The following is a 71,402-nucleotide window of genomic DNA, read 5'->3' as shown; positions in this document are numbered from 1 at the left end:
CGCGATTTCAATGGCACTTTCGCCAATGTTTGAATCGGCTGTTTTGAATCGTGTGATAATATGAATATAAGTACTTCACGAAACGCTTACAGGATCTCTTTTATCTGCAAAGTCCAACTTGTTAACTCAGTTAGTGTGCTGGCGAAGTTCACTGGAAGTAAGACTATTAGCAATACATCTGCAGTTATAACCTAGCGACAGATAGCTATTGACATTAGTTGTCCGTCCAATCGTCACTTTTAAAAATGATATGTGAAATAATATTAAGCCAAAGTAGAGCACCACGTGTTAGCGAAGTTTGCTTGCTTTCCAAGCACCTTTTGCAACCCAGAAACATTAGCTAGAAGGAAAAACTAACGGCTGTATGAATTAACTGCTGCTACTGACGAATCTGACTTCTGAAATTCGACAACACTCGTATCTGACTACTGAAATACAATTTACATTACATTAGCTGCCTATGCTATATTTGAACATGCACAATAAATGTACATGTTAACAGGCTATTCTTGTCTTAATGTCTTTCAGGGGACTGCAGACATGGAAAAAAATGCAACTCCTGTAAGTCAATTTAACTGCTGCTAGTTTTGTGAAATAGTGTGGCATAACATTAAAGTCTGTATGCAAAAACAAGACAACCTGTAAGAATATACTCTATTTTAACAGCTGCTAGTTTTGTTGAAGATTGTATTAAAAAAGAGCGACTGCTCCTAAAAGCAACTTTAAGTTTTGATAACGGCCTATGTGTGGCATCGATATGAGTCAAACATTTATTTTTGTGTAAATATAATAATTTGTGGTCAATGGGCATTCCTACTACCCAGTGCCTTTTGGTAAAAATGTATACAGTATTTGTTTTATTTTCTTAGTATTCTATCACAAAAAGGACACGTTTGACTTTAAGAAAAACATTGGTCAAGCACATGAATCCTAATATTTATAGGCAGATTGTTCAAACATGGACCTTGAGGTATTTCCTCCCTATTAGAGACAATACTATCTGCAAATGTCTAAGACCTCAAATTTAGCTAACTCTTATCATATACAGTTATGTTTATGTTATGTTTATTTAAGTCAATATAAAACAATGATTATTGAGTGAAATATGTTATTTTCAGAACCAGTGCTTTATTTGCACCCTATTTTTCCAAACAAGAATAACAATAGAATTTTGACAACATTATTTTTAGTCGAACCCTTCTATCTCCACGTTAGCACAAAAATATGCATGACATTTGATGGTGTTAAATTATGATTTTAAAATACTGACCTAACTGCGTTGAATGAAGCATAAGAGGGTGGAAAGCAATACCACTGTGGAAATAACACTACTAATGAATACAAGATTTAAACAATTAAAGGTATTCTAACTTTGGCATAATTTTGAAATGGTTGAAAAATACCTGTAATAAGAATGAATATTGTACATTAGTTTACTTAACTTTCAATTGATTATTTTTTAAATATTTTTTACCTGTCTTTTTAAAAACATTGTCAACCTTCAGTTTGTAAAATATGAAAATAGAGTATTTATATATTGTTGCTAGCTAATATTATTACTAATTGCATTTATATATGCATTACAATTACGTACAGTGCATTCCCGGAAAGTGTTCAGACCCCTTCCTTTTCCCCCCGTTATTCTAAAATGGATTTAAAAATGAATAAAACTCAATCTACACACAATACCCCATAATGACAAAGCAAGAACAGGTTTTTTGCAAATGTATTAATAATTTTAAAAACTAACTTGTTTACATAAGTATTCAGACCCTTTGCTATGAGACTCGAAATTGAGCTCAGGTGCATCCTGTTTCCATTGATCATCCTTGATGTTTCTACATGATTTGGAAAGGCACACATCTGTATAATGTCCCACAGTTGACAGTGCATGTCAGAGTAAAAACAAGCCATGAGGTTGGAAGAATTGTCTGTGGAGCTCGAAGACAGGATTCTGTCGAGGCACAGATCTGGGGAAGGGTACCAAAACATTTCTGCAGCATTGAAGGTCCCCAAGAACACAGTGGCCTCCATCAATCTTAAATGGAAGCGGTTTGAAACCGCCGAGACTCTTCCTCGAGCTGGCTGCCCGGCCAAACTGAGCAATCGGGGGAGAATGGCCTTGGTCAGGGAGGTGACCAAGAACCTTATGGTCACTCTGACAGAGCTCCAGAGTTCCTCTGGAGATATGGGAGAACCTTCCAGAAGGACAAGCTTCTCTGTAGCACTCCACCAATCAGGCCTTTATGGTAGAGTGGCCAGGCGGAAGCCACTCGTCAGTAAAAGGCACATGACAGCCCGCTTGGAGTTTGCCAAAAGGCACCTAAAGGACTATCAGACCATAAGAAACAAGATTCTTTGGTCTGATGAAACCAAGATTGAACTCTTTGGCATGAATGCCAAGCGTCATGTCTGGAGGAAACCTGGCATCATCCCTGCGGTGAAGCATTGTGGTGGCAGCAACATGCTGTGGGGAAGCTTTTCAGCGGCAGGGACTGGGAGACTAGTCAGGATCAAGGGAAAGATGAACGGAGCAAAGTACAGAGAGATACTTGATGACAACCTGCTTCAGAGCGCTCAGGAGCTAGCTGTGCAGCGACACTCCCCATCCGACCTGACAGAGCTTGAGATGATCTGCAGAGAAGAATGGGAAAACTCTCCAAATACAGGTGCCAAGCTTGTAGCATCATACCCAAGAAGACTCAAGGCTGTAATTTCTGCCAAAGGTACTTCAACAAAGTACAATACTGTGCAGCTGTATTCATCGACCTGGCCAAGGCTTTCGACTCAGTCAATCAACACATTCTTATCGGAAGACTCAACAGCCTTGGTTTCTCAAATGACTGCCTCGCCTGGTTCACCAACAGACAGAGTTCAGTGTGTCAAATCGGAGGGCCTGTTGTCCGGACCTCTGGCAGTCTCTCTATGGGGGTACCACAGGGTTCAATTCTCGGGCCGACTCTCTTCTCTGTATACATCAATGATGTCTCTTGCCGCTGGTGATTCTCTGATCCACCTCTACGCAGACGACACCATTCTGTATACTTCTGGCCCTTCTTTGAACACTGTGTTACCTAACCTCCAGACGAGCTTCAATGCCATACAACTCTCCTTCCGTGGCCTCCAACTGCTCTTAAATGCAAGTAAAACTAAATGCATGTTCTTCAACCGATCGCTACCAGCATCTGCCCGCCCGTCCAGCATCACTACTCTGGACAGTTCTGAATTAGAATATGTGGACATCTACAAATACCTAGGTGTCTGGCTAGACTGTAAACTCTCCTTCCAGACTCACATTAAGCATCTTCAATCCAAAATTAAATCTAGAATCGGCTCCCTATTTCGCAACAAAGCATCGTTCACTCATGCTGCCAAACATACCCTCGTAAAACTGACTATCCTACCGATCCTTGACTTCAGCAATGTCATTTACAAATTAGCCTCCAACACTCTACTCAGCAAATTGGATGCAGTCTATCACAGTATCATCTGTTTTGTCACCAAAGCCCCATATACTACCCACCACTGCGACCTGTATGCTCTCGTTGGCTGGTCCTCGCTACATATTCGTTGCCAAACCCACTGGCTCCAGTTCATTTAAAAGTCTTTGCTAGGTATAGCTCCGCCTTATCTCAGCTCACTGGTCACCATAGCAGCACCCACCCATAGCACGTGCTCCAGCAGGTATATTTCACTGGTCATCCCCAAAGCCAATTCCTCCTTTGGCTGCCTTTCCTTCCAGTTCTCTGCTGCCAATGACTGTAATTAAATGCAAAAATCACTGAAGCTGGAGACTCGTATCTCCCTCACTAACTTTAATCACCAGCTGTCAGAGCAGCTCACAGATCACTGCACCTGTACATAGCCCATCTGTAAATAGCCAATCCAAGCTACCTCATCCCCATAATGTTATTCATTTATTTATTTTGCTCCTTTGCACCCCAGTATCTCTACTTGCACATTCATCTTCTGCACATCTATCACTTCAGTGTTTAATTGCTATATTGTAATTATTTCGCCACTACGGCCTATTTATTGCCTACCTCCCTTATCCTACCACATTTGCACACACTGTATATAGACTTTTTCTATTGTATTATTGACTATGTTTGTTTATTCCATGTGTAATTCTGTGTTGTTGTTTGTGTAGCACTGCTTTGCTTTATCTTGGCCAGGTCGCAGTTGTAAATGAGAACTTGTTCTCAACTAGCCTACCTGGTTGAATAAAGGTGAAATAAAATAAAAATAAAAAACTGAGTACGGGTTGGATTACTTATGTAAATGTGATATTTCAGGGTGTTTTAATTTTTTACAAAAAAATAAAACCTGTTTTTGCTTTGTCATTATGGGGTATTGTGTGTAGATGAGGATTTGTTTTATTTTATGCATTATAGAATTAGGCTGGAATGTAACCAAATGTAGAAAAAGTCACTGGGTCTGAATACTTAACAATTGCACTATACATATGAACATGCACGCACAAGAAAGTTAATGTTAATATTTTTACTGTACCGTCTTTCAGGGAACTGCAGACCAGAATGGATGGGAAAAATACAGACTGTAGCTAACAACTGTAAGTATCTGCTAGTTTTGTGCAAACTCGTTGCAAGATTGTATTAAGGATGACTATCCCGAACATGATTCCTGTAAGATTGACAACCCTGTCGGATCTGACTTCTGAAATACAATTAGCAGATTTCTGATGCCACAGTTGAACATGCACCAGGGTTTAATGTGAAACTGTTCATCTTACCGTTTGTCAGATATGCAGACCAGAAATGGAATCCTCCACCAGAACATGGCTTCCTGTAACGCCTGTAAGATCTGTTGTCTACTCTAGTTTTTTGCAAAGATTTGATTAAGGAGAACCTACCCGAACCTGATTCCTGTAAGATTGACAAACCTGTCGATCTGACTTCTGAATTACAATTAGCATAATTGATCATGATACATTTGAACATCCAGGCACAATAAAGTTAATGGTAATATTTTTTACCCTATGTCTTTCAGGTAACTTCAGACCAGACATGGATGGGAAAAATACAGACTGTAGCTAACAACTGTAAGTATCTGCTAGTTTGGCAAACTCGTTGCAAGATTGTATTAAGGATGAACCTATCCCGAACATGATTCCTGTAGAGATTGACAACCCTGTCGGATCTGACTTCTGAAATACAATTAGCATAATTGATCATGATACATTTGAACATGCATGCACAAACTTCATGTTAATATTTTGCTTACTGTCTTTCAGGGAACTGCAACCAGATGCAATGAAAAAGTACATCTTGTAGCTAACTGTAAGTATCTGCTAGTTTTGTGCAAACTCGTTGCAAGAGTATTAAGATGAACCTATCCCAAACCTGATTCCTGTAAGATTGACAACCCTGTCGGATCTGACTTCTGAATTACAATTAGCATAATGAATCAGTGATACATTTGAACATCCAGGCACAATAAAGTTAATGGTAATATTTTTTTACCCTATTGTCTTTCAGGTAACTTCAGACCAGACATGGATGGGAAAATACAGACTGTAGCTAACAACTGCTAGGTTTGTGTACGAGTGACAACCCTATCGGATCTGACTTACTTTTTTGTCATTTTTATTTATTTTTGACCCCCTTTTCTCCCCAATTTCGTGATATACAATTACGCTGCAACTCCCTCGGGAGATGCGAAGGTCGAGTCATGCGTCCTTCCCAAACCGCACTTCTTAACACCCGCCTGCTTAACCCTATGCCAGCCGCACCAATGTGTCAGAGGAAATACCATTCAACTGATGACTCTAGTCAGCCTGCAGGCGCCAGGCCTACCACAAGGAGTCGCTAGAGCGCGACAAGCCAAGTAAAGCTCCCCTGGCCAAACGCTCCCCTAACCCGGACGATGTTGGGCCCTATGTGCACAGCCCTATGGGACTCCCGGTCATGGCCGGTTGTGACACAGCCTGGGATCGAACCCCTGTCTGTAGTGACTCCTCAAGCACTGCGATGCAGTGCCTTAGACTGCTGCGCCACTCAGGAGTCCCCAATTTGCAGATTTCTGATGTCACATTTTAACATGCAAAAGGGTTTATCGTTAAATTATTTTCCTGGTTGTCTTTCAGGGCACTGCTAGTCGTGACTCCATCCTTCCAAATTGTCTCGTTGACTAGCGACGCCTGGGCTTCAGAGGTTGGGGGACAGCAGACCAGAAAAGGACACAGTGTTACACTTGTAAGAATGCATTTTGTGAAGTTGTTGCAAGATTGTATTTAGGATGACACTATCCCAAACATGATTGACAACACTGTCAGACCTGACTTCTGAAATGCAATTTGCAACCAAATGTGTTAGCAGGATTATGGGGAGAATAGCTTTATAAAGGTTGTAACAATGTGTTTTCTTTCATTTATTTAATTCCTAGTGACTGTCTTCGCAAGGGTCATTGTGATCTTTATCATACAATGGAGCTGGCCATCACTAGTGTAACGGATGTGAAATGGCTAGCTAGTTAGCGGGTACGCGCTAGTAGCGTTTCAATCAGTTACGTCACTTGCTCTGAAACCTATTAGTAGTGTTGCCCCTTGCTCTGCAAGMGCCGTGGCCTTTGTGGAGCGATGGCTAACGATGCTTCGTGGGCGACCGTTGTTGATGTGTGCAGAGGGTCCCTGGTTCGCGCCCGTGTCGGGGTGTGGGGACGGTTTAAAGTTATACTGTTACATTGATGCTGTTGACCCGGATCACTGGTTGCTGCGGAGAAGGAGGAGGTTGAAAGGGGGGTGAGTGTAACGGATGTGAAATGGCTAGCTAGTTAGCGGGTACGCGCTAGTAGCGTTTCAATCAGTTACGTCACTTGCTCTGAAACCTATTAGTAGTGTTGCCCCTTGCTCTGCAAGGGCCGCGGCTTTTGTGGAGCGATGGGTAACGACGCTTCGTGGGTGTCAGTTGTTGATGTGTGCAGAGGGTCCCTGGTTCGCGCCCGAGGTCGGGGCGAGGGGGCGGTTTAAAGTTATACTGTTACACTAGCAATGTGGAGACCGCATTATTGCCTTTTCATTTACAAAGCTCTAAATTGGAACTGAGCTACCCTAGGACAAAGTTTGTTATATTGACTGTATTGATTTGTGGAGTAACTGGATGTTTGAATTTAATAAAGATAATTTAAATGCATTCAGTCTTTCGTTTTTGTTTCACTGCATAGGCTTTTGTCCCAACTCATTTGGGTGTGAATGATGGCCTGTGGAATCTAATGCGTCATAATGTCAGATCTCATAATCACAATATCAGTGTGTCATTGTTAAATATTTATTCTGTAAATATCAATTCTCTAAAGATTAGATCTTATTTTCTAAGAAAAGCTGCATGTTAATTTTCTTAGTGGTATGAGAGCAGCAATTAAAAATAAATAAAATTCACTTGGCTAGTCAGTTAAGAACAAATTCTTGTTTACAATGACGGCCTACCCCGGCCAAACTCTACACGTACGACGCTGGGCAAATTGTGCGCCGCCCTAATGAATTTGGCCTAATTTAAGTAATTTTGTCATTGAGGGAACGGAGTAAGACCGTTCTGTCGAGGTAAGGTCTGACTCAACTTTATTTGAGTAACGTTAGGTGTAAAATACTTGGCATATGGCTTTCTCAACATGGACCTTATCAATCAAAGCATGTTAAACGGGTGAAAGATTCCCACAGTATGGCTTACTGACCACAACATGGAGATCCACAAGACAGCCTATTATTTGTGATGGGTGCATTTGTCCTATCACCTCCACCGAGGACCTTACCATTAGTGACTGGAACGAGCTGCAACAAACACTCAAATTGGACAGTTTTATCTCAATCTCTTCATTCAAAGACTCAATTATGGACATTCTTATTGACAGTTGTGGCTGCTTGGTGTGATGTATATTTGTCTCTACCTTCTTGCCCTTTGTGCTGTTGTCTGTGCTGCTACCATGCTGTGTTGTCATGTGTTGCTGCCATGCTATGTTGTCGTCTTAGGTCTCTCTTTATGTAGTGTTGTGTTGTCTCGTTGTGATGTGTGTTGGCCTATATTTTTATTTAATTCATTTTTATTTTTAATCCCAGCCCCAGTCCCCGCTGGAGGCCTTTTGCCTTTTGGTTGGCCGTCATTGTAAATAAGAATTTGTTCTTAACTGACTTGCATAGTTAAATAATTCACTTTGGAGGAGATGGTGTTGCACTTGGAGCAAGTGGTCATGAAGTGCAGGAATGACGTGATGGTGGGTTCAAAGAGTTGCCCTGGCCCATGGAGTTAGAGGAGAGATGTAACAAAGGTAATACCTTTGCCCCATTCTCAATTAATCTTTCCTCAATATGTCCAATCCTCAAAAGCCATAGGAAAAGGTCTGAGTGGAGGGACCGTTGAGATGAGACAAATAGAAATGGAGCCTCTGACTCTTTGCAATGTATGTTTTTCCTTGTACTGTAACACAACTGAAGCAATGCAAATGTTGGGCCCTCCCAAATTTCTTGTGGTCAGGCCCAATAACTGAGCAGTGGCATGCAGAAGATGTGTGACTGAAGTCACCCAGAGGGTGCAAGACCTGCATCAGGCAGAACCTACTCAGGAACAACCTGTTGATGTTGGTCTGTTTTTCACCACAGCTTCCAATTTAAAATAAATCAATCTTTGCTTTATTAGTGTCCATTTTTAAGGACTTGTTTTCTGGACATAGATTAATTCTAATCCCGGACTATAAAACACCCCAACGTGTTTCTCAAATTGTGTACCTTAGGTGCTGGTAAAATGGAATTGATGCCCTGAAGGGGTGAAAGTGGCATAGTGGTAATTTACGAGGTATTTATCTTGAAAGACTGGTGCAAATTGTAGAGCACTTTTATTTGGGTCCATACAAGCATTTCGCTACACTCGCAATAACATCTGCTAAACATATTGTAATGAAACAGCAGGGAGCAGGTCTCAAACCCTCGACTTCCTAGGTCCGGCGCGCTATCGACTGTGCCGCAAAAGCATGCTCGAACCGCAGAGTCGATTTCCGCGCTTATAAACCCAGGGTCGTTACACTACTCCCTCCTTTCAAAGAGCGCGTCCTCGCGCTAGTTTGCGACTCTACGTCTTAGGGGAACGCGCTCACCGGGCAAGCACACGCACTGTCGTGGATGCAAGGTCCGATCACTTCTGACACCAGTGTAATGAAACAGCAGGGAGCAGGTCTCGGACCCTCGACCTTCTAGCCCGAAGTCCGGCGCGCTATCGACTGTGCCGCAAAAGCATGCTCGATTTCCGCGCTTATAAACCCAGAGTCGTTACACTATGTATGTGACCGATAAAATTAGATTTGATAATGCCCTTATAACTTCTCTTGTGAGAACTTATTTATAGGACATGACAAAGGGATGAAGATGGCATATGAAGAAGATAGCTATGATGCCTGAAATATCTAACACCTTTATAAAAATGCCTCCCTGTTTGTTCTGGACAATGTCACTAGGCCACTGCTTCTGTTATGTGCCAAAAGCACTTAGTAGCCCTAGCGCTTGATCAGTTCCATTACATTACACATAAATCATTGGACAAGGCGTCTTCTGTATGGGGAGTTGTTAACCTTAAGAGCCCCAACACTTATTTAGAACACACATCACTTGCAGTAAGGTTTTGGAAGGACATATCTTTATCAGCGATAAATAATTGTCAAAAAACGATGTTAAATGTATACATTTTTTATAGGGTTAGGGTTCCCACGGTGCTTACGGAAAACGTCTCCTAAAACCTGTGTGTAAACGGAAGACGTGTTGTCACTGAAAAATACTGTTGGCTGCAACTGTTAACTGTGTACAGTACGTATATTTGTCATTTGTGAAATTATTTTCATGTGGTATGAAAGTAGAGCGATTGATGGTTCTAGAACCGTACCGCAATTGAGAATCGATTCACGTTTAGGTTGAGTATATGGCTGTATTGTCCTCCAGAGCCAATTCGCCTTTAAACAGTCAGAACATGTAAGGTCCTTGGACTACAGGAAGTAACGTCAGGCTCATTTGGTCCATTATTGGGCTATCAGTAGCCTCAGCCCCATTAATAAACTGTTGGCTATAAAATATTATGGATATACTGACAAGATAGCTCCCGGTCCTAACCGTGTGGGGAGTCGTCCACAAAACAGCACAGCGAGCTATCTAGCTCCCGCCTAACCTTTCTTTGGATTGGTGGATACATCTCATTTAACATAGCCACCTCGCGACAACTCCGATATAACGTGTTTTTTCTTAAAGTTGCCGGGATGTTACGTATCCTACTGACACTACTTGACCAAAAGTATGTGGACACCTGCTCGTCGAACATTTCATTCCAAAATCATGGGCATGAATTAGCCCTTTGCTGCTATAACAACATCCACTCGCCTGGGAAGGCTTTCCACTAGATGTTAGAACATTGCTGTGGGGACTTGCTTCCATTCAGCCACAAGAGCATTAGTGAGGTCGGGCACTGATGTTGGCCGATTAGGCCTGGCTCGTAGTCTGTGTTCCAATTCTAAGGTCTTTGTTGGGGTTGACGTCAGGGCTCTGTGCAGGCCAGTCAAGTTCTTCCACACCGACCTCAACTAACCGTTTCTGTATGGACCTCGCTTTGTGCACGGGGGCATTGTCATGCTGAAACAGGAAAGGGCCTTCCCCAAACTGTTGCCATAAAGTTGGAAGCACAGAATTGTCTAGAATGTCATTGTATGCTGTAGCGTTAACATTTCCCATCACAGGAACAAAGGGGCCTAGCCCAAACCATGAAAAACAGCCACAGACCATTGTTCCTTCTCCAAACTTTACAGTTGGCACTATGTTTGGGGCAGGTAGTGTTCTTCTGGCATCCACCAAACCCAGGTGGTGAAGCATGATTCATCACTCCAGAGAACGTGTTACCAATGCTCCACAGTACAATGGTGGCAAACTATACACCACCCAAGCCTTCGCTTGGCATTGCACATTGTAATCTTAGGCTTGTGCAGCTGTTTGGCCCTGGAAACCCCTTTCATGCATCTCCCTACAAACAGTTCTTGTGCTGACGTTGCTTCCAGAGGCACTTTGGAACTCTGTAGTGACTGTTGCAACTGAGGACAGACAATTTTTACACGTTACGCCTTCAGCACACGTTCTGTGAGCTTGTGTGGCCTACCACTTTGCAGCTGAGCCGTTGTTGCTCCTAAAGGTTTTCACTTCACAATAACAACACTTACAGTTGACCAGAGCAGAAATTTGACCAGCTGACTTCTTGAAAAGGTGGCATCCTATGACAGTACCACGTTGAAAGTCACTGAGCTCTTTAGTAAGGCCATTCTACTGCCAGTGTTTGTCTATGGAGATTGCATGGCTATGTGCTCGATTTTATACGCCTATCATCAATGGGTGTGATTGAAAAAGCAGAATCCACTAATTTGAAGGGGTGTCCTACTTTTGCATATATAGTGTATATCAGTACACTCGTAAGAACTTAAACATTACAAAACGTATATTCGATCAAGTAAACTTCACGTTACAAATAAGCCATTCATTTGCTTGTTGACCAATTTCGACACTTACTGACCATACAAAAACTCCTCGCTTTGGTTGGCGAAAGAACGACAAATCGCCATCTGCTGGAGGGAGACAGATTTTCCACCGAGTTGGCCCTCTCCCTTTTCGAGTCTACTCTACATCGTCAAAATGCACCAGCCCGTGGTTTGCAGCTGCAGAAACCCCATAGATGTAGAAGCACTCGCGGCGTCAACTAGCCGCCATTTTACATTATCGGGACAGGAGTGAAAACCCGACCTACGCCGGGAATCGTAGATTTTTTTTCTTTTTTTTTTGTAACACCCTGAAATCAGACAAAATCAGCACCGTGCACCTTAGTGAACTATCAAATGGTAAATATTTGCATGACGTGCCAACTAGTCAAGCTAGGGATAAGTGAAGATGTTTGTTCTTGCAGTGTTTTCAAACAATGTGTAACGTGGTTAACGTTAGCTAACTAGCTACTCCTACCCGGCATTTTGAAAATGGATTCCAGAGCTAATGTCGTTAGCTAGATAGCTAACTAGCTAGTTATTTGGCGGCTGGACACCAGGCCGGGGCCACGGAGTAGTATGGCAGTTTCACTAATGTTACTAGCGAACAGGGGGCAAATATTTCAGACAAATTCCTGAAGGGGTGAACATTAGCTAATGTATTAGCAAATACGTTAATTGTAGAACAATGAGGTTTAGTTATATCTGTGGTATTAGTTTACTAGCTAACGTTACTTCACAATGCATTGCTAAACAAGTCTACAGCAGTGCCGTCAGTGCGCACAAAACACGTGTAACGCTAGTTTTCTGGTTCCTAAATGAGTCCAAAAACGCATCCAAATGTCAGCTACTTACTGTAGCTAACGTTAGTTATATTTAACGGTTATCTTAATTTCCGAAGTTCAGTATAAAGTCTGGTACCTCTGGACTTAATTATTTAAGGCACTGTTTGCTTAAAACAAGACCATCGTAAAATATTTATCTTCGTTGCAGGAGTTTAATGATTCGCATGATCATAAAAGGGTTGTTGCTATACTACATTTCCCCGTCTAATTTATTTGACTCATTGCATTACACAGATGTCTGGAGACATGGTGACTGATCAAGTAAATGGAAATGGTACAGAAGAACCAATGGACACAACTACAGTGGACACAACTGCAGCAGAAGTTAAACATTCAGACCATTTCCAGACTTTATTAGACGCTGGTTTACCACAGAAAATTGCTGAAAAATTAGATGCAATTTACGTAGCAGGTGAGCGCAACTACAGTAATTGTTTGCCTTTTTATTTCTATCTATTAACAGTTTGTATTTACCACAGTAACTTTGTCAGATTTCTTTACAAAATGGGTACAAACAAAGCTATCCTCACCATACCAAAAAGCTGTAATTCTGAGTGGGAATTTTAATGAATTGTGTTTGGACAGAGTAGAGAAGCTGTTGCTTAATATGGATGGAAGCCTATTGTGGTTTAGTATACATTTTGAAACTGAGAAACTGGAGTGGATGGGGGAGGGTTGTCTTGATATGGTCTCAGGGGGAATCTGGGGCCATGGCATATGCAGGAACAATGGCACCAGCTGCCTGGACTGGGACAAGTGATGTCCCCCAGAAGCACAATGTGGACATGCTAATTATAATATAAAGAAAAGCATAACAGGGCCCTTAAGACATCTGTATTTACTTGTACAAGTACAGCTGACTGACCTGGGTTTTACAGTGTGATACCTGCTTGTGGGTGCATATTAGAGGTCGACAGATTATTGGAGGACCAAAAAAGGCAGATACCGATTAATCTGCAGATTTTTATTTATTTATTTGTAATAATGACAATTACAACAATACTGAATGAACACGTATTTTAACTTAATATAATACATCAATAAAATCATTTTAGCGTCAAATAAATAATGTTCTATTTGGTTTAAATAATGCAAAAACAAAGTGTTGGAGAAGAACGTAAAAGTGCAATATGTGCCATGTAAGAAAGCTAAAGTTTAAGTTCCTTGCTCAGAACATGAGAACATATGAACGCTGGGTTCCTTTTAACATGAGTTCAATATTCCCAGGTAATAAGTTTACGGTTGTAGTTATTATAAGACTATTTCTCTCTATACGATTTGTATTTCATATACCTTTGACTATTGGATGTTCTTATAGGCCTCGAAGCAGCGTTACCCATGCAGAGCAAGGGGAACAACTACTCCAAGTCTCAGAGCGAGTGATGTTTGAAACGCTATTAACGTGCACCCCACCCCGCTAACTAGCTAGTCATTTCACATCGGTTACACCAGCCTAATCTCGGGAGTTGATAAACAGCGCAATAGCTGCTGGCAAAATGAACAAAAGTGCTGTTTGAATGAATGCTTACGAGCCTGCTGGTGCCTACCATCGCTCATTCAGACTGCTCTATCAAATCATAGACTTAATTATAACATAACACACAGAAATACGAGCATTAGGTCATTAATATGGTCGAATCTGGAAACTATCTTCTCGAAAACAAAACGTTTATTCTTTCAGTGAAATACAGAACCGTTCTGTATTTTATCTAACGGGTGGCATCCATAAGTCTAAATATTCCTGTTACANTATTTTATCTAACGGGTGGCATCCATAAGTCTAAATATTCCTGTTACATTGCACAACCTTCAATGTTATGTCATAATTACGTAAAATTCTGGCAAATTAGTTTGCAACGAGACAGGCGGCCCAAACTGTTGCATATACCCTGACTCTGCGTGCAATGAACGCAAGAGAAGTGACACAATTTCACCTGGTTAATTAATATTGCCTGCTAACCTGGATTTCTTTTAGCTAAACATGCAGGTTTAAAAATATATACTTCTGTGTATTGATTTTAAGAAAGGCATTGATGTTTAAGGTTAGGTACAGTTCTGCAACGATTGTGCTTTTTTCGCGACTGCGCTTTTGTTAAATCATCCCCCGTTTGGCGAAGTTGGCTGTCTTTGTTAGGAAGAAATAGTCTTCACACAGTTCGCAATGAGCCAGGCGGCCCAAACTGCTGCATATACCCTGGCTCTGTTGCAAGAGAAGTGACACAATTTCCCTAGTTAAAATAAATTCATGTTAGCAGGCAATATTAACTAAATATGCAGGTTTAAAAATATATACTTGTGTATTGATTTTAAGAAAGGCATTGATGTTTATGGTTAGGTACACGTTGGAGCAACGACAGCCCTTTTTCGTGAATGCGCACCGCATCGATTATATGCAACGCAGGACACGCTAGATAAACTAGTAATATCATCAACCATGTGTAGTTAACTAGTGATTATGATTGATTGATTGTTTTTAATAAGATAAGTTTAATGCTAGCTAGCAACGTACCTTTGCTTCTTACTGCATTTGCGTAACAGGCAGGCTCCTCGTGGAGTGCAATGTAAGGCAGGTGGTTAGAGCGTTGGACTAGTAAGTAACTAGTAAGGTTGCAAAATTGAATCCCTGAGCTGACAAGGTAAAAATCTGTCGTTCTGCCCCTGAACAAGGCAGTTAACCCACCGTTCCTAGGCCGTCATTGAAAATAAGAATGTGTTCTTAACTGACTTGCCTAGTTAAATAAAGGTGTTAAAAAATACAGATTTCCGATTGTTATGAAGACTTGAAATCGGCCCTAATTAATCGGCCATTCCGATTAATCGGTCGACCTCTAGTGCAGATAGTGAGATATTCTTCACCTCTTTTGATAAGCTGCATGTTTGTTAATTTCCTTATGTTTCTGTTATCCTTGTTCATGTTTTCACTACTAACCCAACTTTTTCTAGCAATATTGACTACTTTGTGTTGATTGTTCACATGATATCTATTACTCAAATCCTGGAGCAACTCAACATTGCTGTGATGTTTTACCGCTAAGATTTGATTGCACATAATGCCATGTCTTATTGTGATGTCTTTGGTGAACAAAATTGTTATATTTGGAATGTCTCATCTACAGGACTGGTAGCACACAGTGACCTAGATGAAAGGGCTATTGAAGCGTTGAAAGAATTTAATGAAGAAGGTGCTCTGCAAGTCCTGCTTCAGTTTAAGGAAAGTGATCTGTCGCATGTGCAAGTAAGTGGGGCAGCATTACTCTTGGTTGAGGATGATTTTCTGATTTAGTGAAACGCTGGGAGGACCTAAAAGCTAAAATTTTCCCATGCAGAACAAGAGTGCATTTCTCTGTGGAGTAATGAAGACTTACAGACAGAGGGAGAAGCAAGGGACCAAAGTTTCAGATTCCACAAAGGGACCAGATGAGGCAAAAATAAAGGTATGTCAATACCAGGAAGTTTACTTTCCATGCTCTTTGTAGAAATGAAATATTTCTGTTCCAATCTCTTCCCACTGCCTTGGCATATTGTAATAGTTGGGCATTTGTTGGCAGACTTGATCTAGACTCCACTTAGCTTGTCAGAGTATTATACCAAGGTTCATAAAGTCTGTCAATTTAGGCTGTGATCATATATTTTTTTTGTATAGCTGAATATTTTGGTTATTTGTGACAATCAAGCATTGTTTTTGTGTAGTTGCAACATTTAATCTATTTATTTTGATTGTCAGGCTCTGCTTGATAGAACCAGCTATACACTTGATGTGACAACGGGTCAGCGCAAGTATGGAGGCCCCCCTCCAGAGTCTGTGTATTCAGGTGCTCAACCCACTATTGGAACAGAGGTAAGGTCTTTACCTTTCAGTGAACAAACGCACATGAATGAGACCATCAAACATCTACAAATTGCTGTTTGTCCTAATGATGACATTTGTAGTTCTGGAGAGACTGAGAGCTTACTGCTAAGATCTGACTGGGCTTAAACTTAAAACACTAAAGTGTAATAATAAAAAAAGAACCTATTAAGTTCCATAAATATTTTGTGTATTCATTTCCAGAACCGAGCACTTTCGCATCTGCTCGCAGATGTTTCTTCATGACATGTTCCCTCCCTTTCCAGATATTTGTTGGGAAAATTCCTCGAGACTTGTTTGAGGACGAGCTGGTGCCGCTCTTTGAGAAGGCGGGACCTATCTGGGATCTACGTCTAATGATGGATCCCCTTAGTGGCCTGAACAGGGGGTACGCCTTTGTCACTTTCTGCACTAAAGAGGCTGCCTCAGAGGCAGTAAACCTGGTGAGTGTGTCTTCGTGCCTTGAGAGGGTTGCAAAATTCCAGGTACTTTCAATAAATTCCCTGGTTTTCCAGAAATCCTGATTGTAGGATTCCGCATTTCATAATTATTTGCTCCTGATTCCAGGAATCCTCCAACTGGGATTTCAGGAATACCGGGGAATTTTGCAACCCTAACCTTGACGCTCCAGTTATGGCATCCTCTACAGCAGGGATCTCCAACAGGTCGATTGCGACCTACCAGTAACTCGCAGCCCACATATGAGTAGCTCGCCAAACAATTCTGAAAGTACATGCAATTTCCATATGTTCCACTGCAAACTGATAAACAAATCTCACCCGTATCCGCTACGATCTAATCAACCCAACATTGACATTATCTCAACCCCTGGTTAGCCACTATTGGCTTAAAAAGCTAAATCTAACACAATCTGCCAGTTAATTTGCAGCAATATTGCCCCTGTCTGTGTGGTGCACGTATTTCTATCGCTCCGTGTGTAGCTAGTTGATGTGATAAGTCTTGTGGGTTGACAGAAATGCTTTCCCCAAAGCCGTCTCAATTAAATGTTAACTGCAAAGTAGGCTAACCTGGCAGAAGTATATTATTTGTATCTATTATTTGTTACCTGGAAACGTTGCCACGAAATTTGAGCAGCAGCAGTACAGAACCATCGCTAGACCGGCACATCAGATGGCACATTCCTCACCTGCCAGATGCACAATTAAAGGTAGAATTACACAAAAAATCGAAATGGCTTCATTTTCTTCCAGACTTATAAAAATGGTCTTCAGGTGTGATTTAAGCATTGTCATGGACTCAGAACATCCAATTTCGTAGTTTTTTGTTGTTGAACAATTGCATTTTTGATTTCAAAACAAATCTAAAACCAGGAAAAATTTAATTGAGAACATAATTTAGGGAAATATTCAACATAATTTGGAGAGAGAAAAAATCCTTTGTTTATTAACCATTATTTTACCTGGTATATTTACCGAAAACGCAGTGCACTACTTTCTCTTGTACATAAGGACCTTGGGAAGAGTTGCGGGGGAGGGTGGAAAATGTGCCTATTTAAAAGCCACATTTCTTTTTTTTAAGTAGCTCATGCTAGAAAAGGTTGGAGAACCTTGCTCTATGGTATTCCTCAAATTTGTTTTCAGGCTTCATCGGTTTAATCAATTTGAAAATATGAACTTTCTGTGCCATGGTGGTTTCATATTTATGCTTGTCACCCTGGTTGACGAGTTGCTCTCTTTCCGTAGTGTAATAATCATGAAATACGCCCCGGCAAGCACATTGGAGTGTGTATATCTGTTGCCAATAACAGGCTGTTCGTCGGCTCCATCCCCAAGAGTAAAACGAAAGAGCAGATGGTTGAGGAGTTTGCTAAAGTCACAGGTAAGAAACATCTTTGCTGATGGGTGAGATTAGGGCTCTTCATTTTATTAAATTAATGACATGTCTTCTGGTTGTAGCTAACTACATCAAGAGCAGTTTTGCTTTAGCTATGAGAATGTGATATTTAATGCATTTCAAACCTGAACTGACTTTTTCTTTTTCCAACAGAGGGTCTTAATGATGTCATACTGTACCATCAGCCGGATGACAAAAAGAAGAACAGAGGTTTTTGCTTTTTGGAATACGAGGACCACAAAACTGCTGCTCAGGCCAGACGCAGGCTGATGAGTGGCAAGGTGAAAGTCTGGGGGAACGTGGTTACTGTGGAATGGGCAGACCCCATCGAGGAACCCGATTCGGAGGTCATGGCCAAGGTAGGTGATCTGATTATTACAAAGTGATGAAACACTGGATAAATGAGTGTGTATCCCTAATGATACCCTATTCCTTATATAGTGCACTACTTTTGACTAGGGGCCATTGGACCTGCGTAGAAGTTGTGCACTATATAGGGTGTCATATGGGATGACGCCAGGGTTTCTGAATGTTGCCTATTTAACTTTATCTCGGGTATAAAAATCCCTCTGTTGAAGGACAGGGCATGTACATTGATTGGTTTCCCACCTGAAGTCTTGCTTCATAGGCTTGCAGTTGAAAATTGATCAACCTCAAGTCTTGCATTTAACAAAATACAACAGCTAGTCTTTAACTGGGTGGAGATCACACTGACGTCTTTGTGGAAACCATGTAATTCATAACACGTTTCCTTTCATGCATTTCAATCCACAGGTCAAAGTTTTGTTTGTTCGAAACCTTGCGAACAGTGTTACGGAAGAAATACTGGAAAAATCCTTCGGACAGTTTGGTAGACTGGAGCGAGTGAAAAAGCTGAAAGATTACGCGTTCATTCACTTTGATGAGAGAGACAGTGCAGTCAAGGTACTGCCGTTGAGTGATAATATAATGAGAATACACTGCTGTAAGTACATGACGGTGCATAGGTGTGTAATTGTATGATGACTGTAGTTTGCCACCATCTCCACAGGCATTGGCTGAAATGAATGGCAAAGATCTAGAGGGAGAGCACATTGACATAGTCTTTGCAAAGCCCCCCGATCAGAAGAGGAAAGAACGCAAAGCTCAGAGACAAGCAGCCAAAACAAACATGTAAGAAGTCTTCCCAAATGTTACACCTCTTTACAAAAGGCTCCACTTTTCAAAGCCCAAATTGAAATAGTTGCATGACCAATTCTAAGTTCTAATCCCATAAGAACAGTAATGAGTCCATATGTGTATAGTGCCTTGAACATTTTTGCATTGTTCTGCTTGTCTTTCCCACATAGGTATGATGATTATTATTACAACTACGGCCCCCCTCAGTTGCCCCCTCCCACAAGAGGCGGAAGGAGTAGAGGTGGTGGTAGGGGAGGGTATGCTTACCCCCCTGACTATTATGGCTACGAGGATTACTACGATTATTATGGTTATGACTACCACAATTACCGTGACGGATACGAGGACCCCTACTACGGCTATGATGACTATCAGGCTCCCGCTAGAGGAAGAGGGGGCAGAAGTGCCTGGGGGCCATCTCCAGCCAGAGGCCGAGGCGGTGCAGGCGCTTTCAGGGGCAGAGGTGGCTTCTCACCGCGTGGTGGTCCAGGATCAAGCAGAGGAGGTGTACGAGGTGCCAGAGGAGGTGTGCAGCAGAGAGGCCGCGGCGGGGTACGTGGTGCAAGGGGTGGCCGCGGTGGAAATGTAGGAGGAAAGCGCAAAGCTGATGGGTACAACCAGCCAGATTCCAAGCGGCGCCAGACCAATAATCAGAACTGGGGCTCTCAACCCATTGCTCAGCAACCGCTCCAAGGTGGTGATCGTTCTGGTAACTATGGTTACAAATCTGACAACCAGGAGTTTTATCAGGATTCTTTTGGGCAACAGTGGAAGTAGAACTTTAGGGCTATGATTTCAAATCCTTTTTTTTAGAGGCTTGATCTGATTAGTCGTAAATCCATACGGTCACCTCCATTTTTTCCAATTTGGTAACATCTGGCAAGTTTTGTATATAATAATCCGCTTGGATTTGAACCGTAGATACAATCCCACCTGCTTCTGGCGAACTGGTACATTTTTTATAAAGTTGATTGTGATTTCCATAATGTTTTGACATTTTAAATTTGCAGTCATGTGCTCCAGCTCTCTATTTGGCTATAGTAGTATTATGTATGTTTTTAGCAATTCTGATCTCCATGTCTTAAGTAGCTAACAGCAACAACGCTTATGTCTCTTAAATATGAAGCCTCGCTTTTTAAAACAAATGAAATTACAATTTGTATGTTACACAAGGTAATTCTAGGAAATAGCTTGTCTTGTTAAAAAAAAAAAAAAAAGGACTAGTCCTATTTTTTGCCTTTACATTTTGGCTTGTATTCTTTGCTGTTTGTCTGCTTTAATAAACATACACACACAAGTGTACAAAACTTCAAATTGTGTTGCAAATTCATGTTTCGGCAAATTCTCTCTTTAAATTGCCTTCAAATTTAAGGCTCCTTGTGGAAGAGAAGGACTAAAGGTTTGCCTATGTTAGCCACATGCTGCAACGTCACTTTTGCATGCCATCAAATTTATCACCTAGTTCAGCAGTCGGCATCTTTCCACAATTCAAGTGTTACGTATGTGTAGAGACATACCCCATCAGAGCATAAAAAAAAATGAAACGCCATATCTCAAACATTGTCACTTTGATTTCACTTTTTTTTGTAGCCGAAATTTAAATGGATTTTCATTAAAGACATGCCCTGAAAACAAGTGTGAAATCTTTCTCTGGTGGCCACTTCAAATCTGTACCTTCGGCTATTAAGAAAGCACAATTTGTGAAGCTTTTCGTGTCTTAGGAAGATCTATATAGTCATTGGTAGCCTTAACACTGATCTTGCATGTTTCTCAAATTCCTAATTGAGTAATGGTGGGAAATAATTGTCATGCATGGACTGTCTGTCTGTAGAGCTTGTAGTTTGGCCATAACCCCTAATCTTTCCACATCCCAACTACTTAACTTGTCTCCTTTTAAAGAACACAGCAAAGCCACTGTTCTGCTTGACCTTTTCCTAAAGGCATAGACTTGTTGCATGTGACGTTGAAAGGTGTGGAAGTCGATGAATGCTTACAAGAGTTTTTGTCTTTAATGTGCAGTAGCCCATTTTCTGTAGTTACATGTGTGTAGATGTTATGTGGTCTTCTGTTGTGGTCTATCTTCTAATTGCATCCTTTTGTTACCTGACTAGCAGGGAAAAGAGGTCGAGGCCGATCCTGACCTGTAACTATGAAGACTGACCTGCTACTTACTGTATGTGGGGGTTACACCAGGAAGCTGCCAATGGAAGTGATGGTAAGGTCAACTCAATGGTCCAATGATATTCCAGCCTTAAAGCAGCATATCTCCCAGAACTGCTACAGGAGAAGATGATCAAAAGAGAACTCAAATCACTTGCTTGGACTTTTTTATATTAACCTGTCACCTTCCCCCATATCCCCAAAGAATATGCCATTTTAAATGACTGAAGATGTTGAGATTTCCCAGGAGACTCTTCATCCTGAAATGAAATGTAATTATGTCTTTTGCACTTTGTCTAAGTTTGAAGTGGCTCAGAGGAGCTTGATGCTAATGTACAGTTGTGTGGTTAATGCAGCTTTATGCTGGAATAGACATGTTTTAATCCTGTTTTGATTTGGATTGGTTTTAAGAGAATGTTTTCAGGCGTAACCCCCTGGCATAAATAGTCAGGCATTCCAGGAAGGTGGTTATTTTCAGAATTTATTTTAAAGAGTTGGTTAACTACAGTGGTGAAAAAATGTACTGAATTGTCATACTTGAGTAAAAGTAAAGATATGTTAATTAGAAAATGACTCAAATAAAAGTGAGTCACCCAGTAAAATACTACTTGAGTAAAAGTAAGTATTTGGTTTTAAATATGCTTATTTATCAAAAGTAAATGTAATTTAAGTATCAAAAGTATACATTTCAAATTCCTTATTAAGCAAGCCACACGGCACCATATTCTTGTATTTTTATTTATTTACGGATAGCCAGGAACACACTCCAACACTGACATAATTTACAAACGAAGCATTTGTGTTTAGTGATTCCGCCAGATCAGCGGCAGTAGGGATGACCAGGGATGTTCTCTTGATAAGTGTGAATTGGACCATTTTCCTGTCCTGCTAAGCATTCAAAATGGTTTTGGGTGTCAGGGAAAATGTGTGGAGTAAAAAAGTACATTATTTTATTTAGGGAATGTAGTGAAGTAAAAGTTGTCAAAAATAGTAAAGTACAGATAAGCAAAAAATCGACTTAAGTAAAAATACTTTGAAGTACTACTTAAGTACTTTACACCACTGGTTAACTACCTCCGTACAGAGGATTCAACTGCCCTGTTTGTACTGTAAATAGGAAAACTTCATTGATGAAAGAATGGCTTGTTCACCCACTAAAAATTAGGACTGTGAAAGTACCAGTATCGCACAATTTTTTCCCATGGCAAAAATGACAACACGAAGCAGACAACTCTTTGTTACTTAAAACATCTACTGTATGTAAAGTATTGTGTGCTATAGCTTGGAAAGTAAATGTACATGTGACTCTGGATGACACCATAATGTTTGTTTCCAACATTAGGGTTTTGTTTTCTTGCCACAATACGAGTATCGCGATACTGGTATCGTCCCGGCCCTACTAAATATGCACAAGGGCAACAGCAGAGCACATGTAGTTTTATTATAGGTGCTGCGTGCTATTTGTCTGACACTGCGAACAGTCAAACTCTGCATGTTAAATAATCTCATGTAATGAGCCTGAATGAACAAGCCTTGCTTTCATCTAGGCTGAACTGAATTTGCGGTGTGCTTCTTCAGATAATGTAGTTACTGGTTGTATTATAGTTTAGGAAAATGTTACTTTTGTAAAAGCTTGAACACCAGAAAAACATCAATGTTTTTCAAGCTTTAAAGTGTCCCTTTCTTTGTTCGATGGGATAGGAAGTCTAACTTTTGTATATAATCGCATCCCTTTTGTTAGGTTGCATACACTAATGTTTGAAAGCCACCCATCTACTTTGTGTACAGATATTTGCCTAATCATGTTGTACAACGTGAGCATTGATCAGACATCCAACCAGCTGCCTTTTTGTCACATTTGACAAGTGTCTTCAATCTGCATCATGTTGAACATATGATTAGTAGCGGAGCTTTTTTTTTTTTTTTTATTGCATAAAGGATACTGAACAACTTGATCAGGTTTTTTACACAGTTGACTCCCTCAGTAAGTCTTATCATTAGACAACCTTTGAAAATACCCGTGTTAAAATATTGTTGGCTGGCTGACAATATTTTTTTTTTCAGTCTTGCAAATAAATTGTTTTATACTGTAAATTGAGGCGAGTAACTTATTTAAAAAAATAATAATAATAAAGGTCTTGATTTTATTGTAGTGCTCTTGCTACTGTATACATGTGTATGACTATATCCATCTAACAAGTGTATAGATGTAATGGAAATTGGTGAAAAGACTGATAATCAGCATGTTTGAGTTGAATTAGTACACTACATTCACTACCCTTTTTCTGGAATTTACAGCAATAGTCACAGATTTTATTTTGTTTACTGATCATGTCACTATCAAAACTACGAGTTTAATTGGAAATGCCAGAATTTCCACTATCAATAATAAGGGGATTATTAACAAACGTTACAGAAAATATGAACGCTAATACAACTAAAGTCTACTGGTACTAAAGATTTCCCATTCGCATTTCCGATCTCCCTCTGCTGGGCCTTTCTACTAGTGGCGAGGATTAGAGCCGGAAGTGACGACTGTAGGATTAAGGAAACAGTCGATCTGTCAAGGAAATAATAACGCCAGCTAGCTACAATTAAAATGAAGACATAGTTAGCTATACTTCTATCTGAAACTGACACAAAAGTACAACATGGTTCGCTGTCTGAAGTAGAACTAGCTGCCTGGATTACTCATTTGTAAGTAGCCAGCTAGTTAATGTCGCGTGCCCCTTGATAATTTAAGTAAATTGTAGCTGGGGTGCTGTTACTTTATACTGGTATTACTTCAAATTAGTAGGCTATCCATGTAACTAACTTGCTAGCTACATCTTTCAAGCTAGCGTGAGTAAATAAAATGTTCACATCTTCAACAGACCCCATTTGTAAAATGGAATGTATTCGAGTTTATCTGGAGAGCCTGAAGCAAGGACTGCAAATTGATGTCTTGAGGGAAGTTGGACGTCAATATCCTGTCTTTTGCTTTCTTTTGGTTTTCATGCTGTCATTAACTATACTTCTTAATAGGTAGGTTTTGTGGACAAACGAGGTGGATGTCTATTTTTGAATAAATGACAAATGTTATACCTCATGCTCATGTAATCTGAAGGTCAATTCAGAACTGTCGCGGGGAAAAGTCAGTATAGTATCGTGTCTATACTCATTCTTTCAGAATATTTCATTTTTTTCAGTTGAGGTATTAGACATCTAGCTATGTGTCTGACCTGGTTATTCTAGGTATCTTCACATTCTGATGGTGTTTTGGTCGTTCCTGGCTGGAGTGATTACGTTCTATTGCTCCCTCGGTCCAGAATCACTCCTGCCCAACATCCTGTACACCATAAAGCCCAAGAACAAAGTAAGCACATTCCAAAAACTTAAAGTACAAGGGTCATGTTCACTATGCATCAAATGGAAGAATACGGATTGAAACAGGGAGGGACAGCCTCCTGAACTAAACACTCGTTTTACTTTTCTGTTGCAAATGTTTTCCTTCAGTGTGCCCTAATTAATATGACCCAATAGTCAGAGGGCAATGCAGTGTTTTGTAATTGAGTTGCTTATTACGTTTCTGTAAACAGTTGGTAATTTCTCATTAGTCAGTGGGATATCCAAAAGTAAGTGACAAGTGTTGTAGCTACAGGGTCTCCCTATCTATTCTTCCACCAGCAAGAGCAACAGGAGCTGTTTCCATTGGGACACAGCTGTGCAGTGTGTGGGAAAGTAAAGTGCAAACGTCACAGGTATGTTAGACCACTCAATATAAGCCTAGCACAAATGGAGAACAGACCAAATGTCACGTTTACTTGTATGGCTAATGAATGGAAGCTTGTGTTGAGCAGCAATGAACAGCAGTGGCATTGATTGATTAGTAAAGTCAAAGAAGTATTTGGCATAGTTAATCTGCCACCTAGTGGACACTATGAGTCGGTACTTCTCATTCACATCACTATTGAAATATGTTGTCCTTCACAGACCAACATTACTCCTAGAAAACTATCAGCCATGGTTGGACTTGAAAGTCTACTCCAAAGTCGATGCTTCCATGTCTGAGGTATTGCAATGGGTCATTTTAAATAGGATTTTGATTAGAAATCACAATTATAACAGATTGTTAATCAGTCAATGTCTTTATTGTCCAAATCAGGAAATCCATTTTGTATTATTGTTTGGCCCGTAGGTGCTCGAGTTGGTTCTGGAGAATTTTGTATATCCCTGGTACCGGTGAGTAGATTCTACCACAGTTTGAACATTTGACTTCTCTGTTCTGGGGAGAGGAGAGGGAAGTGTGAATGCATATTTCATTATGCTTTTCTTTACATGACAGGAACATCACAGATGATGAGGCATGTGTAGACGAACTGAGAATGACCTTTCGGTTCTTTGCATCTGTGTTAGTTCGGCGCGCTCAGAAGGTGATGCATAGTTCTCAGTCGATTCAAGTTATGTATGCCTTTAAAAATATATATATATATATTTAACCAGGAAAAGCCCATTGAGACCCAGAGTCTATTTTTCAAGGGAGACCTTGGGTCCACATATTGCTGATTATGGTTAATACATTGTTAATGTACTCAGGCTTTACACTAACTGTGAAAATGTTTCATACAGGTTGATGTCTCCTCAGTTATTTCTGGCAAAATGATGAAAGCAGCCATGAAGCATGTTGAAATAATTGCAAAGGCCAAGCAAAAAGGTTTATTTTCTGTAGATTGGTAACACAAATTGCAGTAAGTTTCTGCACTGCAAGATGTTGGTCAGTAGAGAACTAAATGTGCACTGACTGTGCAAGGCTTAATACTGTGTGTGTGTTTGTGTGTGTTTCAGTGAAGAACACTGAGGGTTTGCAGCAGGCTGCTCTGGATGAGTATGGCCCTGACTTACATTTTGCCCTGCATAGTCGCAAAGATGAGCTCTGTTATCTCAGGAAGGTGACAAAGATGCTATTTGCCTATCTCATGCCTCCCAAAGCCACTGACTGCAGGTAGGCCAAACCAACCAGACAGTTGCATCCCAAATGGCACCCTGCACCCTGTATTGGGCCCATAGGGCAATAGGGCCCATAGGGCAATAGTCAAAAGTAGTGTTGTATCAAGGGAAAAGGGTGCCATTTGGGACACAGCCAGAGTCCGTGTACCTGTTGAAGGGAAAGGAAAACTAAAACATTTATTTTTGAAACAAGGCAATTGGAAACCTGTCTTACTCTGAATCCTGTGTCTTACTCTTTGTCAGATCTCTAGCTGTGCTTATGCAAGAGATCCTGGTAGGCTCTGTGTTCCTCCCCATCATGGATTTCATGGCTGATCCTGTAAGTATGATGATGTATGTGTGCTTAGTGATAGAGGTTGTAGAAGCTAAAGGCCATTCACATGACTCTTGCAAGAACAGCTTTGCGCTGAGCAAGCCATTGTTTTTCAAAGGAGCAGAATCAAGTGAATGGGCCAATTATACAAACTCAGAACTCTCTGCATTAAGATTGTATCGATGAAATGCATGAACGAGCAGAACATTTTAGAACTGGAATTTTAGCAATGTAACTGAGTGGTGGTTGACACATTCCATCTTACTGATGCATTCCTCCTGTTGCTTTTCAGGATTCTGTGAACCACATGGTGCTAATATTCGTTGATGACACTCCAGTAAGTAAATTGCACATTTTACCAATCTTCTAGTGGAAGCATCATGCAGTCGTGCATTTGTGATTCATTCCTCAAATTGTTTTCCCAGTCTGAGCCGGCCATGGAGCCACCATCTACCCTGGTTCCATTCCTGCAGAAATACGCTGACCCTCGTACCAAGAAGACATCTGTAAGTACTTAGTCCTATGGGCACAGAAAGCCCTTGTTACCGACATATCCAGTCCACTGACCAATTAATTGTATGTACAGTACCCTATCAGCCATTACAAGCACAGTGAGAAAGGTAGTTAATGAACTTCAACAGAATACAAAAAAAGAGAAGAGATTGATAGATGAAATATTGGTAGAGAGTTTTGCATGCACAAACACAGGATGTGTTCCAAATGGCCTCCTATTCCCTATATAGTGCATTACTATGGGCTCTATGGGCCCTGTTCAAAAGTAGTTGACTATAAAGGGAACAGGGTGCAATTTAGGGAGCACACACAGCTGCTGAACTCTGTCTTTCCTCCTGCCATCTGGTTTCCCAGGTGCTGAAGCTGGAGCTGAAGGAGATCCGGGAGCAGCAGGACCTTCTGTTCCGCTTCATGAACTTCCTAAAGCAGGAGGGAGCCGTGCACGTGCTCCAGTTCTTACTCACCGTGGGTAAGGACAAATCTCATAGAACCTCATTGGGATTCAAGGTCTTTCCTGCATACTGCTCTATTGAGAGGCATTTATATAAATTCATCAAAGATCCATTTAATGTAAGTCCAGGAGGACATGTAAAATAACCATAGTCAAGCCAGTGATATTTAGAGAGGTACTACACAACCCCACTTATTTTCAGTTATGATTTTGAATTTGAAAGTTTTATAAAGCATAGATCAATCTGGTAACACTAACAGCATTCATCCACTTCTCCTTCATGGGATTACAGAGGAGTTCAATGATAAGATCCTGTGTCCAGAGCTGAGTGAAGCTGAACTGCAGCGTCTGCATGGTGAGGTGCAGCACGTCTACAAGACCTACTGCTTGGAGGAGAGTATCGACAAGATCAGTTTTGACCGCTTCATCGTTGAGGAAATACGAAACAGTAAGCTGTGGTAGTCACTTGGTGCTCACAATTTTACCACAATCATTTAACACAGTGTGATGTGAGATGTGCTCTTTTCTGGAAGTCCATAAACCTTTAAAAACATGTCTCTTGTTTTAGTTGCAGAGGGGTCGTACGAGGGAGTGGTGAAGCTGCAGACTATGCGCTGCCTGTTTGAGGCCTACGAGCATGTCCTGTCCCTGCTGGAGAGCGTATTCACCCCTATGTTCTGCCACAGCGATGGGGTGAGCCCCAGCCATGCACTGACACTACTCTGGTTGAATCCCAATAATCTCTCCTACTTCCTGAAGTTTGTGCTCGTTCACTACTGCCCACCCATTTTAAAACATTGTAATGGTCAAGTAGGCTTCGGCTAGAGGGAGTTTCCATCTCGGAAGTTTACATACACTTAGGTTGGAGTCATTAAAACTAGTTTTTTTCAAACACTCCACAAATTTCTTGTTACCAAACTATAGTTTTGGCAAGTCGGTTAGGACATCTACTTTGTGCATGACACAAGTCATTTTTCCAACAATTGTTTAAAGACAGATTATTTCACTTATAATTCACTGTATCACAATTTCAGTGGGTCAGAAGTTTACATACACTAAGTTTACTGTGCCTTTAAACGGCTTGGAAAATTCCAGAAAATGATCTCATGGCTTTAGAACCTTCTGATAGGCTAATTGACATCATTTGAGTCAATAGGAGGATGTATTTCAAGTACCTGTGGATGTATATCAAGGCCTACCTTCAAACTCAGTGCCTCTTTGCTTGACATCATGGGAAAATCAAAAGAAATCAGGCAGACCTCAGAAAAAAAATTGTAGACCTCCACAAGTCTGGTTCATCCTTGGGAGCAATTTCCAAACGCCTGAAGGTGCCACGTTCATCTGTACAAACAATAGTACGCAAGTATAAACACCATGGGACCACGCAGCCATCATACCGCTCAGGAAGGAGACGCGTTCTGTCTCCTAGAGATGAACGTACTTTGATGCGAAAAGTTCAAATCAATCCTAGAACAACAGCAAAGGACCTTGTGAAGATGCTGGAGGAAACAGGTACAAAAGTATCTATATCCACAGTAAAACGAGTCCTATATCGACATAACCTGAAAGGCCGCTCAGCAAGGAAGAAGCCACTGCTCCAAAACCGCCATAAAAAAGCCAGACTACGGTTTGCAACTGCATATGGGGACAAAGATTGTATTTTTTGTAGAAATGTCCTCTGGTCTGATGAAACAAAAATAGAACTGTTTGGCCCTAATGACCATCGTTATGTTTGGAGGAAAAAGGTGGAGGCTTGCAAGCCAAAGAACACCATCCCAACCGTGAAGCACGGGGGTGGCAGCATCGTGTTGTGGGGGTGTTTTGCTGCAGGAGGGACTGGTGCACTTCACAAAATAGATGGCATCATGAGGAATGGAAATGATGTGGATATATTGAATCAACATCTCAAGACATCAGTCAGTAAGTTAAAACTTGGTCCAAATGGGTCTTCCAAATGGACAATGACCCCAAGCATACTTCCAAAGTTGTGGCAAAATGGCTTAAGGACAACAAAGTCAAGGTATTTGAGTGGCCATCACAAAGCTCTGACCTCAATTCTATAGAAAATTTGTGGGCAGAACTGAAAAAGCGTGTGCGAGCAAGGAGGCCTACAAACATGACTCAGTTCCACCAGTTCTGTCAGGAGGAATGGGCCAAAATTCACCCAACTTATTGTGGAAGGCTACCCAAAACGTTTGACCCAAGTTAAACAATTTAATGGCAATGCTACCAAATACTAATTGAGTGCATGTAAACTTCTGACCCACTGGGAATGTGATGAAAGAAATAAAAGCTGAAATAAATCATTCTCTCTACTATTATTCTGACATTTCACATTCTTAAAATAAAGTGGTGATCCTAACTGACCTAAAACAGGGAATTTTTACTTGGATTAAATAAATGTCAGGAATTGTGAAAAACTGAGCTTAAATGTATTTGGCTAAAGTGTATGTAAACTTCCGACTTCAACTGTACCTGTCATTTTCCTTTCTAATCCATGAAGGGAAGTGAACAAGTGCACATTTCTGGAAAAAATAGAGATTATTGGGACGCAACCTGTACTTTCTATGTGGACATAAACCGTACACCCTAATCTAATCTCCTTCAATGGAATTGTCCTACAACGAGCCTGAACATGATACAATGACAACGTGAACGTTTCAATATACAAAAGCAAGTTGACTAACTGATAACATTTTTCCCATTCATAACTCTATCTCTGCAGTATTTCACACACCTGCTGATGGGGGCAGAGTCTCCAAAAAGGGACTCCAGAATGAACAGGTTTGTGCTCCTGATGGCAATGACTGTAACATTAGAAAGAGGTGTAATATTCTTCTAAGCTGAAGTGTTTAGTGTTGTTTATTTTCACTCAATTATATTATATACACACATATTGTCTCTTTGCATCTAAATAGAGACTTGATTGGAGAGCTTTCATCTTCTTCTAAACAGAAGTGTTAAGTGTAGTTTCAATGGCTATTTCTACACCGTGCATCTTTACTTCTCAGCCAAGACTCCACATTAGGGTGGTGTCTTGTTATTTTTGGACCCTGTAACATAGGCCTGTTTACGCCCACCACAAATGATGGCACTGAAGCTATTTTGTACTATTTGAAGCCTGTAGCTATGGGCTTATGCTGTTTATCTTGCTGTTATTCCAGGAATAGTCTGAGTGTGGATGATATGAGGTGAGTATGTGTTTGGGAATGATGCAGACCAGGTTAATGTCCTGCTGCCGACTGCCGTTGAGTTTGCTGCATGCCAGATATAATTAGCCCAGACTGCAGTGAATGGAACCAAAATGTGCCTTTAGAAAAAGCATTGTGGGGCAATAAGCACTTTTCTTCAGTAGGCTTTTGCAAGCTAGCGTTTTTGTTAAGACTTGCTCTTTACCTTGTATTGCTGTAACTGAACAAAAGTTGGGGTTATATGTAATTGTTTTTATTCAGTTGAATAATTGTTGAACATTCAAGGTAGCAGGTGCTTTGAATAGTATTTTAATTTCTAGTTTTGGCGTTGGAACTCGAGCCACAGAATGGAGAAAGAGGAGAAATATGGTGTTTCCCATGGCCCCATAACTAATCTCCTCTCATACTGTTTCTCTAATGGTCTATCCATGTCTTGTGTGAGCGCCCATAGTTCTCTTGTGTATAATGGACGCCAGATCTCCTTGTCGGGACAGCGTTGGAGGGCCTCAATTTCACCTCTTCAACCTTCCCTTCTTGTCCTTAATATTTGGTCTGCACTAAGTTGCCCATCCAACATTCAAACCTCCACCTTTACTGACATATGGCTAGATGTGAGCCTCAGTCTGTAAGCATGGACTCTTGTACACAACTACAAACTACCTCTCATTGCTTGAGTGCATCTGTTCTCATCTGTCTGCTTGGCATTAGTAGAATGTGCAACGTTTCATAATGTGTGCTCTCTTTGTGTGTTCATGTTTGGATTTGGACCTCAGCATGGCATTTTGACTTTGGACTTATAATTTCAACATCTTTGCAGCATTTTGAATTATTTTGATCTGCATAGCACCATTTGAGGCATCGCTGCATTAACAGCAGATGTTTGGATTAGTGGCATCAACTGTTGATAGCAACAACACATGCAGTTTCACACAGCTGCCTGTCTGGCATTCCATTTCCTTGTGTGTGTTCACTTCTGTGTTCATGTGTGTGCCTGTGAAGGAACATCTCAAAACGAGGGGAGATGTTCGGGATCAGCCGGTTCGGCAGCAAAATCAAAGGCGTCTTCAAGAGCACCACCATGGAGGGGGCGATGCTGCCGTACGCCATGGTCGACGCTGAAGATGAAGCGGTGAGAACTACCCCCCCCCCCCCCCCAAACAAACACTGACACCGAAACCATGATCACATCCCCATCCTCCACCGTGCATATGAATGGGGGATTTCTATTTCTGCATATTGTAACCGCAGGCTGGGTTTCCATAGTGATTTTGATTGAATTGTCAGTTACTTTAGTAGTAAGTACAGTTTAAAAAAAAATAATACACTCCGAGGATAACACTTTAAAGTATCACACAACAATTATTTCCAATTCCAATATAGTTCTTGAATCTTCACACACTAACACATCATTGAACATGCCATACAAATAAAGGATTTTTTATTAATTATATGATGAGTGCCTTTTTGACATCCCATGTTGTGTTGCAGGTTGAGGAAGCGACTATGGTGATGGAGGATGACTCCCCTGTGGAGGCAGCTAGTACTCCAGGAGTCCTGAGGAACTTGTCAGCCTGGAGCATCACCATCCCCTACATTGACTTCTACGATGACGAGGTGAAGAAGGAGAGGGTCCCCGTGTTCTGCATCGACGTGGAACGCAATGACATGAAGGAAGGTGAGGGCACGGCCAGAGCTGTTTATGTTAAAGTCCCAAATGTCACCCTATTCCCTACACAGTGCACTACTTTTGATCAGAGGGCTCTGGTCAAAAGTAGTGTACTTTGTACGGAATATGGTGCCATTTAGGATGCACTATATATGTGTTCTATGAATTATGTGTGGGAATTGGGGAAATATAAAACTGCAGTATTGATGTTGGTTTTCAATTGTGTTGATTCTTGAGTGATTTCTTTTCTGTTTCAGTGGGACATGAAACAGAGGACTGGTCCATCTTCAGACGATACATGGAATTCTACGTTCTAGAAAATAAACTCACTGAGTTCCATGGTAAGACGGCATTGTGTACTTTCTCACATTTCTTCAGAGGAAGTTTACCTGTTTGGCTTTGTCATCTCTGAAGTCCTGTGGTTAGTAGATGTGAGCTTCCATTACCTTTTTTCACATTTGTTATGTGTCACTGGTAGTTTTTAACTTGCTTTTTTTTGCACAGGCTCATTTGCAGATGCACAGCTCCCTTCGAAAAGAATTATAGGACCAAAGAACTATGAGTTCCTATCATCAAAGAGGGAAGAATTTGAGGAGTATTTGCAGGTATTCCTACAAAACATTATGAACTGCTCTTTCCATGATATAGGTAAAAGCTATGATCCCTTATTGATGTCACCTGTTAAATCTACTTCAATCAGTGTAGATGAAGGGGAGGAAACCGGTTAAAGAAGGTTATGGTAGTAGGTGCCAGGTGCACCTGTTTGTGCCAAGACCTGCAACGCTGCTAGGTTTTTCAGGCGCAACAGTTTCCTGTGTGAATCAAGAATGGTCCACCACCCAAAGGACATCCAGCTGACTTGACACAAATGTGGGAAGCATTGTAGTCAACATGGGCCAGCATCCCTGTGGAACGCTTTCGACATTTTGTAGAGTCCACACCCCGACGAATTGAGGCTGTTCTGAGGGCAAAAGGGGGTGCAACTCAATATTAGGAAGGTGATCTTAATGTTATGTACACTGTGTACGTAGGCCTGTTGCTCTGTAGTGTACAGTAACTGTAGTACCTATACAGTTCTATGAAATCGAAACTACTATAATACATGTCTGTGTTGTAAACAGAGACTGCTGCAGCACCCAGAGCTGAGTAACAGTCAGCTGTTGGCAGACTTCCTGTCACCTCACAGCATGGAGACTCAGTTCATGGACAAGATGATGCCTGATGTAAACCTGGGTATGGAGCATCAAATAACACTTATGTATAACACAAGGAGCACTAAAAAGTAATGGGATGTATCCCAAATGGCACCCTATTTCCCATATAGTGCACTACTTTTGACCAGAGCCTAATAGGTGTGCAATGTGTAGGGAATAGGGTGCCAATTGGGATGCATCCTTAATAACCCACACATTCATACAAGGAGGCCTAAAGATGCCATAGAGAAATATAGGATAAATTAATTGTTGATTAGCTATGTAGCACCATGTGTAGCCGTGTTGACAAATTGATTTTATTCCTTCTCAGGTAAAATATTCAGGTCTGTCCCTGGAAAAATTATAAAAGAGGTAAGAGGCATTTATCCAATGGGATTTTAATAGTAGAATATCTCTTGGGATATACTGTGGTTAGTCACTGAAATTATTTCACTCTTAAATAAAGAATATATGATCAGACAATGGTGTTGCAGACCTCCCAGCTCAGTGGTCTGATATTAATCATGATGTTCTGTCTGTTTCCTCTGCCTGCCAGAAAGGACAGAACCTAGAGCCTTTCATCCAGTCCTTCTTCAACTCTTGTGAATCTCCCAAAGTCAAACCCAGCAGGCCTGAGCTGACCATCCTCAGCTCTACTGCGGAGTACAACAAGGTCAGCTACTGTTGCAAATTTCCCAAAACTTTCCCCAAATTCCCTGGTTATACCTAAGTTAAAATCACTGTGCAAAACTCCCCATCTGTCCTGAGTACACTTGGCCTATACATACTTCACAGTGGAAACACTATGTACACCCCTCCCATCCAGCTCAGCTATATGTAAGGATATATCCTGCCTCAGTGGACAGCCTTAATAACTGATTATCTTCTTACCCCTGCTCTCTGCCAGGATGTTCTCACTTACAGTTGAAGTCGGAAGTTTACATACACCTTAGCCAAATACATATAAACTCAGTTTTTCCACAATTCCTGACATTTAATCCTTGTAAGAATCCCTGTCTTAGGTCAGTTAGGATCACCACTTTATTTTAAGAATGTGAAATGTCAGAATAATAGTAGAGAGAATGATTTATTTCAGCTTTAATTTCTTTCATCACATTCCCAGTGGGTCAGAAGTTTACATACACTCAATTAGTATTTGGTAGCATTGCCTTTAAATTGTTTAACTTGGGTCAAACATTTTGGGTATCCTTCCACAAGCTTCCCACAATAAGTTGGATGAATTTTGTCCCATTCCTCCTGACAGAGCTGGTGGAACTGAGTCATGTTTGTAGGCCTCCTTGATCGCACACGCTTTTTCAGTTCTGCCCACAAATTTTCTATAGGATTGAGGTCAGGGCTTTGTGATGGCCACTCAAATACCTTGACTTTGTTGTCCTTAAGCCATTTTGCCACAACTTTGGAAGTATGCTTGGGGTCATTGTCCATTTGGAAGACCCATTTGCGACCAAGTTTTAACTTACTGACTGATGTCTTGAGATGTTGATTCAATATATCCACATAATTTCCATTCCTCATGATGCCATCTATTTTGTGAAGTGCACCAGTCCCTCCTGTAGCAAAGCACCCCCACAACATGATGCTGCCACCCTCGTGCTTCACGGTTGGGATGGTGTTCTTCAGCTTGCAAGCCTCCCCCTTTTTCCTCCAAACATATCGATGGTCATTATGGCCAAACAGTTCTATTTTTGTTTCATCAGACCAGAGGACATTTCCCCAAAAAGTACGATCTTTGTCCCCAGTTGCAGTTGCAAATCGTAGTCTGGCTTTTTTATGGCGGTTTTAGAGCAGTGGCTTCTTCCTTGCTGAGCGGCCTTTCAGGTTATGTCGATATAGGACTCGTTTTACTGTGGATATCGATACTTTTGTACCTGTTTCCTCCAGCATCTTCACAAGGTCCTTTGCTGTTGTTCTGGGATTGAGTTGCACTTTTCACACCAAAGTACGTTCATCTCTAGGAGACAGAACGCGTCGCCTTCCTGAGCGATATGACGGCTGCGTGGTCCCATGGTGTTTATACTTGCGTACTATTGTTTGTACAGATGAACGTGGTACCTTCAGGCGTTTGGAAATTGCTCCCAAGGATGAACCAGACTTGTGGAGGTCTACAGTTTATTTTCTAAGGTCTTGGCTGATTTCTTTTGATTTCCCATGATGTCAAGCAAAGTTCGAAGGTAGGCCTTGAAATACATCCACAGGTACACCTCCAATTGACGCAAATGATGTCAATTAGCCTATCAGAAGCTTCTAAAGCCTTGCCATCATTTTCTGCAATTTTCCAAGCTGTTTAAAGGCACAGTTAACTTAGTGTATGTAAACTTCTGACCCACTGGAATTATGATACAGTGAATTATATGTGAAATAATCTCTGTTAAACAATTGTTGTAAAAATGACTTGTCATACACAAAGTAGATGTCCTAACCGACTTGCCAAAACTATAGTTTGTTAACAAGACATTTTGTGGAGTGGTTGAAAAACAAGTTTTAATGACTCCAACCTAAGTGTATGTAAACATCCGACTTCAACTGTATGTCAGAACGATAAATCTTTACACACTCCTTCCCAGAAACATAAACCAAGACTGTTCCGGTCATTCCAGGGTTTATCACTTTTGGAAGAAGAACATTTTCCACTGAAACTATGCATATAAAAAACAGACTTTTGATATGTACAGTCGTGGCCAAAAGTTTTGAGAATGACACAAATATTAATTTTCACAAAGTCTGCTGCCTCAGTTTGTATGATGGCAAATTGCATATACTCCAGAATGTTATGAAGAGTGATAAGATGAATTGCAATTAATTGCAAAGTCCCTCGTTGCAATGCTAATGAACTGAATCCCCAAAAAACATTTCCACTGCATTTCAGCCCTGTCACAAAAGGACCAGCTGACATCATGTCAGTGATTCTCTCGTTAACACAGGTGTGAGTGTTGACAAGGCTGGAGATCACTCTGTCATGCTGATTGAGTTTGAATAACAGACTGGAAGCTTCAAAAGGAGGGTGGTGCTTGGACGCATTGTTCTTCCTCTGTCAACCATGGTTACATGCAAGGAAACACGTACCGTCATCATTGCTTTGCACAAAAAGGGCTTCACAGGCAAGGATATTGCTTCCAGTAAGATTGCACTTAATCAACCATTTATCCGATCATCAAGAGCTTCAAGGAGAGCGGTTCAATTGTTGTGAAGAAGGCTTCAGGGTGCCCAAGAAAGTCCAGCAAGCGCCAAGCCCGTCTCCTAAAGTTGATTCCGCTGCGGGATCGGGGCACCACCAGTACAGAGCTTGCTCAGGAATGGCAGCAGGCAGGTGTGAGTGCATCTGCATGCAGTGAGGCGAAGAGTTTTAGAGGATGGCCTGGTGTCAAGAAGGGCAGCAAAGAAGCCACTTCTCTCCAGGAAAAACATCAGGGACAGACTGATATTCTGCAAAAGGTACAGAGATTGGACTGCTGAAGACTGGGGTAAAGTAATTTTCTCTGATGAATCCTCTTGACGATTGTTTGGGGCATCTGGAAAAAAGCTTGTCCAGAGAAGACAAGGTGAGCGCTACCATCAGTCCTGTGTCATGCCAACAGTAAAGCATCCTGAGACCATTCATGTGTGGGGTTGCTTTTCAGCCAAGGGAGTGGGCTCACTTACAATTTTGCCTAAGAACACAGCCATGAATAAAGAATGGTACCAACACATCCTCCGAGAGCAACTTCTCCCAACCATCCAGGAACAGTTTGGTGACGAAAAATGCCTTTTCCAGCATGATGGGGCACCTTGCCATAAGGCAAAAGTGATAACTAAGTGACTCGGGGAACAAAACATTGATATTTTGGGTCCATGGCCAGGAAACTCTCCAGCCCTTAATCCCATTGAGAACTTGTGGTCAATCCTCAAGAGGCGGGTGGACAAACAAAAACCCACAAATTCTGACAAACTCTAAGCATTGATTATGCAAGATTGGGCTGCCATCAGTCAGGATGTGGCTCAGAAGTTAATTGACAGCATGCCAGGGCAGATTGCAGAGGTCTTGAAAAAGAAGGGTCAATATTGCAAATATTGACTCTGCATCAACTTCATGTAATTGTCAATGAAATGCTTGTAATTATACTTCAGTATTCCATAGTAACATCTGACAAAAATATCTAAAGACACTGAAGCAGCAAACTTTGTGGAAATTAATATTTGTGTCATTCTCAAAACTTTTGGCCACAACTGTACAGTGCCTTGCAAAAGTATTCATCCCCCTTGGCGTTTTTCCTATTTTGTTGCATTACAACCTGTAATTTAAATAGATTTTTATTTGGATTTCATGTAATGGACATACACAAAATAGTCCAAATTGGTGAAGTGAAATGAAAAAAAATTACTTATTTCAAAAAATAATAATAAAAAGTAAAAGTGGTACTTGCATATGTATTCACCCCCTTTGCTATGAAGCCCCTAAATAAGATCTGGTGCAACCAATTACCTTCAGAAGTCACATGATTAGTTAAAGTCCACCTGTGTGCAATCTAAGTGTCACATGATCTCAGTATACATACACCTGTTCTGTAAATCAAATTATTACAAACCCCCAACAAATCAATTTTAATACCAGGTTGTAAGGCAACAAAATAGGAAAAATGCCAAGGGGGATGAATACTTTTGCAAGCATGTAAGACAGTGTTAGGAAGAAGATGGCTTTACTGACTGCCCTGTAGCTCTGAACTGCCTTGACAGTTGTATTTTTCATTCTGTCAATATAATAGTGTCCCTTCCAATCTCCCTAGCTCTCCAATGACCTCTACAAAAACAATGCTGATCTGTCTGGGACCCTGGAGACACATAACCGGAACTACTTTATGGAGATGATCTCAGTAGACGGGATGTATGACTACATGATGTTTATGGGTAAGTGACCAGGCACAAGTAGTAGTTCCCTTTAACAGAGAAGAACTGAACTATGTGGTACATTCCCCAGCACTCAAACAGAAGGGAGAACAAACAATGAGTCACTGACAACAACCAAAACAAGTGGGGTTTTAGGAGGTGTTCTGAAAGACACTCATGGGGGTGTCCACAGAAAGTTGACTAGCAACAACAACTGGAACCTAAGAGACCCACCATGAGTGCCCACTAAATTTGCAGAACAAGAAGCAAACAAAAGAAAAACCCACACCAAACTAAAGAGGTGGAGTGAAACAAAATCAGATAAAGGATTGTTTGTCTAAAAATCAAAATAGATAGCACCAACTAAAGGTGTTAACCCTCCGCATCTATCAAGACAACTGGGGCAGCCACTCTTAAATAGCACTTGGGCCAGCACAGGTGAAACACCTTACCACTAACAAGACGGAAACCAGCACAGGTGTAACACATACTGACTAATGAGGTGACACCAATTGGTGCGCCCTACGTGGTAACGAGCTAAAGACCAACCTCAAAACATAAATGGAAAAAACCAACGCTTGTAACATATGACAAACTGTTGTAGGATTCAGCCAAGAGACATTTTTTAAAACATTTTAGGCATTTAGCACAGTGTTTCCCAACTCCAGTCCTTCAGTACCCCCAACAGCACACATTTTTGTTGTAGCCTCGGACAAACTCACCTGATTCAACTTGTCAACTAATCCTCAAGCCCTCAATGAGCTGAATCAGGTGTTTGTCCAGGGCTACAACAAAAATGTGTGCTGTTGGGGGTACTGGAGTTGGGAAACACTGATTTAGCAGACTCTCTTATCCAGAGTGACTTGCTCAAGGGCACATTGACATATTTTTCAACTAATCGGCTCGGGGATTCGAACCAGTGACCTTTCAGAGTTTTAGCACTATCAGTGATGGCCACCACAGTGTTTGTCATGATAGAAAGTTTTTAGGATGGTTTGCGTATCCTGACTGTCAGACGCACACCTGTTGCCCAGTCATGATTCTTTTCATTGTCTTTGGTGTTGTGTTTGATGGACAGGTCGAGTCGTGTTCCACATGCCAGACTGGTTGCATCACATCCTGTCAGGGGGGCGGATCTTGCTCAAGAACACATTGGAGGCCTACATGGATAACTACATTCAAAACAAACTGGAGATGATCCTGCAGGAGCACCGTGTGGTGTCTCTCGTCACCATGCTCAGAGGTACTGTGTGTGTGTTGGTCTCTCTCCGTGTGTGTGTGTGTTTCTGCGTGCGGTCGCTTGTGTATGTTCCTTCAGTAACGCATCCTGTTTTGTTGACATTCTCCCCCAACCCCCTCCTATTTCCTTCCTAAGGCTCCACCAAAGGTTTTTAGGGCAGCATACAATCACTGTAGATGTGCTGTTTCACTTCAGTGCTCATCCAAATCCAATCACCATGATATTGTTTGTTATCCCATGTCCATTGAGGTCTGGGATTGCCCTGCCTTACTTAATCCAGCTCTCCTAAACTCATAATTAATTTTCTGCCCAATTTCAGATGCTGTGTTCTGCGAGAACAGTGAGGAACGCACCACAGGAGACAAGCAGAGAAGAGCCAAGAAGGCATTTGAAGAGATGATTAATTATCTGCCAGGTTAGACCCAGGCTTTGGCTGACTATTAATATTATCTCTACTCAGTAGTTTTCTTTTGCCATATTCACCTGCTCTGAGTGGGAAAAATAGTTTTGAGCGGTCATCCAACCTGGAATTGCAAGTCGGAAACTCTGGGATCATCCTAGACAGTTTCCTCCAATCCCAGATATTTTCCATTGTAGAAACATTACAGTTTCACCAATCAGTCCCATTAATGGCAAAGGCAGATAACATTGGCCTCAGTTCAGCTGTACAGTATTGCTATGTCTTTCTGTCTTTTCACCTTGTAGACTTTATGGAAAAGTGCATTGGACAGGAGGCCAAGTACGAGGGCATCCGACTTCTCTTTGACGGCTTCCAGCAGCCACTTCTCAACAAGCAGGTAAAGCTGAAAGGCACACATGAAGACGAGTAACAGTTTCTCTGCAGCCAAGGTCTCATGGCGATATTAACTGTTTTCTCTCCTCTTGTTTCTGTCTTTTGGCTCCCCTAAGATGACTTACGTTCTGATGGATATTGCTGTCGAAGAACTGTTTCCAGAACTCTGCAAGGTAAACTTCTGAGAATCAGCTATACAGTGCCTTGCAAAAGTATTCATCCCCCTTGGCGTTTTTCCTATTTTGTTGCATTACAACCTGTAATTTAAATAGATTTTTATTTGGATTTCATGTAATGGACATACACAAAATAGTCCAAATTGGTGAAGTGAAATGAAAAGAATTCCTTATTTCAAATAAAATGTAAAAGTGGTACATGTATATGTATTCACCTCCTTTGCTATGAAGCCCCTAAATAAGATCTGGTGCAACCAATTACCTTCAGAAGTCACATGATTAGTTAAAGTCCACCTGTGTGCAATCTAAGTGTCACATGATCTGTCACATGATCTCAGTATACATACATCTGTTCTGAAAGGCCCCAGAGTCTGCAACACCACTAAGCAAGAGGCACCACCAAGCAAGCAGCACTATGACGACCAAGGAGCTCTCCAAACAGGTCAGGGTTGGCTTATTAAAAAAATCAGGGTTGGGTTATAAAAAAAATCTGAAACTTTGAACATCCCACGGAGCATAATTAAATCCATTATTAGAAGAAAGAAAAAATGGAAAGAATATGGCACCACAACAAACCTGCCAAGAGAGGGCCGCCCACCAAAACTCACAGACCAGGCAAGGAGGGCATCAATCATAGAGTCAACAAAGAGACCAAAGATAACCCTGAAGGAGCTGCAAAGCTCCACCGCCGGAGATTGGAGTATCTGTCCATAGGACCACTTTAAGCCGTACACTCCAGAGAGCTGGGCTTTACAGAAGAGTGGCCAGAAAAAGCCATTGCTTAAAGAAATAAATTGGTGTTCGCCAAATGGCATGTGGGAGACTCCCCAAACATTGAAGAAGGTACTCTGGTCAGATGAGACTAAAATATAGCATTTTGGCCATCAAGGAAAACGCTATGTCTGGCGCAAACCCAACACCTCTCATCACCCCGAGAACCCCATCCCTACAGAGATTTGAGACTGGGACGGAGGTTCACTTGGGACGGAGGACAATGACCTTAAGCATACTGCTAAAGTAACACTCAAGTGGTTTAAGGGGAAACATTTAAATGTCTTGGAATGGCCTAGTCAAAGCCCAGATCTCAATCCAATTGAGAATATGTAGTATGACTTAAAGATTTCTGTACACCAGCAGAACCCATCCAACTTGAAGGAGCTAGAACTTGAAGAATGGGCAAAAATCCCAGTGGCTTGATGTTCCAAGCTTATAGAGACATGCCCCAAGAGACTTGCAGCTGTAATTGCTGCATCTTGCTCCTTTGCACCCCAGTATCTCTACTTGCACATTCATCTTCTGCATATCTACCATTCCAGTGTTTAATTGCTATATTGTAACTACTTCGCCACCATGGCCTATTTATTGCCTTAACTCCCTTATCTTACCTCATTTGCACTCACTGTATATAGACTTTTTGTTTTCTTTTGTTCTACTGTATTATTGACTGTATGTTTTGTTTATTCCATGTGTAACTCTCTGTTGTTGTATGTGTCGAACTGCTTTGCTTTATCTTGGCCAGGTCGCAGTTGCAAATGAGAACTTGTTCTCAACTAGCCTACCTGGTTAAATAAAGGTGAAATAAATTAAATAAAAATAAGGTGGCTCTACAAAGTATTGACTTTGGGGGGGTGAAAAGTTATGCAAGTTCAGTTTGTCTTATTTCTTGTTTGTTTCACAATAAAAACATATTTTACATCTTCAAAGTGGTAGGCATGTTGTGTAAATCAAATGATACAAACCCCCCCAAAATCCATTTTAATTCCAGTTGTAAGGCAACAAAATATGAAAAATTCCACGGGGGGTGAATACTTTCGCAAGCCACTGTATGCAGGGAAACCATTCGTAATACGTTTGTCATATGTATGCCTACTTACTACAATGCAATTACTATGCTGTATACGGTAACCTTAGCTGTGTTCTTAAAAGGAAACTGGACAGATTCTGTTTCTTATTCTGGGAGCTAATGAAGTTACTGTGTATTTGCTTGTATTACACCAATAAATGTAAAGTTACCAAACACAGCTTTAGATAGTGTCTTGCAAAAGTATTCAGACCCCTTGGATTTCTTCACATTTTATTGCGTTACAAAGTGTGATTAAAACAGATTTAATTATATATATTTTTTCAACAATATACACAATACTCTGTCAGTGTCTGAAGAATGCTAACTTTTTTGATGAATAAAAATGTAATAAATAAAATACAGTAATTGCATAAGTATTCAGCTCCCTTAGTCCATACATGTTAGAAACTCTTAAGGAGTGATAACAGCTGTGAGTCTTCTTGGGTAAGTGTCTAAGAGTTTTGCACACCACGATTGTGCAATATTTGCCTATTTTATTTTTCCTTGTAAATATTATTCATACTCTGTCAAGATGTTGAGGATCATGGCTAGACAGCAATTCAAGTGTTGCCATAGTATTTCAAGCAGATTGAAGTAAAACTGTAACTTGGCCACTCGGGAACATTCACTGTCTTCTTGGTAATCAACTCCAGTGTATATTTGGCTTTGTGTTGTATGTTATTGTCCTGCTGAAAGGTGAATTAATCTCCCAGTGTCTGGTGTAAAGCAGACTGAAGCAGGTTTCCCTTTAGGATTTTGCCTGTGCTTCTTTTTATCCTGATACCCATGCCATGCCGCAGCCACCACGCTGGACAATAAGAAGGCAATTACTCGGTGATGTGTTGTGTAGGGTTTTGCATTTATGCCAAAAAGTGTATTCTTTGCCATGTTTTTTTTGCAGTATTACTGTAGTGCCTTGTTGCATACAAGATGCATGTTTTTTTTTTTTGTATATTTGTCTTCTTTTCACTCTGTCATTTAGGTCATTATTGTGGAGTCACTACAATGATCCATCCTCAGTTTTCTCCCATCACAGCCATTGAACTCCATTTATGTTTTAAAATCACTAATGGTAACATCCCTGAGCAGTTTCCTTCCTATCCTGCAGCTCAGTTCTTTGATGTGTCTTGCTCGTTTAATACAGCATAACTAGAGCTGGGACGGGCAACCCTGGTCCTGGAGGGCCACAGGCACTTTATACGTTTGATTTAACCAACCTGGAAGACCAGGTGTTTTGAATTTAGGTAATCACTGAACTGATCAATTAGCTCAGTTGGTCAAGTGTGGTGCCTAGTTGGAACAAAATGCTGCAGTACGTGCGGCACTCCAGGAACAGGGTTGCCGACCCCTGAACTAGACCATGCTGTGTCTGGGTGGTTTATTAATATACTGTATAATTCACAGCATAATTATTAACTACTAGACCATGCTTAAAGAGATATTCAATGTCAGATGTTTTATTGTCATCTACCAATCACGGCCCTTTTTATGAGGCTTTCAAAAAAGCTTCCTGGTCTTTGTAGTTGAATCTGTGCTTGAAATTCAATACTTGACTGAGGGCCCTTACAGATGTATGTATGTGGGACAAAGGAAGGGTTAGTCATTTAAAAATCATTTCAACCCCTATAATTTCAGTGAGTCCATGTAACTTTGTATTTGATTTGTTAAGCCACATTTTACTCCTGAACTAATTTAGGCTTGCCTTAACAAAGGGTCTGAATAGTTATGCAACAACTGTTAGTTATATATATTTTTTATTCATAAAAAAAAAAAAAATCTTACATTTTGACAGAGTATTTTGTGTATATTGTTGACAAAAATAATATAATTATATCTGTTTTAATCCCACTTTGTAACACAATAAAATGTGAAGGAAATCCAAGGGGTCTGAATACTTTAGCAAGGCACCGTATATTGTATTTAACTTAAGCTTCTCTCTGCCATAGGGCCCCTGAAAGTAAACACTCACTTTGTGTTTCAACTAGGGGGTAATCAACCGGATGTCTTTTCCAAACTATTTATAAATGAAGTGAAAGTAGAACGGTAACAGAATGTAGGTTGTGTACCTCCCTGCTGATACTGTATGTTGTCTCTTCAGCAGGGACAAGGGGAGCCCTTCGGCAGACAGTAACCAGTGAATTTAGATAACAGCTTGCTTCCCTTTTCTGGAGCCAAAGTGCAATACAGCAAATTCCAATTTCTCTGGGAGCATATATCAACATTCCAATGTATAATGCATTAATAAAAATATATTTATAGATTTTACTGGGTGGTCAAATATTTTACTTATTGGATATAATAATGCCTTGCTGATCTTTAGTTAGATGTCTTCACTTCTCCAAGTGAGATGACTGTTTTAAAGACCAATTTGAATCTGTTTCTGTATTTTGTATGGTAACTGTAGGTTCATTTGTGTCATTTTACAGCTGAGAAGCAGGTTGGCGCAATAAGCTGAGCACTAAGACCTGTTTTGTTTCTCACATTCAATTTGTTTGTCAGCTTCTGTTTTCTAAAATGAGGTTGTGTCCTGCATATGACCTAATGTGATTTCCATCTCCCTTCCCTCCTTGGAGTCTCATTTCTGCCCTGATAATGTTTTAGTCCACTGTGAAAAGGAGATACTTTCCATGCAGTGTTCCATGGATGTAGTAATTGGCAACACCATGTACATTCCCACTGGTCAGAGCCAGCTGGGTCGGAGCCATCAGTGGAGACTAATAGCTGGCCCCTGTGAATAATGAAGCTTGTGTTTGTGGGCAATCCAGAGACAGAATGGTACTTGTCCTCAGAATACTACTCTACCCCGTGGCCCTGACATAGTTCTGATGAATAGTGAGAGCATCAAAGCTCAAGGTTACATCACTCACAAGTTAAAGAGTAATTGTGAGGGGTGTTATGAAATTCTTTCCTTTGAGAAATACTACATTCGATGGAATTACGCCTGGGCGGCATTTCATAATTCATGTGTTTTTCTTTGTTTTTAAGAAGTTTAAGATGAGCTCTTTTTTGGGGGGGGGGTCATGACAATTTATTGGTATTTTTAAGTAACAGCGTTACTGTTGAATTGTTACAGTTGGTGAAATAGCTGCTAGACGTTCAAAAAACAGTAAGGAGAACAGTTTGTTCATTTACCTGTATAACCTTCAGGCTTTAGGTACATCATATCAGTATATTGTACTATTACCAACCTTGTTGCAATATCACAACACCAAATATAAAATGTTAGAGGTCACAATTTTATCATAGGCTATTTAGAAATTACAACTCAAAAAAACATTCCCTCTTTGATGTACAAAACATTAAGAACACCTGTTCTTTCCATGACCAGGTGAAAGCTAGGATCCCTTATTGATGTCACTTGTTAAATCCACTTGAATCAGTGAATGATCAAGACAAAATATTTCAGTGCCTTTGAACGGGGTATGGTATTAGGGTGCTGGGCGCACCGGTTTGTGTCAAGAACTGCAACGCTGCTGAGTTTTTCACGCTCAGCAGTTTCCTGTGTGAATTAAGAATACCAAGTGTATCCGTTTCCTGCTACCTCATTACTTTGAGTGGGTATGTCCTGTAAATAGAGTTTCTCTAAATGTTTACAAAAGGTTGATCGCCAACTTGTTTATCCCACCTTGAGAGATTATATTTCATGTCTAAAAGAGCTTCAAAATATTGACAAAACTATTCTGGAGCTCTGTGTTTGGACACCCTATCCCATAAACAAAGTCTATTCTATCCGTATCATGGACATTCGTTGTTACAGCGTGATTGACATTTAAAGGTAATGTCCTCCTTTAGCGGAGACTGCATATGTCGGCTCAATCGGAAATTACCTTTACATTTCTATCCCAAAATCTGTAACGCTTCAGTCCTAATGCTGGTTAAGCAGGCTCTGCCAAGGGCACACACTTAAACAAGCACCGGTCATCTGTTTGAGCATAAAAATACATTTGCTTATGTACTCTAACTGGATCGCAGACCAAGAGCTTGACAGCAGCTACTGTACACGAGACTTACCAGTGCATCATTTCTAGTTTTAGCCATAGGATAATACATTTACAGTATTTTCCCTGAAGTTTCAATAGTGAATTTCATATCAAACTGCAGTATTAATAAAGAAATATCTGAGAGCATTGGTGAAATATCCATTCACCATATCCCTGTCCAATTTGTACTCAATAGACTAACTAGAGTTGAGCTCTTCCCTTGAATGCTGTTGGTGAGAGGAATATATCCAATGGTGAGCTTTGCATCATGATTGCAGCCAGGGATCTCTCATAGTCTCCCAAACAGAGCCATCACTAGCCCCAGCATGATTAACAGAGCCATGTGACCAGGCCCTCCTGAAGCTGAGTTGGAAATCTTGATACGTCCCTCTATAGCCGGATGCACCTTCTTCCTCTCAGCAATGTAGCTGGCCACCACCGATATGTCCATGTCACCTGAAAGAGAAACAGACACCGATAGTTTGTGACGTCAAGAACATTTTAATTTTCAACCCTCATGCAACAGTTCACCAACATTGCTTGGTCTGTAATGGTTGTACAACAGAAAATGACCAAAGGGTTCCTGTTCATAAGGAAGTTGAGTCTGCAGAGAGGAGCTCACCCATAGAGATAGATTGTCTACGTCGCAAATGGCACTCTTTCCTTCCTGTGCCCTATGTAGTGCACTACCTTTGACCGGGACCCTGGTCAAAAGTAGTGCACTATACAGGGAATAGGGTACCATTTAGGACATAACCATAGTGTTTTAATCTGTTCAGTTCTGTGAGCTCACCGCTGTCATGTTTCAGGTTCTCCTCTTTAATCATGGAGAATCCGTCTCCTCCTTCCACCATGTATGAGGGCAGGACCACCTTGTATAGCCTTCTGTCATCCAGAGGCTCATAGACAGGCACCCGGCAGTCCGTACAGAGCACACTAATACTCCTAGCGCGCTCCCCAGGGGGCCTCGACATATCATACTCTACATGAAATCCTATTGAAATTGTACAAGAGGGAAATAAAATTAGTCCAAAACACAGCGGGAGACCAAACACCTGTCCTCATTCCTCTCCTTCATGTAGGTTCCTCAATCTGTTGCTGGACCTAACTTATGTAACAAAAACTAAATTCAATAAAGGTGCACAGGCTCTTGGGGATAGACAGCTACTAGAGACACACAGTGTTCCACTTCAATCAGTGTAGATGAAGGGGAGGAGACAAGTTAAAGAAGGATTTTTAGGCCTTGAGACATGGATTGTGTATATGTGCCATTCAGAGGGTGAATGATCAAGACAGACTTAAGTGCCTTTGAATGGGGTATGGTAGTAAGTGCCAGGCGCACCGGTTTGTGTCAAGAACTGCAACACTGCTGGGTTTTTCATGCTCAACAGTTTCCTGTGTGTATCAAGAATGATCTGTGGGGGAGTCTTGGATGGTTGAGGTCTCCGATTCGACAAAGTGGGGGATCTGTCGATTTGCCTTTGAGCGGGGCACTTGACCCTGGTTGCTCCTGTGGATTGCTCTGGAGCATCTGCTAGATGACTGAAATGTTGAGCGGCTTCACTGCGGGTAGATTGTATGTTTAAAAAAATCATTAAGATAAAAAATTAAAAAAGATTGGTCCACCACTCAAAGGACATCCAGCCAGCTTGACACAACTGTGGGAAGCATTGAGTTGAGTTTATTTTTACAGGGACAGTATACAGTAGGGACAGTTTCAGTAAAAGTGCCGGTTTTAGCCAGCCGGCTAATTTTCAACCACAGTCCCTGGGCAGGTTATTAAAAACAATTACAATAACAATACAGACAATCATTGAGCAGTGAGCACACGCAGAGCCACATAGAACAAGTAAGATGTAGACAGCGCAAAATAGCACAAAAAGCAACAAGACAAAATCCATAAAAGCAACAAAGTGTTTCCACACCTCATAAGCTAGACAACATGGAAAGCGGCAATACACAACTAGGGATTATGTTCACAAATCTGATTGACCTTTAGCCATGTTTTTTGTGAAAGTGTGATAGGTAGCAGTTATGTGTGTCTGATGGCAGTGTATTCCAGACATGGGAAGCTCTCACAGAGAAAGCAGATTGACTAAAGGTACTTTTCCTTAAGGGAACTATACAGTCACCTCTCATGGCAGACCTTGTGGATCTGCTGCCATATGTTTGGGTTTTCTGTTTAACAAAAGTACTGAGTGGAGGGGGAGTCAAGTGCATTTCCGATCTTGAATACAGACATGCATCGGTGTATTGCACAAGATTTTTCCAACTCAGGACCTCATGCTTTCTGAGGATGTAACAGTGATGATGGCTATTGGGCTTCTATCAAGCACTTTGAGAGCCTGTTTGTAGACAGACTGAATGGGTTTTAATGTTGTACAGCAAGCTTGGGCCCAACTAGTCAGCAGTATGTTAGGTGGGGGAGTATCATAGATTTGAAGTACAGTTTTGCTACCTCTGTAAAATTTTGTATAAATCATAAATTAGCTCGGTTGAATTTGGTTATTTGAATGACCTTTTTCACCTGCTTTATAAAAGAGAGGTTGGAATCAAGTATGATGCCAAGGTACTTAAAATCAGATACCACCTGGAGCTTCAGACATCTGGCTCAGTAGCATTAGTTGTTGAGTCAACATTGGCCAGCATCCCTGTGGAATGCTTTCGACCCTTTGTAGTCTATTCCCAGACGAATGAGGCTGTTCTGAGGGCAAAGGGGGGTGCAACTCAATATTAGGAAGATGCCTCTAATGTTTTGTACACTCAGCGTAACTGCCCCTGCATGATGTCATATTGTGACCCTCCGTACCAATTAAAATAAAACAGTGTCGGATACCTGTACTTGAAGGAATTCCCCTGTGTTCCCTCCATATCTCCTGACGGAGTGCTCAAAAGCCTTCCTCAGAGTAGATCCCTTCAGCTGAACCAGATCATAGGTGCCTCCAAACGGCAACACAGCAATGAGGTCCTCCATCGTAATGGAACCTAATAAAAGACATTTCACTCAGTTTCCTCAGCCATTGCTGGAGTTTATTCTCTCTTAAACACACAGGGCCAGTTCCTGGACACTTAAGACTAGTCCTGGAAAAATTGAAAATATTTTTTTTGTGCCAAGATTGCTTAATCTGTGTCCAGGACCGGACCCATAAAGGACACACACCCGTTTCGACTCCGCTCATCTATGGATGACCGGTATCGATCCCCCTTGGAGGATGCAGGAGCTAACATGGTTTCCATTGAAGCTCATCTGCATATTTAATGTTGTGGTGTACCTACAGCGAAAAAACAGAGGATTTCAGTAGGTTCAGACTGGCCCAAAGGTACCTGCTTTGGTTAGCTTTTCTGGATACTACTCACTCACCATAGCGTCACAGATTAGGTTTCCCAGGTTGCATTCTCGGAACCTGCACTCTTCAAACGTTCATTGAGATACACAAGGTCTGCCCCAATACTGGGAGGAGTAATTTGCCAGGGCCTTTTTCCACTCGTTGACTTCAGCCAGAATACTGGGGTCTGACAAAACGGAATCATATACACTTATATATACTCCATACAATATAGAATTCTAATGCGTGTGTACATATAATATGATCCTGATAGTGGATAATAACAGTGTGACGTTTTCATGGTGGAACTCTGCTTATCATTGTATTAGAATACGTGACAGTGGACAGAGACATACTACAGTATAATAAATATCACATGCACTATCAAGTATATGCAATAACCTAACTGGTATATCCCCATGCACTACAAGTATACAACTACTGTATATCCCCATGCACTACAAGTATACAACTACTGTATATCCCCATGCACTACAAGTATACAACTACTGTATATCACCATGCACTCACTGCTGATGCAATCGAAGTCCATTTCACTGTGTATGTCCCAAATGGCATCCTATTCCCTATATAGTGCACTACTTTTGACCAGAACTACTTCCTTGACAGGAGTAGAGGTAGAATTTATGTGCTTTGATTGGACATGAAACAGGCTATGTTGTTATGGAGTTTCTATGGTGCTGTTCTATGGTGCTGAGGTTAGAGGGAAACCTCTGGTGCTTTCAATTACATTTCCAGTCTGTTGTTGTTGCTTTCATGTTCAGTTCTGACAGACAGTTTTACCAGATGTAGGTGTTCTGAAGAAAGGGTGCCTATGGTCCTGGTCAAAAGTCGTGCACTATATAGGGAATATGGTGCCATTTGGGATGCACTTACTGTCAACTTCCCCTCATTTTACTCAGCAGTACTGTACTCACCCTCTGGTACAGAGCTGTCCAGAAGAATGGGGTTGCCTGTGGACTGGAGCACGTTGCCAGCTTCGTCAAACGTAACCTTGAGGTAACCCAGATATTTCCCAAAGGCAAAGGCCTGCACCACAGGGACGTCACGCCCACCCTCTGACCTTACTATGACCGGGTAGGGACCTGCCGGGACCTCAGAGGAAGGCTGTTTTCCTAGAAACGGTGAATGTAAACCATTGAATTGATTAACATTGTTAATATCAGTCATCAGTTGCATTGTACTCATGCGTAAGAAAACAGCGTTGCAATTTATACAACGCCTAAATGACTGTGGGGTGAATAAAGATTCAATGCAGTCTTCTTGCATTGCTAATTTCTGTGCTTTCCCACCACATAAGTGAACTGTATAGGCCTCCGTTCAAAGGGAAACCTTATAGCAATCATTGAATCACTCTCTTAGTCCCTCCCTTAGTCCTCTCTGGCTCAACTTAACCCACTCTCCCCTACAGTTTATTGAATGTGCAGGTGTGGGAACCAGACAGTTTAATGGCCCTAACAAAACATTCTAACATTAATTATGGCTGCTGCTGTGGAAAAAGCGGTTAGCAGCACAGCTCAAGTTAACAAAGAGTAAGGCTATGATTGGCATCACTGGAGAGCAGGTAAGGCTGGTGGCAGATACTCATCGTTTCAGCTTTTTGAAATTGCACTAAGGATGAGATGGTCACAGTCATGGGCCAAGAGCTGCTGAGGCATACTGTACATACATCTACTGCATGTGTAGCAGAAACAGCATGGTTAGTGTGTTGGCTGAGCTATTAGTAGACCTACTTCCTTGACAGGACTGGAAGCAGAATTTATTTCCTTTTGATTGGACATAAAACATGCTACGTTGTTTTGTACTTTCTATGGTGCTGAGGTTAGAAGGGAAACTCTGGTGCGTTCATTTACATTTCCAATCTGTTGTTGTTACTTGATTTCACTGTTGGATCACTTGGATCACTTCTCTTCTTGAACTGCACTGTTGGTTAAGGGCTTGTAAGTAAGCATTTCATGTTAAAGTCTACACTTGTTGTATTCGGCGCATGTGACAAGTAAAGTTGGATTTGATTTGAAAACTGAAGACAGCCAGGGACACATGTTCAGTTCTGGAATAAATCAACTGTAGGCTCCTTACAAAAACGATGACAGTTTACCAGATGGTGTTCTGAAGAATTACAGCGGCTACTATGATTGTAAATAAGGAAAGTAGCCTATAGCAAACATTATGCATACCTGTGTACAGAAAGGTGTTACTATGTCCTCCGATGACCACATCCACACCCTTTACCCTTCTGGCTATTTCTTTGTCTGTAACGAAGCCAGAGTGACCAAGGGCGATAATCATGTTTACCCCCAAAGTGATTAGTTTGTCAACCTGGAGCTGGAGGGCATCAATCTCATCCTCAAACACTAAATTAGGTCCTGCAACAGAATGGGGAACAAAAAATGGTTTTACACCAGGGTCATCCTCAAATGTAACTACGTATGGAAAGGCATCTCAAAATCATATTTGCTTCCTATTTTTGTTTTGAAGCAAACAAAAATAGGACAAAGTGATCAATATGGATTATTATGGATTATTGTGAGGAGAGAATGCCTGAATATGAATAACAATGTATTAAGTGAATCTCAATAGAGGACAGAGGGATTGAGGAAAAGAGAAAGAGATTTTAAGAGAGGAAGATGGATGAAGAGGAGCTAGAACTTCAATCAATTCTACCTGTTTGTGACAGAGCAGGCGTCTCCTTTGATGTGTATCCCACCACGCCCACTTTCTTAGAGTCCACATCAAATACCTTATAAGGGAAATAAAGGCCACTGATGCGTGGTGCTAGTGTGTCGTCTGCTTTGATGTTAGCACTGAGGACTGTGCACTTCACTTCCTGGAGAAACGGCTTGATAAGTCCCTCCACTTTATTGTCAAACTCATGATTCCCCAGAGCCTATAAAGACAGTTCAAAACCACAGGAGGCTGCTTAGGGGAGGAAGGCTCATAATATTGTCTGAAACGGAGTAAATGGAATGGCATCAAAGACATGAAGACCATGTGTTTGATACCATTCCATCTATTCCGCTCCAGCCATTACCACAAGCTCATCCACCCCAATTAAGGTGCCACCAACCTCCTGTGTAATCAAAACAAAGGTAAAAGTCATCCCCAATATTTCACCTGTTAACAAAGTGTGCAACAAATCAGCCATAATGTTCAGTAGTTATTGTGCTGCCAAGTTCATCTTATAATCTAAAAATATGTTTGTTTGTTTTCAATCTAATCGAATCAAAAGTAATATTTGTCCTCATCTAATGTCTACTAGCCTCTGTCACAGGCTTCCACCTCCCCTGGTTAGCGGAGCATAGGAGTAGAGGCTACATGTCTACTAACAACTGATGGAATTAAAAACATTTGTGATTGGACATATCCTGGGGTTGGCTTCCTAAACATAATATGAAGATGCCTGGAATTATTCCCGGGCCAGTGTCACACTGGGAATTGTAGTCCTTTGTCAGGACTAGTTTTACCCACTACCTCATTGACACCTTACTCCAGGTTACCTGTCCCTTGTACATCACAGATGTCCCCATTGTACCTGTATCTTTTTGTTGGGGGGGCTTTCAATTTAGGCTACTGCTGTTGAGAGTTGTATCGTAGAATGCAAAAGGTAAAATGACAAAATATTTTGCTATCTCATTCACTGACAGACCTTAGAGAGCTTTTCATAAACTGTCAGAAATGTTCAGTGGATCAACTACCAGCCCATGTTAGCTAGTTAGGCTAACCAGCTATCTAAATCTTGTAGTTATCATTGCCAGATTATGTGCCCAGTGGCCTCGACTGCCAGGGGGCCCCCATTGATTCTGTCACTCAGGTATCATATGTTACTACACCGATAAATTACAATATCTATCAGGACCTTTGCCACCTAGGAAATGTGTGTGACCGGACCTTCTCAAATAGTAGTTGAGTACCCCAACACTAGCCCATATTAATATTAATTCTTACCTAACTAGGACTAAACGGCTTACCATTGCATCGTAGCCAAGTTTGTTCATAAAATGTGCAGCCTCTGCTCCCTTATAGACATTAAACCAAACGGTTCCTTGAAATTGATCGCCTGCATCCAGCAGCATCACATTTCTCTCTCGGTTCCGGATCTCCTTTATTTTCGTAAATCTCCGTGCCACCCCGGCAAAACACGGAGGCTTGGTGCATTTGCCGGAGTCCTTGCTTGTCTCCTCAACCCGTGCGTGGACATCGTTGGTATGAAGCAGCGTGAGTTCCCACTCTTCAGTACAAACATGACTACAGATGCAAAGGTAGAATAAAATGTTCTTCACCGGCTCACGCACTCCCATTTTATCTGCTCGTTGCCAGCGCAGTGTATTAGGACACTGAAGTTATCCCCCTACTTTCAGTGACTACACCAGAAGGCGTGGACACTGTTCTTCTCCGATCGTAGCATTTAAGAGAGAGAGAGAGTAATCTGGGCAAAAGATTGTGCCTTCCCATGTACACATTCTATAGTTATAATATTGTAGTGTCTTCTTAGCTTTTACCACAGAGGTGTATACAGCATATGAAGAACATTTCCTGCTATCTGAATTGTTCAATTCAATCACCACCCACACACTGAATTATGGCAGCCACAGGATGTAGGGGTGCTGAAGCACCCCCTGATTAATCACAATTTAAAATAAAATAAATGTTCTCACGAAATTACTGCACTCGGCCTTTATTACGCCTGTATGAGCAGAGAAAAATACTAATTGACAAAAATTCCCCCCACCCCAACCAATGGACAGCACCCCCACCCCAAAGCATCTTCCCGCTGCCATGCATTACAGCATAAAGATTAAGCACACTAAGCAGACATTTAGACATGCACCACTCCTCTTTGCAGTCACTCCACTCTCTCCCTCCCCTAACCAGTATCTGTTTACAGTTGAAGTCAGAAGTTTACATACACTTAGGTTGGAGTCATTAAAGCTCGTTTTTCAACCACTCCGCAAATTTCTTGTTAACAAACTATAGTTTTGGCAAGTCGGTTAGCACATCTACTTTGTGCATGACACAAGTCATTTTTCCAACAATTGTTTACAGACAGATTATTTCACTTATGATTCACTGTATTCACTGTGGGTCAGAAGTTTACATACACTAAGTTGACTGTGCCTTTAAACAGCTTGGAAAATTCCAGAATGATATCATGGCTTTAGAAGCTTCTGATAGGCTAATTGACATAATTTGAGTCAATTGGAGGTGTACCTGTGGGTGTATTTCAAGGCTTACCTTGAAACTCAGTGCCTCTTTGCTTGACATCATGGGAAAATCAAAAGAAATCAGCCAAAACCTCAGTAAAAATAATTGTAGACCTCCACAAGTCTGATTCATCCTTGGGAGCAATTTCCAAACGCCTGAAGGTTCCACGTTCATCTGTACAAACAATAGTATGCAAGTATAAACACCATGGGACCACGCAGCCGTCATACCGCTCAGGAAGGAGATGTGTTCTGTCTCCTAGAGATGAACATACTTTGGTGCGAAAAGTGCAAATCAATCCCAGAACAACAGCAAAGGACGATGTGAAGATGCTGGAGGAAACAAGTACAAAAGTATCTATATCCACAGTAAAAAGAGTCCTATATCGACATAACCTGAAAGGCCGCTCAGCAAGGAAGAAGCCACTGCTTCAAAACCGCCATAAAAAAGCCAGACTACGGTTTGCAACTGCACATGGGGACAAAGATCGTACCTTTTGGAGAAATGTCCTCTGGTCTGATGAAACAAAAATATAACTGTTTGGCCATAATGACCATCGATATGTTTGGAGGAAAAAGGGGGGGGGCTTGCAAGCCGAAGAACACCATCCCAACCGTGAAGCACGGGGGTGGCAGCATCATGTTGTGCCGGTGCTTTACTACAGGAGGGACTGGTGCACTTCACAAAATAGATGGCATCATGAGGGAGGAAAATTATGTGGATATATTGATACAACATCTCAAGACATCAGTCAGGAAGTTAAAGCTTGGTCGCAAATGGGTCTTCCAAATAGACAATGACCCCAAGCATACTTCCAAAGTTGTGGCAAAATGGCTTAAGGACAACAAAGTCAAGGTTTCGGAGTGGCCATCACAAAGCCCTAACCTCAATCCTATAGAAAATATGTGGGTAGAACTGAAAAAGCGTGTGCGAGCAAGGAGGCCTACAAACCTGATTCAGTTACACCAGCTCTGTCAGGAGGAATGGGACAAAATTCACCCAACTTATGTGGGAAGCTTGTGGAAGTCTACCCGAAACATTTGACCCAAGTTAAACAATTTAAAGGCAATGCTACCAAATACTAATTGAGTGCATGTAAACTTCTGACCCACTGAGAATGTGATTAAAGAAATAAAAGCAATCTCTACTATTATTCTGACATTTCACATTCTTAAAATAAAGTGGTGATCCTAACTGACCTAAGACAGGGAATTTTTACCAGGATTAAATGTCAGGAATTGTGAAAACTGAGTTTAAAGGTATTTGGCTAAGGTGTATGTAAACTTTCGACTTCAACTGTATGTGTGGGCTGCTACTGGTATACTCATGTAGAATAATAGATTAAACATTATATACTGGGCGGTCGAGCTCTGAATGTTGATTGGCTGAAAGACGTGGTATATCAGACCAAATACCACGTGTATTACAAAACATATTTCTTTACTGTTCTCATGTTGGTAACCAGTTTATAATAGCAATAAGGCGCTTTGGGGGTTTGTGGTATATGGTCCAACTGAATGTATTCAACTGAAATGTGTCTTCCGCATTTAACAACTTCGCGTTGCGTCGTGCATAAGAACAGCCCTTAGCGGTGGTATATTGTTCATATACCACACCCCCTCAGGCCTTATTGCTTCATTTCTTAAATACAGCAGTGGTATTTGAAAGTCGGGGTCGTAACCCCCTAGAGGAACTGCAGTGGGGTTATTGAGTAACATCGTTTTATGGTTTTATTTAATTTTGATAAGAGATTAACATTTGATGAATTGAAGGTTATTTATTGATGTAAAAATATATATTCTGGTGGAAAAAATGTGGTCCCCACTGAAAAAGTTTGAATACCACTGCTGTACAGGGAGTCACTTTTTTTAAATGTACAACTCCCAATAAATATTTATGTTTAAATACCAGATACTCTGTGCCACGTCTGTAAAAATGACAAAGTCTGCAGACTCATCACCACAAACGGTGGAGGCTATAATCATACTCCTTGCATACTGCTGTATTGCTACAATTATTGCTCACAAACACATTTTCTCTTATGTCTGCTGACAGAGGCATATAATGTACATGGACCAGAACTACCAGTAATAGTTTGTCTTGGGCTTGAGGTGATATCATAACAGGAGAGTTGGCTACAGTATGCTGGTACAGTATGTGCTGATGAGTAGGGTAACACAAAAGTTTTTTTCTATCAGTAAATAAGTAGCAGTGTGGATGCGTCCCAAATGGCACTCTATTCCCTATGTAGCACACTACATTTGACCAGGGCCCATTTGGGACCAATATTCTCTCTAAGCTATGCTAGAGTTTTCCGCCTTAGTTAACACTATGAACGTTTCCCTTTAAGGTGGGAATTATGATTGAATCAACGCAGTATTAGCCACTTTCAATGAACATACCAAAAACAAAATGAATTATGCAAGAATTAGTTTGCAAAACGAATAACTATGCAAGATATTTTGTTGTTGGCAGAACACATCGAAGTAGAATTCTATTGCATTGACACACATACACAGACCGGTGCGGCATAACCAATCAGACCTGCAGTAGACCTATATGCAAGTAGACCATTGCCATATATGGATCTGTGCCATTCACTTTGAACTGGACTGTTTACAGAATGAGCGGTCATGAGTAGATGCGCCTGTGCATATTTGTTCATATCCTTCGCTAGTTAGTGAGTTATTAGCCCAGTTATAGATCATTTGTAGTCAGCAATAGGGGAGTGATTGCTTCCTACAAGAGCACAAAATGTGTACATTTCTAGACATCTTTGAAAAGCGAGTTGGGTAGAGTTTTTTTTGTCTAAAGGGGCACTGTTGTATTTTGAGACAGGCTTGAATAAGCTAAGTAGCCAATAGGCAGAGGGTAACATAACTTGTCGGATTCTCTGTAATAATGGTATGGTAATAATAATGAATTTTATTTTGTAAAGTGGTTTCTTGCATCAAACACAGCAACATTTTCAGTCACCTTGTCTGAAGAACAAGTGGATAAACAGGTTCATTTCAAGCCCTGCATGTTTTTTTTTACAGTCTCATGGAATGTAGGCCTACATTGAACACCACACATTGGCTGCTACTGTAGGCTGAATGATAGAACTGACGTCTGTGCCCAGTGGAAACAGCCAACCCAGTAGGGGCTGGAAGCTATAGTGACCTTCGATTGGTCAACCATACTAGATGTTGCAGAATATTTGAATAAAGTTAAACTTTCTCCAACTTTAGTCCCTCGCCCATGCTCGCATGGCCCAACGGTCCCCCCACCCACTTGGCTTCCTTCATTTAAAATGAATGGGCTTCTGTTGTTTCATCGCCCCCAATGTGCTATATGGATCTCTGCTGTTAGTGGTTCCAGTGTAATGGCTCTTTTTTCATGTTGTAGACCTTTAGGGTCAATTACCCTGACACTTTCAATAGAGATTCTCCATTGGACATTCTTATTAGTTCAGGACTAGGCTTAATCTGTGTCTTGGAAACCGGAAATACATACCGGTAATTGTTTCCATAATAATCCTGTGTTTTTAAGATAATTTGTCCCATTATCCGTCACCACTACCTCTTCTGTGGCTATTTATTACACATTTACTAAACCTTTATTTGGTATGTTCCAATACTTTGAAAATCGTAGAGAAATTATAGTGTTATTAGTTAGACATACTGCAGGGGCACCTTTGACGCACAAGGTGGCAGTAAACATTAATTCATGGAGATATGTAGCTTTACCCAGAGATGAGGTACGCTGCATGTGGGACTGTTTTGATGTGTTACAGGGCTAACAACCGTGTCATACCAGCACCTACCACCACCAGATACAAACAGATATGGTGACCGTTCAAATAATACAGACTACTACTTCACTGGATATTTGAAATGAAAGCCAAGCCTGATGTTAGATGAAAAATGTAATGGCTGAAACAATTCACCGAACATTTGACAGCTTCTCAAGAGTCCCTGTTTTTCTATAACAGCTGCTCACCAAATTAATGATGATCTGTGTGTGTGAGCTTGCACACTGACAGTCTCTCTCACCTTCCCACTTCACATTCAACACAAATGACAAATGAAAAACACAAAGACCTGCACGAGTACGTTTCACTATAGGCTGAGACAGAGAGAAAGAGAGTGGAGGCACCATGTGGAGAGGGAGTCCTTCCATTAGAAATAACTCTATTTCGTACTGATGGCCATTGGCCAACCCTCTCATACACCAGCCTTAATATGACTACCTATAATGATAGTGTTGGTGATAAGGGTCAGTGGTCCAATCTTACAAACAATGAATGAATGACCATGGCATTTCATACAAGGACCTGTAGCCAATCATGAATGGGTTTACCAGTCAAGAGCAGGCCTGTTATCCTCACGTACCTGTCCATGTCCTCAGTCGAAGATTAACCCCATGTTGTTGACATGGTGTGCATCCCAAATGGCACCATATACCTTTTTAGTGCACTACTTTTGACCAGGGCCCATAAGCCTTGTTCTGAATAGGTGAGGAAGAGGACCTGCTCGATATGAATGATGATTGATGAGGCCAAAGGACGAAGAGCACTTGGTGAGGAATTCAATTGTTGCTGGGCTCCTAGGGAACTATGGGTTGAAATAGAGTGATGAAATGACCTGCTGTGCATTACTGCATGTTCTTGTTCTTGCCCCCCATCCAGACTTGGGTGGGCGGAAAGGGAGGATGAAACAGAACTCTCCAAAAAGTAAAGGGGTTGGAGGAATGATAGAGTGATGAGGTACTGAGACTGTCAGAAATGATAGCTGGAGGGGCTAAGGGTGTGAGATTGAGACAGGAGGAGTTGAAAAGGAACATGTCGTCAAAGGGAAACCAAAGCTGTTATTTTACAATTTGTTCTGAGACACTCTAAATTCAAAGAGAGAAGTCATTTTTTGCATTGCTGTAATTTTCTCCATAAAGACTTTGAACATTTTTGATGCACAGTTTTGACACAATAGCTTTCTCAAAAGACTATAGCTCCCTCTCAATGAAGTCTTAAAATGCCAGATGGCGTCCTTTTCTAAAGACCTGCTGTGATTTTATTTCCGAGGTGAATTGAAATGGAGTGAATTTAGTGCCTATTCTTCATGAAAGGCATTTGAAAATATGTTTTCAACCTGCCAGCTGTGACTTCCCGACACCTCATCACAGCTTTCCAGCTGAAGAACTTGAGTTTTGTTTGATTCCGTGATCATTCCTTGATTTGATGAACACATGTTGGTGATAAATAACTTTTGGCCATGTGGAGAAGTTCAGTGATATCAGTTACTAGCCTAATTTGAAATGGTCACAAAATTATGGATGATATAATTGTATACAGTATTAGCAAATCTATAAGCTTTTTATGATTTTGGACCTCTCAAATCACTTACTGAGTTGAGATGTCACGATCGCTGTCGTCGTGGAAATGACCGGACCAAGGTGCCGCATGGTGAGCGTACATTTCTTTTATCGATAAATGTCGCCAACAAAACAAAGAAACGACCGTGAAGCTTACTTTGGCTATAATGCCACTAACAAAGACACCTACCCACAAATCCAAAACGAAAAAAGGCTGCCTAAGTATGATTCCCAATCAGAGACAACGATAGACAGCTGTCCCTGATTGAGAACCATACCCGGCCAAAACATAGAAACAAAGAACATAGAGTTTCCCATCCGAGTCACACCCTGACCAACCAAACATAGAGAATAAAAAGAACTCTACGGTCAGGGCGTGACATGAGACTTTTACGGTTTGACTAAACCAATACCTCACGGTACAATGCCTCTCTCCCATGTGACCTACTTGTTGTGTGTATGTACTGACATGTATGTGTAATTGATAGATGCACACACACACACACCACATGCTAATGTTTTAAAAGTATGTACATTTTGTCTTTAATGTCTTTTTCATCATGTGTCGGGCCACAGTAAGACTAACTGTCACCATGGGGATACTAATATTTTTTATATACATCAAAAAAGGGGAGAAAGTAAGCAGTGACTTTGGCATCATCACAACTACAGAACATGGGGGTGGTGGTGTGGGAAACTAGCCCTCTTGCCTTGCCCGATCTTCTTGCCAAGTATTAAGCCACGAACACCCTTGTGGGTAGCAGCATGAATCAGTGACTGGTACACAGATGCTACTCTGAAAAATATAAAAGTTATTAGCAGAAATGAATTAGTAGAACAAAAATGGTCTGAAAAATAATGTTCCCAGTGGGCTGCAAACTAACTGAGATCTCATATGCGTATTTTGTAATCAATGGAGATTTGATTTAATTACATTTTAATTTAATGGTTGAATAGGAGATAAAAGCTGAGACTCATGAGTTCTGTGATGGAAAAGGATTCCGAACTCCAGTGGAACTCCTGTGGAACAGCACTATCCTATCCGCCCGGCACAATTTACATATCATTATCTGAATTAAATGTGAGACAATGTCATCAAAATTTAAAACAATTCTAAGCAGAAAGCAGTACACATGAGGATTGATACAAAGTCCTATTACAATGTTGATTCATATTCATTTCTATGCGAGCATAAAACCGAACCCCCCAGAACCAAATCACAAAAGTTCATATGAAGTCGGAGGGGATCATTTCATTTCATGTTGAATGAAATGTTATCAGATATAGCCTTACCTCATTTCCTGAAAGAGAAGAGAAATTGAATTTCTCTCTCACTCTATGCATCTCATTATCAGGCTTGGGAGTTCCATATCCCCTGTCTGATTCACTTCTAAGTTCTATTCATTCTAATTATATGGTTCTATCCACCTATTCAGCATGGTAGAGATGGTGTCACTTTTAAAAGTGTTTCTCCTAAACCCTATGTCACTCTCCTTGAGAGCTTAAGTACACTGAACAAAAATATAAAAACATGCAACAATTTCAAAGATTTTACTGAAACATGAGGTTATGGCGGCGGATGAATGACATGACAATGGCCCTCGGGATCTCGTCAAGATATCTCTGTGCATTCAAATTGCCATCGGTAAAATTAAATTGTGTTCGTTGTCCGTAGCTTATGCCTGCATGGGGCACTCTCTTCACAACATTGACATCAGCAAACCGCTGCCCGGTACAGTTGAAACCGGGATTCATCCGTGAAGAGCACACTTCTCCAGTGTGCCAGTTGCCATCAAAGGTGAGAATTTTCCCACTGAAGTCAGTTACGACGCCACTCTGCAGTCAGGTCAAGACCCTAGTGAGGACAATGAGCTTCTGACAGGCTGTACAGAAATTCTTTGGTTGTGCAAACCCACAGTTTCTTCACCTGTCCGGGTGGCTGGTCTCAGACAATTCCGCGGGTTAAGAAGCCAGATGTGGTGGTCTGCAGTTGTGAGGCCAGTTGCAAAATTCTCTAAAATGAAGTTGGAGGCGGCTTATGGTAGAGAAATTAACATTCAATTATCTGGCAACAGCTCTGGTGGACATTCCTGTAGTCAGCATGCCAATTGCCCGCTCCCTTAAAACATTTTAGAGTGGCTTTTATTGTCCCCAGCACAAGGTGTACCTGTGTAATAATCATGCTGTTTAATCAGCTTTTTAATATGCCACACCTGTCAGGTGGATGGATTATCTTGGCAAAGGAGAAATGCTCACTAACAGGAATGTAAACAAATTTGTGCACAACATTTGGAGAGAATAAGCTTTTTGTGAGTATGGAACATTTCTGGGATCTCTGATTTCAACTCATGAAACATTGGACCAACACTTTACATGTTGGTTAATATTTTTGTTCAGTATATCAGTAAAGAAAGAAAACTATGTTTCATTATAGCTAGTTCTAGACTCTAGGAGCTACACTACGCATTTTAAAAGGAGCAGGAAAAAACATACACTTTTGACTGGGACCATCTGTCTTGTCTCTGCACATGTGTGGAGAACATTGATATATTTTAAGTGTGAGAAGTAAGTGCTGCGGTGTCAGAGAGTCAAGATAGAAACAATTACGAAGTCCATTAACTTGCCTTTTATAGGGGCTGACTGTATGACAGGAGGTAAGATTAGCACATAGTGCTCAAATGATTCTGCATCGTTCAACATTTTCAGCACTCAGCCTGATGACTACTGATACTTAAAGAGTCTGTTGCATTAGAAACCCTCCCACATCTGACTCTTTCCTCAGACTAAATTATCAAATCAAATCAAAGCAAATGTTATGTCATATGCACCGAATACAACAGTGAAATGCTTACTTACAAGCCCTTAAGCAACAATTCAGTTTTAAGAAAACACCTAAAAAGTAAGAAATAAAAGTAAAAAATAATTAAAGAGCAGCAGTAAAATAACAATAGCGAGGCTATATACAGGGGGTACCGGACAGAGTCAATGTGCGGGGGCACCAGTAGTCGAGGGTAATTGGGGTAAATTATACATGTACTGTAGGTAGAGTTATTAAAGACTATGCATAGATAATAAACAGAGAGTAGCACACCGTAAAATAGGGGGGGGGGGGGGGGCAAGTCAAATAGTCTGGGTAGCCATATGATTAGATGTTCAGGAGTCTTAGGCTTGGGGGTAGAAGCTGTTTAGAAGCCTCTTGGACCTAGACTTGGCGCTCCGGTACTGCTTGCCTTGCGGTAGCAGAGAGAACAGTCTATGACAAGGGTGGCTGGAGTCTTGACAATTTTCCGGGCCTTCTTCTGATACCGCCTGGTAAAGAGGTCCTGGATGGCAGGAAGCTTGGCCCCAGTGATGTACTGGGCCGTACGACTACCTTTGTCGTGCCTTGGGTTTGAGGCCGGGAAGTTTGCCATACCAGGCAATGATGCAACCAGTCAGGATGCTCTCGATGGTGCAGCTGTAGAACCTTTTGAGGATCTGAGGACCATGCCAAATCTTTTCAGTCTCATGAGGGGTAATAGGTTTTGTCATGCCCTCTTCACGACTGTCTTGGTGTGCTTGGACCATGTTAGTTTGTTGGTGATGTGGACACCAAGGAACTTGAAACTCTCAACCTGCTCCACTACAGCCCCATCGATGAGAATGGGGGTGTGCTCGGTCCTCCTTTTCCTGCAGTCCACATCACTCCTTTGTCTTGATCCCGTTAAGGGAGATGTTGTAGTCCTGGCACACCACGGCCAGATCTCTGACCCTTCCCTATAGGCTGTCTCGTCGTTGTCGGTGATCAGGCCTACCACTGTTGGCAAACTTAATGATGGTGTTGGAGTCGTGCCTGGCCATGCAGTCATGAGTGAACAGGGAGTACAGGAGGGGACTGAGCACGCACCCCTGAGGGGCCCCCGTGTTGAGGATCGGCATGGCGGATGTGTTGTTACCTACTCTTACCACCTGGGGGCGGCCCGTTAGGAAGTCCAGGATCCAGTTGCAGAGGGAGGTGTTTAGTCCCAGGGTCTTTAGCTTAGTGATGTGCTTTGACGGCACTATGGTGTTGAGCTGAAGTCAATGAATATCATTCTCACATTGATGTTCCTTTGGTCCAGGTGGGAAAGGGCAGTGTGGAGTGCAATAGAGATTGCATAATCTGTGGATCTGTTGGGGCGGTATGCAAATTGGAGTGGGTCTAGGGTTTCTGGGATAATGGTGTTGATGTGAGCCATGACCAGCCTTTCAAAGCACTTCATGGCTACAGACGTGAGTGCTACGGGTTGGTAGTCATTTAGGCAGGTTACCTTAGTGTTCTTGGGCACAGGGACTATGGTGGTCTGCTTGAAACATGTTGGTATTACAGACTCAGACAGGGAGAGGTTGAAAATGTCAGTGAAGACACTTGCCAGTTGGTCATTGCATGCTCGGAGTACACATCCTGGTAATCTGTCTGGCCCTGCTGCCTTGTGAATATTTACCTGTTTAAAGGTCTTAATCACATCGGCTATGGAGAGCATGATCACACAGTTGTCCGGAACAGCTGATGCTCTCATGCATGTTTCAGTGTTACAGTGGCTTGAAAGTACTCACCACCCTTGGCATTTTCTCTATTTTGTTGCCTTACAACCTGGAATTAAAACGGATTTTTGGGGGGTTTGTATCATTTGATTTACACAACATGCCTACCAATATGAAGATGAAAAATATTTTTTCTTGTGAAACAAACAAGAAATTAAACAAAAAAAACAGAAAACCTGAGCATGCATAACTATTCACCCCCCCCAAAGTCAATACTTTGTAGAGCCACCTATTGCAGCAATTACAGCTGCAAGTCTCTTGGGGTATGTCTCTATAAGCTTGGCACATCTAGCCACTGGGATTTTTGCAGCAAAACTGCAGCAAAACTGCTCCAGCTCCTTCAAGTTGGAAGGGTTCCGCTGGTCTATAGCAATATTTAAGTCATACCACAGATTCTCAATTGGATTAAGGTCTGGGCTTTGACTAGGCCATTCCAAGACATTTAAATGTTCCCCTTAAACCACTCGAGTGTTGCTTTTACAGTATGCTTAAGGTCATTGTCCTGCTGGAGGGTGAACCTCAGTCTCAAATCTCTGTAAGTCTGAAACTGGTTTCCTTCAAGAATTTCCCTGTATTTAGCGCCATCCATCATTCCTTCAATTCTGACCAGTTTCCGCACGGCAGCAGTCCTGCCAGAGATTGATACGACAGAACAGCACTGATACTTGCACCTCAAAAAAAGAGAAAAGTTCTCGGGGTGCATGAGAAGGGCCGCTTGGTTGGGCTCTATTTTGGCGCTTCAGACATGAGCATTGTTATCCGTTGATAGGCCAAAAGCTGACATTTGTTAGTCATCATGAACGTGGACAAGAAGATAACATTACTTTTAACCATATGTTTGAGAAGTACGTCAAAATGGGTCTGTGTATGTGAAGACGAAAACAAATAAACAAATTGTGTTCATTATATATTATATCTTGTAAGCAATAGAGGCATGTTGTATTATCTGTGCCACTAGAAGCATAGGGTTAAAAAACCATAAAAGCCCAGCTCTGTAGGAGATGTTAAAAGCATAGTAAAGTGGCTCCTTTGGAACAGGATGCTAGACAATGCTCACGTGTGGGAACACCGTGGTTGCCAGCTTTCTTCAGGGTTATCTTTGGTCTCTTTGTTGCTCTCTGGATTAATGCCCTTTTTGCCTGGCGCGTGAGTTTGGTGGCGGCCTCCTCTTGGCAGGTTTGTTGTGGGTGCCATAACTCTTTCCATTTTTAATAACGGATTTAATGGTGTTTCCGTGGAGATGAAACCGTGATCTGTACTTCTCCACAACTTTGTCCCTGACCTGATTTGGAGAGCTCCCTGAGATTATGGTGCCACGGTCCCTGTGGCTCAGTTTGGAATAGAGACATGGCGCATTGCCACACGCAGGGGTTGTGGGTTATTCCCAGACGGGGGACTAGGTAAATAAGATATATGAAGTTCAGTTGTAAGATCGCTCTCTGGATAAGAGCGTCTGCTAAATGACTTAAATGTAATGTAAAATGTGACGCGCTACTCCTTGGTGGTAAGTGACTTGTATTAGCAGAACACCAGTCTCAAACGCTCGACAGTGAAGAGGCGACTCCGGATGCTGGCCTTCTTGTCAGCAGTTCCTGCCCAGGTTTGTGTTACTTTTGCGATTTTAATCGATTTCTTTAATGACTTTATTGCTGACAGGTCATCTGGTGGTCCATTGCTTTCTGCTTGCTAATCTGGCCCTAGAAGGCAGATCCGAGAGCCCGCCTCTTCACTTGTTGACATTAAGACTGGTGTTTTTGCGGGTACTATTTAATGAAGCTGCAGTTGGGACTATGGTGAGGCGTCTGTTTCTCAAACTAGACACTCTAATGCACTTGTCTCTTGCTCAGTTCTGCACCGGGGTCATTCATCCTTTTCTATTCTGGTTAGAGGCAGTTTTCTGTGAAGAAGAGTCTACACAGCGTTGTTACAAGATCTTCAGTTTTGGCAATTCTCGCATTGGAATAACCTTCATTTTTTTTCAAATGATCAATTAGCCTTTTAAATGATGAATAACTTGGACATTGAGTTGTGCCAGAATCGTGCTTGCTGATACATATGGCACTGCCTGTTACGCCTATGTAGATATTCCATTCAAAATATGCTGCTCTTCCAGCTACAATAGTCTCATTTAAAATTAAAATGTCTACACTGTATTTTAGATCAATTTGATGAGTTATTTAATGGACAAAAATGTGTTTTCCTTTAAAACAAGGACATTTCTAAGTGACCCCAGACCTTTTGATGGTAGTGTATAGTTATTTCATGTCGTCATTCAGCCCACGACTCAGTGAAACACAAGATATTAGACGTTTTGAATGTCTCCGTTGGTAGAGATATACGTGCTTGTAGTTCGTCCACTTTATTAGCCAGAGATAGTACGTTGGCCATAGCACTGATGGCAAAGACAGATTAGCCACTCATCTCCTTTCTCAATATCTCCTTCTTTTATTCTGCGAATGGCAGGGATGATGGCCTCGTCGGGTGTCTGGAGTAAATCCCCTCGTCGCCTACTCATTAAGAAAATAATATTTGTCAAGATTTCAAGTTGTAATCACTGTTCTGATGTCCAGAAGCTATTTTCGGTCATAAAGAGTACTAGCCAGAAACATTATGTACAACAATCTGTTATACACAATGCGAAAAAACTAACAAAATAGCAACGGTTGGTTAAGAGCCCATAAACGGCAGGCATCCACTTGGTGCCATTCCTCACTTGATTAAATATGAACGCGGTGACTAGAATCTCTTAGTATGAGGAAAAACATCAAACACTGAATGTAAATCCTGGGTGCCTGGTGTGTTTCAGCACCCGTACAAGCCACAACGAGACACGATGTCCATTACCAAGTCCCACCCCCCTCTGAGCAATCACACATCTCCTCGGCCCCAGAGACCTCCAGTCCTGTGTGATGGAAGAGCCTCTCCTCTGACTGCCTCTCTGCTTCTCTATTTATCAAGACGACTGAGTCCATCTGGAGAGTGATGGACAGAGCCATCAATAGAGTACGGCAATCAAACACTCCCTGTTTGTGCCAGCCAGGCCTGAGCTGTCCAGATAGCCGCTCCACTCAGCCCACCACTGCGTCATTCACCACAGCACTGTTTATTGAATTTCCCTTTGCTCTGTTTGATGTTAGCTCGGGGTCGCCCATTCAATTATAAACAGGGATGGATACACGAAAGAAGGATTGTATGTTGTTTCTCACTGAAGAAGTGGGTGTACATCAACACTGAATCAAACAGAGTGTTATGAAACTGTTTCTCAATGTTTCTCAAACACTGCTACTTCAATCAACCTTTGAGGTACTAGAAGCTATTCATTTGGCAGGAAGCAATAGGGAGCACATACATACGAATCGGTAAACCCAGAACTAAAGTCTTGCGTAATTGGTCAGCTGCTCGATTATGTTCTGGGTTCCTACTTGTTAAGAGAAGGGATTAAGAGATGCGACCGTCTCGCTTCGAAAGATGCTAACACCTGCTAACACGTGATTTGTCCAAATGACCAGTTACGACAAACCCAAACCTCGGAACTACTGCTGCTCATTACCCCACGCATCCCGAATTCTTTCCAGACAGATATGGTACCAGTTGTGTTAACATAGATCTTCCCACAAGAGATTACATAATTACAAACTGAAAAACACAAAATAAATACAAAAACTGACAGTACGTGGGATTCTTAGGAACATGTATTTATTGCAGAATTGGCCTATTACCACAGTCGGAATTACATGACCAGATCCCTAAAGATTTCCAGAAAAACAATGGTTAATAAAAGAACAATGCTAAGAATAAAAGTGGAACATTTCAGGACTCCTAAAATTCAACGTCAGGAAAGGTAGGGGAGAGATGGTTCTGGAGAAGCCCAAAACCATTCATGTCTCAATCTGTCTCGTTTTACCTATCAGCCACTGAAAGCAGCATCCTAATAGCATCCTTCTCCAACCTGGTCACAGATCATTACATATTATTCTGTACGTAAATCCGAGACATTCCATTTAGTATGATATGTTACCTTTGGTATGATTACATAAGACAGATTGTTACTTAGGGTGTTTGGTTGGGGTTGATGGGTGGGCGTATAACGTGTACGTCTAGCAACCTAAAGTTTGCGAGTTTGAATCTCATCACGAACAACTTTAGCATTTTAGCTAATTAGCAAGTTTTCAACTACTTACTACTTTTTAGCTACTTTGCAACTACTTAGCATGTTAGCTAACCCTCCCCTAACCCTAACCTTAACTATTTTAGCTGACCCTTCATATAACCCTAACCTTAACCCTTTCCCTAACCTTACCCTTTAACCTAACTCCTAAACTTAACCCAAACCTCTAGCCTTGCTAATGTTAGCGAGCTAGCTAACGTTAGCACCTAGCCACTTAGCTAGAATTCGTAACATATCATACGTTTGCAAATTCATAACATATTGTACATTTAGCTAATTCATAACATATTGTACATTTTGCAAATTCGTAACATATAATAAGAATTGTAATTTGTAACATATCATACAAAATGGTTGCTGAACATCCACAAATTAATACATATCATACAACATATGGAGTGTCTCGGATTTACATAATGAATAATACTAAATGTTCTGAGACCAGGTTGCTTTTTCAGGTGGGCTTCAAAAATACTTGTTGTCACCAAGGCCATCCCATCCCCTGGCGAGCGACTGACCTGTGTGGAGGCCAGGAGATTTAGCCCAGATTTAAGAGTTCAGGCGCTCGGCTGAGCTCATCAGAGGAGCTTGCTGTCCTCATATGGGTGGGTGCTGGCACTGCCTCTTCTCCTCTGGCTGGATGTGGCTGGAATACTAAGAGTCTGCTTCAATAGAGACAGTCCCCAGCCCTTTCCCCCCTCATGAATCTTTGAAGCGCTCCTACAGCCAAATTACATTCTACACAAGACCCATCAATCTACCCATGCCAGTAATTGCACCGATTAATCAAGGATGTAATTCTTCTTCTGTTTGATGTTGGTTAGAGTGGATGAGTGACAACCCCTCACACACTCCGCGTTCCTATTCTGTATATAGGATAGTCTGGTAGTAGTAAACGTATGTTGACTTAACTTTGAGACTGATGTCAAAATAACAGTCAAAAGATAGATGCTTGAACAAAAAAATTGTTTAACCTTAGTTATATAGAACACTGTTGATATAAGAGTAGGTCAGATCTTACATTCTGTCATGAAATTGAAACATGCACACTTCCATGACTCTCGGATCAACAGAGATGGAAATCTATAGATTTGTTGTTGAAGCATCTCTCTTTTTACTGTTATTTTGACATCAGCTCATCTATAGTCATAAATGTATGCTACTTCTTTAGTCCTACGAGGCATGCTTTTATGAGAGCATGGTGGATAAAAATACCTTGTCTACAGTATGTGGAGAAGACAGCAGAGTTTGGAACGCTCTAAATTCTGTCCACTCTGTCATACACACTTTGACAAACTCTCTCCATGGACCAAATGCTTGCATTGCTATTGCCAAAGGACAAAAACTAGCAAAACAATAAACCAAATGGTAAAACCAGTGAAACAATATCATCTCTGTTTCATGCCCCATTAGATGTTTTGAAGGTTTTTACAATAATTTTGCCTTGGTATGTGTGGAGTCCAAGGTGACACGACTTTACTTATTTTCTGCTGGCCCACATACAGTGATTCAATAAGGAGAGAGAATGGAGTGAAATAGAGTCCCTTAACCTTAATTATGAGCAGAAGTGAATGAAATCAGTCATTTCAAACATACCACTTTGAGCCCTACTCACACCCAGAGGTACTGTATACACTGCTAGTCTGCTACTAAAAAGCCTTAATGGGGAGGCACCAAACAAATGGAGTGTGTCACAGACAGTCCTCAATGTACATTGGTGATACCGGTTATGATTGATGTGATACAATTATCCTCCAACCTGATTGAAAAGGTGATTTGTGGAGAAAGCCAATATCAGAGAGGAGGGTATACAGGTCCACTACTTAATGAGTGAGCGTCCTAAAACAGGGCTGTCCCTCAGTCTTAAACAGCTTAAATGCTTGTCTCACTGCTCAGCAGACCCTGACAGCAATGGAGACCCAGTAAACACAGAGAGGGAAGGTGTCTAGTTGTGATGCCTCTATACAGTGACAGACTCAGTGTGCGTCCCAAATGGCATCCTATTCCCAATAAAGTGCATTACTTTTGACCAGGACCCTAGTGTGCAATATAGAGGGAATGCAAAGGTGCTATTTAGGACACAGCCCAGAGAACACAGAGAGGTAAGGCCTCTAGTTGTAGTGATGCCGCTTGAACATGACAGACCGAGCCTCGTTAAGTCTGACACCTGGGCTATGC

General features: G+C 41.4%; 2 protein-coding genes, 2 non-coding genes and 1 pseudogene across 10 annotated transcripts; 4 read left to right on the top strand and 1 right to left on the bottom strand.

Moving 5' to 3' along the window:
• Positions 1–5,101: 5,101 nt before the first annotated feature.
• LOC111954680 (small nucleolar RNA SNORD50) lies at positions 5,102–5,174 on the top strand. Its single transcript, XR_002876020.1, has one exon. It is a non-coding gene; the product is annotated as a small nucleolar RNA SNORD50 (small nucleolar RNA).
• Positions 5,175–5,338: 164 nt separating this feature from the next.
• LOC111954681 (small nucleolar RNA SNORD50) lies at positions 5,339–5,410 on the top strand. Its single transcript, XR_002876021.1, has one exon. It is a non-coding gene; the product is annotated as a small nucleolar RNA SNORD50 (small nucleolar RNA).
• A 6,288-nt stretch (positions 5,411–11,698) lies between these two features.
• On the top strand, positions 11,699–21,513 carry LOC111954284 (heterogeneous nuclear ribonucleoprotein Q). 4 transcript variants are annotated; one of them, XM_023973891.2, is made up of 12 exons: positions 11,699–11,865; positions 12,585–12,762; positions 15,467–15,585; positions 15,677–15,784; positions 16,075–16,188; positions 16,464–16,640; positions 17,901–18,036; positions 18,205–18,410; positions 18,826–18,975; positions 19,082–19,203; positions 19,380–19,761; positions 21,324–21,513. In XM_023973891.2, the coding sequence occupies exons 1-12, from the start codon at positions 11,863–11,865 to the stop codon at positions 21,354–21,356; spliced, it is 1,728 nt and encodes a 575-aa protein (XP_023829659.1). In that variant the 5' UTR covers positions 11,699–11,862; the 3' UTR covers positions 21,357–21,513. The 4 variants fall into 4 exon arrangements, with proteins under 4 accessions (XP_023829659.1, XP_023829658.1, XP_023829655.1 ...); XM_023973890.2 differs by having other exon boundaries at positions 21,321–21,513; XM_023973887.2 differs by lacking the exon at positions 21,324–21,513 and having other exon boundaries at positions 19,380–20,523.
• A 2,403-nt stretch (positions 21,514–23,916) lies between these two features.
• LOC111954283 (sorting nexin-14) lies at positions 23,917–44,880 on the top strand. 4 transcript variants are annotated; one of them, XM_023973884.2, is made up of 30 exons: positions 23,917–24,066; positions 24,243–24,393; positions 24,604–24,724; positions 25,036–25,109; positions 25,342–25,420; positions 25,547–25,590; positions 25,694–25,781; positions 25,978–26,062; positions 26,194–26,350; positions 26,599–26,674; positions 26,961–27,005; positions 27,094–27,174; positions 27,536–27,650; positions 27,925–28,080; positions 28,201–28,325; positions 30,358–30,416; positions 30,797–30,823; positions 31,823–31,952; positions 32,312–32,498; positions 32,747–32,830; positions 32,994–33,094; positions 33,611–33,722; positions 34,014–34,054; positions 34,239–34,355; positions 38,464–38,584; positions 39,642–39,806; positions 40,123–40,218; positions 40,509–40,600; positions 40,713–40,769; positions 44,714–44,880. In XM_023973884.2, exons 2-30 carry the CDS (start codon positions 24,257–24,259, stop codon positions 44,744–44,746), a joined length of 2,805 nt encoding a protein of 934 aa, XP_023829652.1. In that variant the 5' UTR covers positions 23,917–24,066; positions 24,243–24,256; the 3' UTR covers positions 44,747–44,880. The 4 variants fall into 4 exon arrangements, with proteins under 4 accessions (XP_023829652.1, XP_070291812.1, XP_070291813.1 ...); XM_070435711.1 differs by lacking the exon at positions 44,714–44,880 and adding an exon at positions 41,134–41,752; XM_070435712.1 differs by lacking the exons at positions 30,797–30,823; positions 44,714–44,880 and adding an exon at positions 41,134–41,752.
• A 1,908-nt stretch (positions 44,881–46,788) lies between these two features.
• On the bottom strand, positions 46,789–54,324 carry LOC111954015 (5'-nucleotidase-like; annotated as a pseudogene).
• Between the last annotated feature and the right edge of the window lie 17,078 nt (positions 54,325–71,402).

This window comes from Salvelinus sp. IW2-2015, linkage group LG28 (assembly GCF_002910315.2).
Source record: "Salvelinus sp. IW2-2015 linkage group LG28, ASM291031v2, whole genome shotgun sequence".
In the NCBI taxonomy this organism is placed as follows: domain Eukaryota; kingdom Metazoa; phylum Chordata; class Actinopteri; order Salmoniformes; family Salmonidae; genus Salvelinus; species Salvelinus sp. IW2-2015.
Note: the sequence above shows the minus strand (reverse complement) of the source record. Positions and strands in the feature narration are given on the sequence as shown.

Excerpts from the sequence above, each read along its gene's own strand:
- LOC111954284 (XM_023973887.2), top strand. Across the intron at positions 15,586-15,676 it reads GTGATCTGTCGCATGTGCAA|AACAAGAGTGCATTTCTCTG; the intron begins GTAAGTGGGGCA and ends TTTCCCATGCAG. Across the intron at positions 18,976-19,081 it reads AGAGAGACAGTGCAGTCAAG|GCATTGGCTGAAATGAATGG; the intron begins GTACTGCCGTTG and ends CCATCTCCACAG.
- LOC111954283 (XM_070435711.1), top strand. The coding sequence starts at position 24,257 with ATGGAATGTATTCGAGTTTATCTGGAGAGCCTGAAGCAAGGACTGCAA. Across the intron at positions 25,421-25,546 it reads TCGATGCTTCCATGTCTGAG|GTGCTCGAGTTGGTTCTGGA; the intron begins GTATTGCAATGG and ends TTTGGCCCGTAG. Across the intron at positions 40,601-40,712 it reads AGCCACTTCTCAACAAGCAG|ATGACTTACGTTCTGATGGA; the intron begins GTAAAGCTGAAA and ends GGCTCCCCTAAG.